The 66,064-nt window shown below is 42.1% G+C and overlaps 1 protein-coding gene and 1 long non-coding RNA gene across 8 annotated transcripts; one reads left to right on the top strand and one right to left on the bottom strand.

Moving 5' to 3' along the window:
* Positions 1 to 7,397: 7,397 nt before the first annotated feature.
* Positions 7,398 to 30,049, bottom strand: ddr2l (discoidin domain receptor family, member 2, like). 6 transcript variants are annotated; one of them, XM_032578151.1, is made up of 20 exons: positions 29,696 to 30,049; positions 20,108 to 20,206; positions 19,907 to 20,009; positions 19,712 to 19,787; positions 19,153 to 19,305; positions 18,849 to 18,996; positions 18,633 to 18,741; positions 18,373 to 18,562; positions 17,224 to 17,464; positions 17,000 to 17,101; positions 16,798 to 16,922; positions 16,569 to 16,680; positions 15,149 to 15,265; positions 14,470 to 14,544; positions 13,202 to 13,446; positions 12,342 to 12,469; positions 11,699 to 11,896; positions 10,715 to 10,949; positions 10,497 to 10,646; positions 7,398 to 9,642 (listed from the first exon to the last, which is right to left on the bottom strand). In XM_032578151.1, exons 2-20 carry the CDS (start codon positions 20,166 to 20,168, stop codon positions 9,508 to 9,510), a joined length of 2,703 nt encoding a protein of 900 aa, XP_032434042.1. In that variant the 5' UTR covers positions 20,169 to 20,206; positions 29,696 to 30,049; the 3' UTR covers positions 7,398 to 9,507. The 6 variants fall into 6 exon arrangements, with proteins under 6 accessions (XP_032434042.1, XP_032434040.1, XP_032434038.1 ...); XM_032578149.1 differs by having other exon boundaries at positions 16,786 to 16,919; positions 29,696 to 30,048; XM_032578147.1 differs by having other exon boundaries at positions 16,786 to 16,922; positions 29,696 to 30,047.
* Positions 30,050 to 53,762: 23,713 nt separating this feature from the next.
* Positions 53,763 to 60,196, top strand: LOC116729242 (uncharacterized). Of its 2 annotated transcripts, XR_004341117.1 has the most exons (4): positions 53,763 to 54,831; positions 54,967 to 55,443; positions 55,864 to 58,077; positions 58,212 to 60,196. It is a non-coding gene; the product is annotated as an uncharacterized LOC116729242 (long non-coding RNA). The 2 variants fall into 2 exon arrangements; XR_004341116.1 differs by having other exon boundaries at positions 53,763 to 55,443.
* Positions 60,197 to 66,064: the final 5,868 nt, after the last annotated feature.

The following is a 66,064-nucleotide window of genomic DNA, read 5'->3' as shown; positions in this document are numbered from 1 at the left end:
TTGTAGTTTTATTTCAAGTGTATTAAGATATTTACCCTAGAAACTGGTCTAAAGTAACATTTGGTGTTTCTGCAGCGTTTGAAACTAAACCTGTTCTACAGCTGATCTCTTCATACAAAATGCTTTTGTTTGGTTTTACTGGGGAAAATGACCTCTTGTCTCCTGCTGGGAGCTCAGGATGCTTTAAACAGCTGAAAATGAGGCTTTACCAGCTGAGACGTTTCCTCTGCAGAGAGCGCTGTAAAACACACAATCTGCCACCCAGAGACACGCAACACTTTCCTTCTCAACCGCGTTCAGCCGAAGGTTTGATTTATGTTCTGTGGTCTGGTGTGTGAGCTCATTCAGTAACGTGCTGAAGACAGAAGTTGATTTCTACAACCTGGTTCTGAATTCATGAGGTTCTCATGATGCATCTGGGAACAAAAGTTGCTTTTCTTACATTCAGCAACACATTTTCTTCACCTGACAAGAAATCCAGCATTTTGTGCCACATTGAGCTTTTCAGTTATTACTGAAGTCAAAAATCTAAAACTTTCATTTAGAAACATCAGTGCAGATGTTTAATCCATAATCCATACCTGAATCAGTGGATGTTCTGCATAGTCCAGGCTGAACCAGGTGCTGGTTTGGTGATGGACAGGTGAGTATTGCTGAGTTGGTGACCCAGTCGAGGCCCGGCAGGAAACCCAGAGAGTTTGATGAGGATGGATTCAGGTGAGAGAAAAACCTCAAACCAAGAACTAAAAATCTGCTGAAATTATGATTCCATGTTATTTATGTTGAATAAAATATGCATGGAAGCACCAAACCTCCACATGCAAACAGATCTCCCAGCTGGGTCAAAGGTCACCATACTCAGGGAGAGAGGTGTTGCGTCTGTGTTGATAGCCGGGTTGAGGCCGAGGTTAATGACAGGTCAGGGTGGAACATGGTGGAACACAAACTGTATATTAAATGTAAAGCCGATAACTAAAAGAAGTTAAACTTAATATCTCAATTATTTATTTTCCACTGGCTCAGGACTTTACAAACACAAACTTCAGGCTTTCTGAGGCCAAAACAATAAACCAAAGAAACCTTTTATCCAATCCACTGATGAGGAGGAAGTGGTTCCAGGTGTGACAGCAGGTCTGCAAACAAACACAAGAGCAAAGACTGGTCTCTATGGCGACCCCTAGAGGGCAGTGGACGTAACAGGTCCGATTCTTTACCCTGGAGGTAGCCAGGAGGCCCTTCCTCCTTCTTCTTCTTCCTCTTCTTCTGCTTCTTCTTGTTTACCATCAGTGCTTTGCCTTAATTATATTTAATTGCGCATAAGATGATATTTGTTTCTGCAACAGCAACTCAAGTTCATGTTTTTTTTTCCTTTCATTTTGTTTCTATTTTACAAATATCTCTAAAATATTATTAATGCACTTTTATAGGAAACAACTGGATGGGGATTTGATATTTATACTTTGATATTACACATTTAATATCAAAGCTCGTTATTAAACAGCTCATTGTGAAAGGAGATCATCACAGGCAGAATGATGGGCAGACCATCGTTCTGCAGACTGAAAGCCTCTAGAATGATTTTGTGCCCAAAATGTAATGAACATGTTTTGTAGTCCATATATTTATTTAACCTGTTCAAGGAAGAAAAACAGTTCAGCTTTAATTCAGATCATTAAAGTTTTACTGTAAACTTCACCCACAGATACCAGGTTTCTCTAAATGAATAAAAACTGTATATAAAATTGATTATTTTCAGAAAATTTCAAAAATGCATCATTTGAACGGCTCTTTGAAGTGAATGAATCCTGAGGATTGGGCTCCATTCAAAGAGCCAAAAGTCCCATCATTCACTAAAGTTTAGTCGCCACCAGAGTCGGTCAAGAATCCAGCAGACACTCAAAACTAAATGTTTGTGAACTTAGAAAGTAACAAAGTATAATCAGACAAACACTGAAATGTGTTAATATCAGTCAGTTCATGTTGGACTGTGAAGCATCCTGGTCCTCCCAGCTTCATGCTGACTCAGTCGGGGATGATGAGTTTTCCTCGTCCTCTAATGACCCAGTTCTCTCATCCCTCCTGTAACAGCAGGAGGATCTGCAAACGATCAGCTGCTTCGCCTGCATGGAAGTCATTCCGTCAGGAGTCTGATCCTGGAAAACCTGGAAAACAAGCTGATGAGCTGGGAAACGTCACACGACAGAAACAACAGCAGCAGGGCGTTCCTCCAGTTCTGGCTTCTTTTTCAACAGGAATGAAGGATTATTTTCATCTCTGTAAGGTGGAATGAAATCAGTCCAAACAGGACTAGTTCTGAAAACCCAACTTTACTGCCAAACTGCACACTAAGATACCAGAGTTTAACCTCCAACATGGCGGTTAATCAGAGGTTCGCTTCACTTGAAGTTACTGTAGAGCAGCAGACAGTGGAGGCTGACGTACATCGGGGGGTTTGGTGAAGGAAATGCTGGCGTTTGGTTTTTTCAGTGAGTATCTCCAGGTAGCCACGCAGCAGCCTGAAGCAGCACGTGTGCAAAGTTTCCTCAAAATTCCTCAGAGCTAAAGGAAAACATGACCTGTCTGCACAGGAGCTGCATTTTTACTGCATTTGTGTAAAGATCAAAGGTATCGCAGCGCTCTGTGCTTTCAGGTATACAAGCAGCAGCCGCAGCTCTCGGCCCAATGAGAAGCAGGTGTCGGCCTGATCTGAGCGGTTTACGCGGCTTCATAATGAGAGCAGGCCACCTGCAGGGGCCTCCTGCACACAGGACACATAAAGAGCCATGGAAACCCCAAACATTACAAACACTCCACCAGCAGCGGCTCTGCCGGACCAGATTGAGTCGGTCTGGGTTTGTAAAGGACGATACGGCAGAGAGAGATGAAACATTACGGGACAACAAGCAGATCAACTGTGTGGAAGCTTTGGAAATGATGCAGGACAGTAAAATGACGTTACAGCAAGAATGTTTGAATTCAACTCAAACAGTCCTGAGGCTGCTCTGTAAAAACCGCAGACCTGATTCATGTGGTCGAATTAAAGAAACGGAGACGTGACACACGTGAGTGCTGCAGATCAGAAACATGTGTTAGAGTGAGCGGTGCAGGTGAACCTGGAGAACAGAGAAGATCTGAACGATCTGCAGAATAACAGCTTAAACTGGGTCAGCTGTGGGTTAGAGTGGGATTCATCCAATACAGAACCTTCCTCGTCTTAAACCAACATATCTGTTGATGTATCAGGTAGTTTTTGATCAGATTATTTTATTTGTGCATTTATAAAGATCAGATGAGGGATTCCTCAGGGCTCCACTCTGGTGCCATTCAGAGGTTATATGACTCTAATGATGGAGGCTTCAGTGTCTTGAGTAAAGTTGGACTTTTTAGCATAAAAGTTAATGGTTATTGTTAAAATTGGTTTCTTAAAGATTTCCACTTTCTGTTTCTTTAGTTTTATCCATTTAATGATGTTGTTGGAATATTTTAAATTTGTTTCCAGACCTGATTGTTGGTAGAAAGTTTTCTCTTACGTAACGTTGAGGACAGCAGGAACGGTGGCAGCCTGAGGCACAGCTGATTTATTTAACAGTGAGTTGAGTTTCATCTGTTTATTCTTGTTCTAATCTATGGACTTAAATATAAAAATAAGTTGGTCTTAGACAGAGATCCTCCTCAGTTTCTTATCAATATGGTCACAATATCCAGATTTCTTGCTTTATGGGGTGAAACTCTTTAACTTTACGCTTCACTCTGAACACTGAGCTGAAGTGAGTGTTCAAATGAAAACGCTGGTTCTGTTCAAATGAAAATGCTGTTTGTATTGAGTGTTGTATTAGTGGTGGACCCAACAGTTTCACATCAAAACCTGAACAGAAACCCAGAAAAGAAGGATTTCATGTGAGTCTGAGGACGTGACACTTCTCACTCTGAGGAGATAAAAATACTCGTCTTTGTTACCAAACCTCTGCAGAGCAGCACCAGCAATTAAAGCCAGGTTGGGTTTGGCTGGGCCTCCTCTAGCATCATCTGAAAAAAAAAATACTGTTATAAAAGCTGCTGTCACAGCGGACAGTTTTATGAAAACTAACAAACATGGAACATCTTTGCAAGAGTCCTAATTTCCTAATGGATGGTTTGTCAGTTTGTGCTGAAGCTGCAGAGAGTTTTGGTGAAATATGGAGCTCTTATAAGATTACATCACAATGAAAACCTGGCAATGCGTCTGTCTGTGGCCTCCTGTTGGCCCAGAGGCACCGCTGAACCACCCTTATGAAAACCTCTGTCACTGAGCCCAGATCTCAGAACAAAGCCCCTTCCTTTCTTTGTCTGTTAAATTTAGCTTTTGCTTCAAAAAACATACAGTTACAAAATCAGAGGTTCACATTTTTCTCTTCCAGGTGAGCAGCAGCTGATCAGCAAAGGCCTTTTCTCTACGATCCACTTCATTCAGCAACCAGTGAGAACAAATACTGATAGGATTTGTCTGAAATATGTACAAAAATATGTGTTGTATTTTACTTGTTTCCTGAAATATATTCAATATATAGGTTTATAATAGAGATGGACATGATATACATACTCAGCTATTATTTGAGGGCATCTATATTTCTGCTTAACATGTGCAACCCTGTGGGTGGCTGATCATTATCAGTTAATCTTAATTTCATGTGTGGTCTATACATCTGGACAGACAACATGCGGTAAAAGCAACACTCCATGCAGGTGAAGCAAAACATCATTAACCTGCAAATATAAAATAAAAAACATTTGAAGAAGGGTTTTCAACAACACTAGGATTGTTGAAAACAATAGCCTGGTGCATGTTGAGAAAGGAAAGGACTCGTGAACCTGTCGACTCCAAAACCAGGAGGTGGATCAATATCCTAATCTACCATAAAGTCAAACCTGAATGGAAGTAAATAGAGTTTGGTGCAAAGTGAAAGTCACTCATGAGCATCAAGAATATAAAGGCTAGATTGGACTAAAATTATCTACAGGAAAACCAGACACAGCTCTGGAAGAACAATGGTTTGGGCAGATGAGACTAAGATCAACTTACAAAAAGTCTGTAGAAGGCAGGAAACAGCTGATGAACCAAAGTGAATGTTATCATCTGTAAAACATGGCAGAGGAGGTGTGATGGCCGGGGCTTGCATGGCTGCCAGTGGCACTGGGAGACTTCAGGAATGATGTGACTCAGGACAGAAGCAGCTGAATGAATCCTGTGTGTGAGTGTGTGTGTGTGTGTGTTTCCAGGTTGTCATATGTTTTTGGACACATAGTAAAAGGACAATCATAATAAGGCATGTACTTTAGCGACTGGATCATTGAAGCAGTTCTTCATTCTCCAATATGGTGTCATCAGCAGCTAGAAACAAATGTTGTTGTTAAATGTAAAATTTATACTTAAATTAGTGGAGAAATGCAGCAATGAGGCCTTTTCTGCTCAACACTGAGCTCCAGTTTTAATCAAGATCTAATTTTCCAGTTCCTGGGATTTTTTAGGAGAAAATTTGCTCTGCAGGTATTAAGCTTCAGGTAGAAGTTCTGAATGCAACAGAAAATAAATATTAAGATTTTTCCATTTCATACTTTGAGGAAGTTACCTCTGATCTTCATCAATTGGTGTCAACTTTTTTATTTTTTTAAAACTGCTGCTGGTTTAAACCAAAAGTCATGAAAGTTCTTGTTTTAAAAGGTCAAAAATCTTAATCTGATTTATAGTCGCCCTGCTGCTCTTTTCTCAGAACCAAAGAAAAATCCAGCACATTTATGCTTTTGCTGCTAATTTATCTAAAGGTAGAAAAAACCACAACACTGACTTATTTTGAAAGTCAGTGTTGTGACAGAATAACTGAAATACTGAAGCAAAAGTTTTATTGAAATGTTGACAGTTGGAGAGAGAAACAGAATGATCACAAAATTCAGAAGAAAAATCTGTTTACTAATCACCAAAACACAGCAAATATATAAAATGAATAAAATAAAGATTTATTATTCAAAACTAAACTATGTTTAGCAAAATAGGAGCTTACAAGCACAGATAATGTCCAGTGATTGACAAAAACTATCCAGCATTTCAATGAAATCTGACTGATGAGTAAAAGAGAAAAATATATAGAGAAACAACATCTTGATATTCAGAGTGAAACTTTGACTGGAAACAGAAAAACAAAATGTTGATCCTGGAATAATCCCAGTTTAAATCTTTAAAGGACTGGAAGGGGAAGTAGCATTCAATGAATAATTGTAAAGTTTCAACAAGAACCAGATTAAATCCATGAATCTGAAAATGTGTTTCTGAATGAAAGAGACCAACATGAGACTGGACCGTCTGGAGGAAACTCAGAGGAACCAGGGAATCATTTCACTGACCTGTGGAATGTGATTCCCTGAGATCTTGTTACCTTGACAATTAATAGCGAAACATCGCGTCCCTTTTTTCAGATTATTATTTTCTCGACCACAGATTCTTGACGCAAAGCATCAGCGCATGTGGCGCACAGTAAGTCATGTGACATCCAATCCAGTAATCTAGATCTCCGAGAGGATTTGTCATTCACTTTTCTAAATGAATCTTAAACTGGCTGTTCTGATCAGAGAGCGCAGCTGCTGTCCGGTAATAGGTGCAGGCACATAACGGAACCAGGGTGTAGGAACCATTGCTGGGGACTGTCCCCTTCAGACCCACCGTGGGGGACATTGTCCACCAGTCCTTCAGGAAGTTACGCCTGAGAGTCCAAACAGATGATGAACATCTGAACACGGCAGACTGAGGCCAAGCAGAACCACAGCGGAACCGAACTCTGTGTGTCCAATGATCAGGTAAATAGAAATTAAAAGTAAATGTTGCATAACTGATGACGTCACAGATTCTTCTTCTTCTTTTGTGTTTTATTGGCGGATGGCAACCAACTTAAGGTGCATTTACCGCCACCTGCCGGACTGGAGTGTGGTCATCAATTATATTCAGAGGAAATCTGATAATACACACTTCAATGGTGTGTGTGTGCATATTCACACACACACATACTCATATATGTATGTGTGTGTACATGATTCATTCATCATGAAATATGTTCCACTGATTTCATCTGATAATAAATACGAGTCCCAGTTTCATGTTTTCATATTTGAAAAAGAGAAATATTAAGTTATTATTTCTTCTTTTCAGCTTCCGTTTTTACATCCTGCATTAGAAAACAGAAACAGTTTGAGCTTCATTAAGTTTCAACCTGTCCAGGTAAAAATCCAGCAGTGAAGAAGAGAAAAGTTTGTTTCTGAGTTTCTCTCAGCAGCTCCAGCCTCAGTTGGCAACTAAAGTTGGAACTTTGTCATCATCTCACGGAGGCACCGACACAATTATTGATCCAAACAATTAGAGATGAAACTACAAGTTTAGTTATAAAATAAGAGCTTTAATATAGACTTCTTAATGTTGTAACTTTATCAGACATTAACAGGATTCAACGTCTCCAGGAAACTTTCCATCAGTTTCCAGGTGATCTGCTGCTTCAAACAGAAGAAGAAGAACGGTTCCGTCAGATCAGGACCGATCCGTCTCCAAACAGCAACAATCCTCTAAAGGTTTAATCACTGATGTGTTCAATGACAGTAAAGAACTTTACAGCTCAAAAAGGAAACATCCTCAGTTCTACCGGTTTTAAAACTTTAGCGTCTCACCGTGATTCGATCAGGACGGATCGGATCTACAGCTGCAGGTTCACAGCCGCCTGCAGAACCCAGAACACACAGGTTGGACTCTTCCTTTGGACTTCCTGTTTGTATCAAATCTCCAAAGTAAAGCTCCATATTTTTCATCATTTCAGAAGGTGAAACTCATATCTTCTATATTCGTTACATACAGAGTGAAATGTTCCAGATTTTATTTCTTGTACTTTTGATGGTTCTGGTTAGAATAAAAACCCAACATGCAGCGTCTCAGGAAACCAGAATATTACATCAGATCATTAAAATGATATTTTAAGCAGAAATATCCAGACTCTAGGTCTCAGTCTGGGCTCCAGTGTTGATGCAGCCTGGAGGTTCTGCTGAGGTTCTGGAGGTCCAGGTTCCTGTAAAACGTTCAGATCATCTGCACCGTTGGTTCTGGTGTCACTCATCTTCCTCAAAACCAAACTCCATAGATTCTCTGGGGTTAAAGGTCAGGCCAGTCTGCTGTTGTTACCATGGTGATAGAAGCAGATATTGGTACCAGCAGAAGATCCGAGTTTATCACAGACTGTGGGAACTTCATCCTGGTTCCCTCCACTCCTCCAGAGTCTGGGACCTTGACTTCCAAATGAAATGAAAACTTTCAGTTCTGGTTCTCCTGAGTCCAGTTCTGGTTCTCCTGATCCAGGTTCTGGTTCTCCTGAGTCCAGTTCTGGTTCTCCTGAGCCCGGTTCTGGTTGTCCTGAGCCCAGGTGAGGCACTCGTTGTCCTCAGCCTCAGTCCACTCTGTGTGAAACTCCCAGACTCGAGAGGTTTGTGCTCAACCATCTGTTGCTGTTTTCCCTGTTGCTTTTGCACCTTTTCCTACTGCACTTTTTTCTTCCACCCAACTTTCCATGAGTGTGTTTGGACACAGCAGTCTGAGAACAAGCAGCTAGTAATGGCCGTTTTTGGAGGGGGTCAGTAACTGAAAGGCTTTTAGCAAATTGTCTTTAACGTTTTGGTTATTTTTCATAGTAAAGCATTTTATGCAGCTTGAATTATTGGAAACATGCTATATAAATAAATTTGAAACTCGACATAAGTTTCCAATATTTAACTTAGAATATGCTAAAAATGTTGGGGTTTAATTTTCTCCAAGTCAAAATTACAAGAAGTAAAGGTTTGAAATGTTTGACTCCATAATAAATCTTCATCATGAGTTTCATTTTCTGCAAAGAGGAACAAAAACATTTTTCACAATCTAGGAATTTTCTGAGCTGTACTTCTGTCTGAACATAGAAAAGGGAAGTTTAATATGATTTACTTTAGTTCTTGGGAAACTGAACTTGGACTCGACTCTCTTCTGTGTAAACGACCAAACAAATGTCAAAATATGAAAAAGCAATAAAACCTTAACAACAAAAAGTCTACGCTACACTTTGACTTTAGCTCCAGTGTGGGTTATTATCTACGAACATGAATAACTGAGACACAGACACAGTGCTTTACAACAACAACCAGAACCACGCAGACAGAAACACCAGCGGCTGAACGCCGGCGGGTTCTGGGCTCCAAGGGAGCCAAAAACGGGAAGGAAATCAGGTTTCAGGCAACATCTGGCACAAAAACAAACGATGAAAGTTCATCTGGTTCCTAAAGGGACTGATGAGGCGCTGAGGTTCAGCACAGGCTGACGGGTTCTCCTCAGATCGGACCTCAGCCGCCGGGACTCTCCAGCAGAGTAGTTCTGGTCCATCATGTTCATGTCTGTCACCATACAGGAGTCCCAGCAGCCCTGGGGGCCCTGAGCCGGAGCGGGGCCCCAGCAGGGCCCAGCGGGCCCCCGGTGGATCACTGGTTGACGTGGGGCCTCAGGGCTTGGTAAAGTCCCTCAAACGCGGGTCGGTCCGTGATGTTGCGGCTCCAGCAGCGCATCATCAGCTCAAAGAGCGACGGCGGGCAGAGAGGAGGGGCGTACAGGAAGATCTGGAGGTCAGGAGAACAGCACTCAGTCACCATGGCAACAAAACATCCGGCTAGGGTTTCTGATGAAATCAGTCCGACTTTGGTTCTGTTGGACCAAACAATTAATCAGCTTAGGATTAATTGTCGATTAATGGTTTTTAGATACAAAATATTTCCAATCGATCAACTAAAAACGTCACTTAGACATTCTTTCATCCTGCAGGGGGCGCCACCTTAAACTGAGCCAGTTGATGGTTGTAAGAGAAATAATGATGGCGGAAGCATCCCAGAGCAGGAAAGAGACTCTGGTGTCGGATGCAAAATGTATTTCATGTGATTCTGTTTAGAAATATAAACTTTCAACAAACTCCTTGAGTGTTTCATATTTCATTCCTAGGTTTTATTTTTCTATTCCTAGATTACTGTTTAATTATGTTTCGTAAATATGTCTAAGATTAATAATGTATGAAAATCACAATCTTCTGTTTATTCAGTCAGTATTTCATACAGCTGATAGAAAAACCTTACAGTTAATGTTTGTTTAATTTGACCTATTATGAAAAATGCAGCCCTCCATGTTAGAGATGGTCAGTCCTCTTACTACCAGACAAAACTCAAGATTTTAAGAAAATTGGTGCTTATCAATTAATTGTTAGTCAATCAATAAGATAAACTTTAGATTAACTTATTAACTGATAACTTTCATCCTGGCTGAATTTCTCTTTATTGAAACAAACCAGTAAAAAACATGAATCCCAATAAAAGTTCAGGATAACAAGCAGCAAAATAACAGCAGCTCCCCCTTGTGGTCAAACTTCTTCTTACACTCTGAACAGACCAGAACTCCCAGCCTGGTTCTGATGGACCCGTCTCACCTGTCGGCCCTGGTTCCGGAAGAACTCGCCCGAGTTCTCGATGACCTGTTCGTCGGACAGCAGGCTGTACGGCTGCTCCTTACACAGAGTGAAGATTTCCCACAGCGTCACTCCGAACGCCCACACGTCGCTCGCCGTGGTGAACTTCCCCTGCAGGAGGCAGCAGGATGTTTAATCCGTTCATTTAACCTGTGGGCCTGTTGGGTTCGTCCCCTCACCAGCAGGATGCTCTCCCAGGCCATCCAGCGGATGGGCAGCACGGCCCGGCCCTGGATCCGGTAGTAGTCGCTGCTGTACAGGTTCCTGCTCATCCCGAAGTCGGCGATCTTGATGGTGAGGCGGCGGTCCAGCAGGCAGTTCCTGGTGGCCAGATCACGATGCACGAAGTTCAGAGACGCCAGGTACTTCATCCCAGAGGAGATCTGGACGGCCATGTGGAGGAGGTCCGACAGGCTGCAGGGGGAAAGGGGCGGAGTCAGTGGAGAGGGGGTGGGATCAGAGGAGAGGGGGAGGAGTCAGAGGAGAGGAGGGACAGAGTCAGCAGGAGAGGAGGAGGGGGTGGGATCAGAGGAGAGGGGGCGGAGTCAGCAGGAGGAAGAGCCATGCTGCAATATGCAGTGATGCATTTAAATCAGACTTTAAAATGTAACAAAACATCATAAAACTGCATTATTATAATAAAATCCTTGAACATTTTGAATCGTTTTGCTTTGAACAACATGAAGATTCAAACCAAATGTTCTGGGTTTTAGTCATTTAGACTAAATGACCAAAAGTTCAGGATTTATTAACCAAAGTTTACATTGAAATGTGTATTTAATACAAGATTATTATTAGAACCATAATTATTAGGATGAACACAGTTTGTGATCATTTATTACATAATGTGCCAAATTATTAGATTATGATTTCTAAAGCAGAATTATCTCCACATTTTGTAATAATCAGCACAAAATGTAATAATGTTCTTACATACTGATTCAAACAAAATGATTATTTGTAAAACTGGAGTCTGTATTTGTTGTAAATTAGAAATGTATAAATAAACTGAATTGAACTGAATTTTGCAGAATGCGTTCAAAGCTTTTATTAAGTTTTGTGTTTATGACACGCTGCGGTTCTGATGATGTTTCCTTCGTTTTGAAGCAGACTTTATGACATCATCACGTATGGCGGCGTTTTTACGCGACGCGGCGCTGCACCTGACGGACGGGATGTTGTTGGCGTGCGTCAGCGTGCTCTCGATCTCGCGCTGACACAGGAACATGTTCAGGTCTCCGTTCTCCATGTACTCGGTCACCATGCACAGCGGGTCGGACGACACACACACACACAGCAGCCGGATGATGTTCGGGTCGTCCAGCCGGGACATGATCTTGATTTCCTTCAGGAAGTCGTTCCTGGAGGACAGACAGGACGGACAGAGGACAGAAGATGGACAGAGGACATTTTAGTAAACGTCAGAACCTCAGACACAAACTAAACTCTCCGTCTGGATCCAGCTGATGGAGGCTGAACCCAGAAGGCTGCAGTGCCGACTGGAAACCAGTTGGAAAAATTCCAATCAATGAGATTATTACTGAAAAGTTTCAGGAAAACTCATAAATTATACAGAGTGATGTATTTTATTACAACTTATTGGTAATATTGATGATTTATGGCTCTCAGTGGATCAGAATATTAAATCACATCAATAAAAAAAGAAATGTCAGGTTTCTGAAAACTACGATCATTTCTATGTCCCCAGTTCTGGTCTGGGCTCCTTTTGCATGAATTTCTGCATCAATGCAGCGCAGGGTCAGGGTTTGACCTCTGACCTCTGACCCTGTCCGTCTCTCTGTGTACCTGGCCTGACTCGTGGCGTCGGCCCTCAGCTGCTTCACCGCCACCAGAACTGAGCGTCCGTCTCTGTCGGGAAGAGGCGAGCCTTCCCCAAGGAATTCTGGGAGTCCCTCGGCTTCACAGAGGTGGACCTGCAGACAGGAAGTGAGTTTCTGATTCTCTTCATTCAATCACTGCATGACGAGCGAGTGACAGGCGGGTCACAGGCGGGTCACAGGCGGGTCACAGACGGGTCACAGGCGGGTCACAGACAGGTCGCAGGCGGGTCGGACCAGCACCGCCAACAGAAACACAGAAACATCATGTTCATATCTTCAGTCAGATATGACAGAAATATGAGCTGGAAAACATGAAGACTGATTCATATAAAGTCCTTCATGGTTCGGCTTCATGGTCACTAAAAGATTTTCAGATTCAAACAAAACTCAGAAAAACCCAAAACAAAAAGAGAAGTTAGTAAAGAGACTGAAATATAAACTTTGTCATTTTCTCTTCCAAATTCCAGTAAAACTAAAAACTATTATTTCTTCAAACTGTTTTATGAAATCATTTAAGCAGTACTTACTAAACTAAATAACTAAACTAAACTAAATAACTAAACTAAACTAAATAACTAAACTAAACTAAATAATAATTAAAATTGTACAGATGTTTTGAATAATTTTTAAATTAACTGTTTTTTTTTATTATTGTGATTTGTTTTTATTTTTATTATAAATGTGTAAATCACAGAACTTCTATCTGTAAACTAAGATGAAAATTAGCATCTCTGGCTAAATCTGGCATATTAACATGAAGCTGATTATTAAGCCTTGTAATCATTATGAAAAGAAATAAATGTAAAAACCAGGCCAGTGTTTTACCTCTCCAAACTGTCCCTCTCCCAGCTTCTCCCTGAAGATGAGCTGGTGTCGTGGGAACTCTGCGGCGGAGATGTCCTTCCTGGTGAGGGAGTCGACGGTCAGGGCGGGGACGGCGTACATGTTGCTACCGGTTACGCCCTGCAGCCGGACGATGTCCGTCTCGGCGTAGTGCGGCGCGTTGTTGTTGAAGGACTGGTGAGGCGTGCACTGGGTGACGTCCGGCTCGGCGTAGCCGCCGCCGCACGCTGTCAGACACACAGCCGTCATCATCATCATCATCATCATCATCATGGCAGTAAGACCAGCAGCAGCTCAGACTTCATGTTGCAGTTCGATGCGAAGACGGAGGAATTAAATACTAGAGGAAGTTTAAGTTACAATATGATTTTAACAAGAAGATTTTATTTCAGTATAAAAATATCCTGGAATCAGTAGAATGAGAAAAGATCAGATAGAAAAAAAACTCAAACATGCAACACAATGAACTTTGCAGGAATGTAATGCAATAAAGAAACAATGTGACCTTAGTGATGAAAAGGTGGAGGAGCCACTAAAGCTTCCTGATTATGTAGAGAAATAAGATCTAATAATTATGTGACACCAGATGATTAAGAGTGAAGGATGGTGAGCCAAGTTGATCATTTTAAATAAATTACATATTTTTAACATGCATAATAAAAGACACTTACACCACATAAAATAGCAACCTCAAATGTGTTGGGGAAAAAAAGATAAATGTAGTAAACATTAATTATGGCTCAATTATAGAATAATATTTCTTTTTTTTTTTACCGAGTATTATTATGTAAAGAACAAATTAGTATCTAATGCTTCAATAATAAGATGGTAAAGGATGAGAGAGAAATAATTATTAATGTAAAAACCAGTTAATCACTTTTCAGTTAATATGATATTAATACAGAGGTTGCAGTATTATTATACAGATATCTAATTAAGGTGTTGAGTAATTATTAAATTACATTCTAATAATTTTGCTGTTGTAACAAGATTATAAATGGTTAATCTAATGTACAAAATATTAATACTTTTTAGACTTTTGTATCTGTACTACTGGAGACGGTTCCACTGACTGATACCCAGAATGACAAAATATCCAAAAATATTTTTATATCTTCTGTCTTTTTGTTTTCAGTTGTTTAACTTTGATTTTCTAGATTTCACTGTGCAGAGCATTAAACTCTGAATCTCCGCTCTTCCACCTGATGTTCTTTAAAACGTCTCAAGTCGTCACACCTTTCATCTCTTACCACCAAGCCATCCTGACGTCTGGCGACAGGAAGTCAGCAGCAGCAGGTCATAGAGAGGATTACCGAGGAAGAGCGCTGGAGGAAGAGGAGACACGGAAAGAGGCAGAGAGCTGCAGGAGGAGGAGAGGAGAATGAGCATGCAGGAAGATCCAGACGAGAAGAAAAGACAGAACCGACAGAGTCTGAGAAAAGTGAAGGAGGCGATAAAATGTTCTCCTGCTGGGAGGGTGAGGCGCTCTTAATGGCCACCAGGGGGCAAAGTGGAGCAGAGACGCAACATTTACAGAAAAGCCTTCAGATCTGGCAGCTAAACGGCTAAAACTAAATACAAATTATAAAATTAAATACAATTAGAAATGATCACAAAAATAAACCAGAGATGATAAATTTAAAAAATCTATGTAATTGAAAAGCGAGCAAAAGAATAATCTGTCCTCTCTGGAGTAGGAATATTAAAGGGACATTACGCAAAGTTTTACTGGTATAAATTCAAACCTTTATTTGAAAACAAACTAATTAAATTAGCCTAATTAGAAGCTCATAATGTTTCCCATCAACATCCAGCTGGGATCCAGTTACAGCAGACAGAAAGGTTCTGGTTCTGCCAAATGGAGCGGATTCGTTTTGGGTCGGTACATGTGACTGTGAGGAGATAAAAGTGAGTGAAGATCTGGTTTACCTGAAGCCTCGGCGCTCTGCGACAGCTCCGGCAGCTTGTTCCTCAGGACGGCCGGGTTCTGGTACTGAGGGTCCAGCAGGAAGACCCTCTCATAGTGGGGGTCGGTGTTGGTGGGGCCTGGGGACAAAAATACAACGTGAGCAAATAAAGGTTTGTTATCGGCTGTTAACAAGTAGTTAGACGTTCATATCCATGCTCTTATTTTGAAGTGGGGGAACACGCACCAGTTCTGTTTCCTCTCCTCAGATTCTCTACCTGAGTTACGGTGCAACAAATCAGTTTAATAGAAAACCCAGAATGAATCGTTTTACTGTAAACAGTTTAAAATCTGTTGTGTAGAAACTAACGGTTTAAAATCCACTGATGTTCTTTCTGACTGAAGCTCTGCTGTGGTCAGTTGGTCAAAATCAGCAGCAGAGTTTTAAAAACTCAACAACAATCAAACTGAAACCATCAGTTCTGTTCCCAAGAGTCACTTCCTGAGGTGCAATAACAAATTTGAACTGTTGAGGGCGATATAATATGTTATCAACATACCGTATTTGGATTTGAATGTTAGCTTCGGCTAAATGCCATGTTGTTGTAGCGCTTTAGCGATAGCAGAGCTAATGTTTCTGATTACTGCTTTAAGGTTAGCATAGCTAGCTGTTTAGTTAGCATAGCTAGCTGTTTAGTTAGCATAGCTAGCTGTTTAGTTAGCGTTGCCCATCATCTGTCTGTTCCAGTGTTTTATAAACTTTGGTGAAATCTACCAGATGGAAATCAGAGCTACGGAAACACTAAACATTCACTCATGTCCATTGGTCCATTGGTCAGTCGGCCTCGATGCTAAATCCAGATTCTAGAAGCTCAGTGGGATTTCAGAGCGATGTCACTGGTCCCACCTGAGGCCCAGTTTAACGTCCATGTTTCTCTGCAGAGACAGGAAGCTGAGGAGCAAACAGAACTCAGACAGAGCAGGACTTCATCTGGGAACAAGCCGCAGCTTCACCCTGCAGCCATCATGACTTCCTGCTGTTAAAACTGGCATCACTTCCTGAATAAACAGAAGCACAAAGCCTGAGTGGCGGGTCGGGCTTCGGCTCTGACAGTCGTGTTGATCTCTGTGCTGGAAGAGTTGAGGCTGCAGCTGGAAAACCATTTGTCCTGACAGACTGTGTGCTGTTGGCCTTCTGCTGACAAATGTTTCCTCCATCTGAGCTCTAGATGTTTCCTCTGATGACCTTTACATGAATTATGGCTCATCTCATCCCTACAACAGTCAAAATGTGTCCAGAAAACTTCTGTTTTTCTGTGAGAAAACATGATGCAGCTGCCTGCTCTGTCTCTTCAGAACATAAAGACCGACGTTTGTTGGGACAGTAATGAATCATGAGATCTGAACAGGTGAACCGTTGAGGCTTCACAGTGACAGCGCTACCTGCAGGAGGATGCCGGGACCGCGGCGGCACCGGGGGCGTCTGCAGGATTATGGTGTCGCTGCAGGACGACAGGCGGACCGTCACCTCCTCGTCCAGGATCTGACGAGGCGCCTGGGTCAGAAAAAAGAAACTTTGACTTTTCATTTCACAGGATCTGTTTTTTGACTGATTCTAACTAAGATGAGTTTAAAAAATATGTTTTTTTTATCTTTGCACCTTCTCCAGCACCTTGCAGACACACTGGCACCAGAGGATGAGGAAGATGATGATGACCAGCAGGAGGATGATGGTCACCAGGCAGCCAATCAGAATGGGCGTCTTGTCTGAGCTGCTGCTGGGGGACGGAGCAGCTGCTGAGGAGATCAGGAGGAAACATGAAGGATTCTGCAGGAAACTAAACAATCTAAAGGAAAATGACATGTTGTCTTACATGTGTTATCGGTCTTTGGTGCTGTTGTCATGGTGATGTCCCTATGTCCTCCTGGAACAGATGTCCCCATCAGTGGCTGTTGTGTTGGCAGTATGATGTCTTCTAGCAAACAAAAACATGGTCATTTTTTTATATCTTACAATCTGCACAAAGTTTGACTTTGTGGTAAAAAGCAGAGGACCGAACACTCAGCCCTGAGGAACGCCGACAGCTTGAATCGTCACCTGACTGAAATGAGATCTCACTGAACATCATCCAGACGTCTGCGTAGTAGAAGCGGCAGCGGAGCGACCTGGCGGCCCGGCGGCTCAGCGGCACCGTGACGTAACGGGCGCTCGGGTTCCTGTCGTCCAGGATGGTGGAGAAGGAAACGGGCTCTGGCTCCCAGCTGAGGGAAGGCTTAAACCAACAGGACACGGAGGAGAAGATCTTCACGCCGCGGCTGTACATGTTGTTACTGTGAACCTGCATCAGGAAACAGGTGGAAGTGAAGAGAAAGACAGAGGAGACTTCAGAGGACAAATGGGTCAATGTTGGGAAAAACAAATATCTGTTTCAAGACAAACTCTTCACATTCAAAAATCGCTACATTTGTTACTAGCTGCTTTTTTGGAGAGTCTGACCACAGCCCACTAAACTCCCTCTGTTCAGCCCCACACTTGGTTCCGCCCTCCGTGTCTCCTGGCTCCGCCCTTCCGTGTCTCCTGACTCCGCCCCTCTGTGTCTCTTGGCTCCGCCCCTCCCTGTCTCCTGACTCCGCCCCTCTGTGTTTCTTGGCTCCGCCCCTCTGTGTCTCTTGGCTCCGCCCCTCCGTGTCTCCTGACTCCGCCCCTCTGTGTCTCTTGGCTCCGCCCCTCCGTGTCTCCTGGCCCCGCCCTCTGCAGTGAAATGTTTTTAAATCTGTCTGCCGTTCGTTCACAGGAGGTTTAGTTCCTCTCTAACTGAGGCAGTGAGGCCTTTAAAGCTTTGAATGTTCTGGGTTCTTCTGAACCTCCTGAGTCACTGATGAGCTGTTGGAGTGATTCTGGGTCGGCTCGTCCTGGAAAGGTTCTTCTCTCCTCCATGTCTGGATGGTGTTTCTCCCTGGGGGGTTCTGAGTCCCACAGCCTCAGAGTCTCTGTAACCTCTCCACTCTGATCCGTGTCAGGGACTTTCTGCAGGTCTGGCAGTAATCAGGCCTTAGTGTGGTTAGTTAAATGGAGCCAGAAAAAGTGGTTAATCCCAGTTAATTCATGATTTAAGAGGGAAAGAATTACATTTCACCCAGGGCCAGTGTGGTTAGGATAATTCGTAACTGTAACTGTGAACTTTCTGGATACTGTAAAGAACGTCTGCATGTCTGAGTGAAATGAGAAGAGAGCTGAGCTGCAGACCTTCATGGAGGTGAAGTTCCTCAGCCTGTCGAACACAAACTCCATCTCCACGTATCCCTGAGTCCCCGACGTGTCGTTCCTCCAGCCCAGGTAGTCGTATCCCTGCCACACGTTGTACTGGCGGATGGCCAGGAAGTCGTCGCGGCCCGTCACGCCGTCCGTCAGCTGACCCAGGCCTCCGAACAGCTTCCTGTTAGGAGAGACGCCGTCAGTCAGAGAGAACCGGGGAACTGGACCGGCTGGTGTTTACCGACCCCGACCTTTTCTCGTGGACGCCGTCGTACGTGGAGTCATTGAGACTGATTACTGACGGGTTACCGGGCGACATCATGAGCTGACCCTCTGGAGCGCTGTAGGAAAGCAGTCCGTCTGCAGACAGCAGGGAAAAACCTGAAAGGTTCTGCTTCATGCTGGATCATTATCAAAATCTGAAACGGATCTTTGTCCAGAGCCGGGCGGCCCAGCGTGCGCCGTACCCTCCCAGGGACAGCCGTACAGCTCCACCCTCATGCACACGGTGGTGGACAGCCTGGTGACGGGGATGACGCGGACGTAGCGCGCGATGATTGGAGGCTTCAGGTCGTTGGAGAAAACGCCGTAGGTGTCTTTGTTTCCTTCCAGGACCTGAGTGGAAATATGAAAGAAACAAAACTAAAATAAAATTTACTGACAGAGTAAAATCTGGCTCTGACTCAGTGAACCAGTTTGAACTGGTTCCCTCCTTAACTTCCAGCTCCGTCTCGCCTCCACCACCGAGCCGCAGCTGTTCGGGTCTCTCACCTCCTTTCCCAGCCGGTTCTTCCAGGACTTCCACAGCTGTCCGTCTCGGCTGTAGTTCAGGCGGTACGCCGCGGCGAACTCCTTCCCCAGACCTCTGGCGTACCGGCCCTGAGTCCCGAACAGCGTCAGGAAGGTGAGTCTGCGCAGGTCGATCTGCGGCAGAGCATCAGATCAAACCTTTCAGTCTGAATCAGCATCAACCAGACTTCCTGCTCCACCTTCCACTCCACACCTCACCGTCTTCCCCTCATCTAAACCATGTAGACCAGGGGTCTCAAACTCCAGGCCTCCAGGGCCGCAGTCCTGCAGGTTTTAGATGTGCCACAGGTACAAACCACTGGAATGAAATGGCTTAATGACCTCCTCCTGGTGTAGATCAGTTCTCCAGAACCTTAATTACCTAATTATTCTGTTCAGGTGGTTCAGCAGAGGCTCATCTAAAAGTCGCAGGACTGCGGCCCTCCAGGACTGGAGTTTGAGACCCCTGATGTAGAGCCTTAAGCCACTGCAGAACTGCTGTTCAGACTGATTTCTAAACTTTGACCTTTCTGAAACCAACCTGCAGGAACTGGGAGTCTGAAGGCTCCAGCTGTCCTTTAGGACACCAGGCACCGTCTCCGTCCTCAGAGTTCAACCTGCAAGTCAAACATGTTGGTAAAAGGTTTCATTTGAAAACTCATGCAGAAAGAAACCAGGCTGGGATTCGAACCCAGAACCTCCATTAAAAATTATTTCACAAAACCAGTATTCCGACCTGGCGTACTGTGGCCCGGTGGTCTCGTACCACCGGCTGGACGCCGTCAGGTCCTGATCGGGGATCCGTCCGTCCTCCATGCCCAACGCATAGCGACAATGTTCTGAACACAGAATCACACGTTTTACTCAGGAGTTCCCAGAACCGTCGGGGTTTGATTTGGGCCACGGCGGGGCGGCCATCTTGTCTCGGCGTGTTCACCTGGATCGATCTGTCCGCTGGCTGCTGGAAGCTGAAGGATCAGCAGCAGGAAGAGGTGCATGATGGTCCAACGGTCTCACCAGCAGGAGCGCTACATCTCTGAGAGGAAACAGGAAAAATCATTCAACAGTTACATAAATCATCTTATTCTTATTATTCAGTGACAGTTGATGTTTACACTGAGGTTACAGATCAGATTCCATCTTCATTCCATATTTTATGATTTTCAGGAACTGAAGCAGATTTCCCTCCATGTGCTTTTAGATCCATTTGCTTTATTTATGGAAGCATTTTTACTTTTTTAGAGAGAAGTTTTCCTTTAAAACTCTAAACAGTTTTAATTTGTCTTTCAACCAGAACCAGAACCAGAATCAAGAGTTAATGAAGTTAAACTGACACAGAAGATCATAAAACATGAAATATTCACAGAAACAGAAAATCTTATTAAATAGTTTACATGATCCATCCAGTTATGAGCAGGATGTGAGCCACGCATCCTGAGCTTGTTTTGAGTTTGTTGCCAAGGTGACCAGTAATCCAGACAGTTTCAGTTTGATGTGGGATTTTCTGACCTTAACTTTTAGAAACATAAAAAACCCACAGAGCTGAGAGAGTTTCAGTCTACGACTCCAGTCTTCAGCCGTCAAACATTTTAGACAAAGATCCAACATTCCTGTTACGAAATGCAGCGACAGACAGAATTGATTTAATTACTGTCAGACCCGGTCCAGGACATGCAGAAATGTTTCTGTTTGGTTCTGAGACTCGACCAAACTGCTGCAGGTCGACGTCTCTGCGTTTCTGTGGGATTTCATAATGTTGCTGCTGCTCACTGAGGTTACAAACAGAAACATCTCAGGCTCCAGCACAGATTTCATTTATGATCACGGCCCAGTTTCTGCTGCCAAGTCCTGGATTCAGAGGGACGAACGTCTCCGGGGAGAACAGCTGGACGGGGCGGGAAGAACGAGGACAGGACGAACCGGAGAGGGAAGGACACAAAGACAGGAAGAAAGAATGCTGAGCCGATAAGAAAGGAAGAAAAACAGGCAGAAAGAAACGAAGAAAAGATCCAGAGAACAAAGAAGGGAAGAAAAGAGCTGAACTTTAAAAGGTCGTTAAAGTTCACGAGGTCATTTAAATGTTTCTGGACCCCCAGATATAACTACTTTTATTATCCTGAGATTTAACAACCTAAACTCTTTTAACATGGCATGAAAAGTTAACAATGCAGACAAAATCCTAAAGTTTAAAGTAAAAACCAAAGAAAATGAGGAACAAACCCAATCAGCCCCCAGAGAGGCAGGTAAAAATAATCTGGATACGACAAGAGCAACACAAATACTTTGTCTTCAGTTGATCAGTGGAAAAAATGTACATTTAATTAAATTAGCATCAAGCTCAGTGCAACAATCATTTCTGTTGCTGCCCTGCAACAAGCAGGCAACAGCAACGGCAACAGCAACGGCAACGGAGGATTCATTTTCACTTTGTTACCAATAAACATTTTAAAGACCAAAATTCATCAATGTTTTATGAAATATTCTTTTATTCCTTCCTGGAAACTGGTAAAGTTGCAACATGAATAAAACTTCCAGAGTTTTTTTCTGTTTGTAAAGTTACACAGAGAAAAATCAACAGAAAATTATATTTCTATCATATTTTCACCATGTTATTCATTCATTCATTTAAAAATATCAGTTTCAAAATAATTATTTAATTAGCAAGCTAAAAAATTATTTACCTAATTCAATTGCCTAACTAAACATTTAGAGGGTAAGCTAAATATTTAGCTCTAAACTAAATGTTTAGTTAGCAAACTAAGAGCTAAATGTTCATCTTCCTTACTAAATATTTAGTTTAAAGTTCAATATTAAATTTGGAAACAAAATATTTATCTTCAAAATTAGAAAATTAGTTTAAACTGTGGAATTTATAAATGACTGAATAAGATGGGAAGATTTTGAACTTCCTCCCTTTTAGCTTTAGACTGTAACTTCGTCTCTCCTGTCAGGCTGAGAGCAGCAGGTGAGTTGCTGCCTGTTGGAGCTGAAAGCTGCAGCTCATGTTCCAGGTTCACCTCCGTCTCCATTCAGCACAGAAACTCCAACAGCAACTAAACCTGCAGCAACATGTTGGGGAAGGTTCAGATTATTCTGCTGCTTATTCAACAAAACTCAACCAGCTGCTGAAAATATCTGATGACCTGAACGTTTCCTCCTGCCGCTCCTGAAACAATCTACTTTTTTCTGTCAGAAATGTCTGTCTTGGTCTCAGGAAGTGACTTTATTGACTTCGTCCAGAGAGGAAAAGGCCGAGCCGGAGGCAGAGCGAGGGAGAGGAAGCAGCTTTATGTAATGTTCTGGCTGGAGCTCAGATTCCTGCACCGTTGCTCATCTCTGCAGCTCAAATCACATGACAGCAGAGGGAAAGACAAGGGGGACAGAAAACAAACCGGATCCAGATGAGGTGACGGTTAAACTGACCAAACATCTGCACACAAAACATCATTTCAAACATTTTTAAAATAATTTAAAACATATTTTCCACAGCGGGAAATAAAACTCCTCTAGGAGCCGTAAAAGAAATAATGAGAATGTATCTCAGCTGAGGGGCCAGGCCTGAAACAGCGCCACGCCTGGCAGCTCGTGGTATTACACCCTACAGTTAAAACATACAGCAGAACCTCTGCAGGTTCTGCTCAGTGTGCATCATGTTCCGAGGTGGAACCCTAAAAACACAAAGGTTGAACCGTTATCTTCCCCAAACCAACAACCAGGCAGCAGATTCTTTCATTGAGGCTCAAATTCTGGACATTTCTGATTAAACTGACAGTTTGGGATTGTTTTGTTGTAATTATGGAACATTTTGATTCCAAACCCAATCAGCAGAATTTAACTCAGTAACACATGAATCCTCCCAACAACACAAGGAAAACAAAGAAGAAAGTTGCTTTACTGAACGTTTGACGCCTCAAACACAAACCGACTCATTTCATCTCCAATCCCTGAATAAAATCAGACGATTTTGGTGCCGGGAAAAATAAAATACTTCAGTAAAACCAGACATGGAACATGAGAAGGTTCTTGGTGAAGGCTTGGTGTAAATGTTCCTTACAGGCACCGGTAGCTTTTAATGTGCATTAAACTGACAGGAAACCAGCAGAGAGGAAAAGGCAGCAAACAGGCCGGGCTGAGAGCAGAACCCGGGACAAACCAGAACCAACGTCGACCCAAAACAAGAGAAACGGTTTGACTTCCTGCTTTTCCTCCTGCGACGGAACGAAAAGCTGCTCAGCGATGAACAAAAATCAAACTTCTATGTTCATCAGCAGTTTGAAGTTTCTCTGTTCAGTTGGAAACAATCAGTTTCTATGAACTAATGAAGGAACCAAAACCTGTTCAATAATAACAGAATGATGATTAAAGTCTGGAGGTTTAAAACATTTCTTTCAGCTGCTTCAGATGATTTATGGAATGGACTTCAGCTGCAATCATCTAAAATAACTCTGGTTCTGGTTAATTAGCTCTGTTTGCTCTCCTCTCTACATTTTCCAGAGTTTTTTCTCTTTTCTTTCTTCACTCTTCTTATCTCCTTTGTCTGTTTCCCTCTTCCTCCTCCTCCCGTCCCTCCTCTTCCTCCTCCTCCTCCTTCGTCAGAACCAACTGAAGCCAAAAGCCTCAACATTCCAAACATTCAACGCAACCCAGATTTCTCTGTGTGCTCCGTTTCCCCGGGCCGTCTCCGGCTCACACAAACACACAGGAATCCGTTCCTCCCGCTCGGCTCGGCTCGGCTCCTCACACGGATCTCTGCTTATCGGGGTGAAGGAGGCAGAGTTCACTGGGAGCAACGCAGCAGAGGAACCTGCGGACAAAAGGCCAACATGGACGGCCTCCCGATGGTCCGACAGCACAACACGCCCAGAAACGTTTCCTCAGTCTGGAGCCTTTGGTTTATGCAATAGTCCTGAAGCTATAAGGTTAAAGGTCAAAGTGTATTAGAGGCTTTATTCTTAGTGTGTTCTCATAATTAAAAATCCAAAGTTAGTTTAAATTTATCTGGTTAAGATGCTGTTTTTCAAAGAATTAGTTGAAGTTATTTTGTTTTTATTTTGGGGCGATGGAGGCAGGCTGACTCCATCCAGCTTCATCTCTATGAAATCATAAATATATGCATCAAAACTCGTCCTGCTTCGTACCTGTAACTGCAGGGAATATTTAATCCTTTTTATACTTTTTCAAGCATCTTTTGGGTTTTAGCTCTTGATGAGAACACAGCAGCAGCTGAACCAACGCTGCACGGTTTGCTTTATGTGAAGGACGCATCAGTACGTAACACCATGAGGCTTAGAAAGACTGGAGGAAACCTAACAAACCAGCAAACAACAAATGATTTAAAAGTGCGCTGAGAAGAACCCAGTCAGTAACATTACAGAACAACTGCTTTCAACAAAAACTAAAACTCAGATGGGCAGTATAACTCCTGCTCCAATTCTGACCAGCATTCTTACTCTGATGTGCCCTCCGTTCCCCTTAGCGACTGTGTTTGCTAAAATATTAGCAAGTTATGGTGAAGGAAAGCAGCTGAAAGTCTCACTTTTCAGTCTGATTTTGACTTGTGAGGGTTTAGCTAGCTGTAGCATGTAGCGCTCAAAACGCTATTCCACCAGAAAGTCTCATCATGTGGTGGACAAGAGAAGTTAAATCTCAGACAACATGTTCAGTCCAACCATCTCTCCTTCACTTGGCTCAGACACTGAGAAGAAAAAGGTTTTAGCTGCAGGTAAACAGGAGGAACGTTTGGAGAGAGCAGTTAGAGATTTAATGATTTAAGACCTGAACTGAGTCAGACATGATTAAATCTCCTTTGTCTCTTTTGATATAAGCAGCACATTAAGTATGAAACCATAGAAAGCGACGCGACGCGTCCCACTCCATGTTGGATTAGCAAACAGCACCAGGTGAAACGGTCAACATGATTCTCTCTCTGAGGAAACTTTCTGTTCACATCAACGTTTCTCCTGTTGCTTCACTTCCTGTCCGTTTCATTTGCACCGCCGTGAACGTGTTCATCTGGTTGGAGACGTAAATGTCCCCCAGGATGTGGTGCCTTTCCATTAACACAGACTGGACTGATGCTGTGGAAACCAGAACTGATCCAGATTACTGGATTTCTGGGGAAGTTTTTTAAGACGCATCAAACATGTTTTTATTTCTGGTTCAGCTGGACTGAGCCAGTTAGAGGAGAAAATGACCAGATGGAGATAAAGCTGAGAGCCCAGCGGTTTCACCAGGAGGTACTGAGGATGATGTTTCTGCTGGTAAATAAGCTCATCTTTAACTTTACGTGTCCTGAAAGGAGAGTTTAGGTCAACGTGTCTCAGAGTGAATGCTGCCCTGCTGATGCTTCGTGTTTGTGGGTCGGTGCTGCTGCTCTGATTATGCAACAGCAAACATTTTGTTCCAGATGTGCTGAATGTGGGACGCTGTCAGACGAGAAGGAGCTCCAGCTGTTACCACCAGAACAGGAAGAAACTTTCTTCTTAAAAACACAAACAGATTCTCTTATCAAACTCTGAAGCAAACACAGAAAAGTTCAGATGTTCTCTCTGTGAAAACCTTCTGCTTCAGTTTGTTTTCTCCGTAAAAATGATTCTCATCTTTGTGGATATGTTAATAAACGCCTGAGGAGGCAGACATGTTGGAGGAAGATTCATGTGCAGCTTCTTAAAGTTTCAGATAAAAGTTAAAAGTTGAGCAGCAGAAACTTTGAGGCTTTAACCAACCGCAGCTTTAAATCGTTTCCCAGGAAACCAAAAACCAATCAGAGGTTCGGTTCTTCATTTGGGTCAGGATCAAAATATACCAAAGATTATTTCCTTGTATTTGTAACTTTATATCTCTGCTGACTGAAACTATTGATCTTCCTTTAGTTTTACTGTATTAAATCCACAACTAAGATTCAAATCAGATTTCGCCGTTCAGCCGCTGCACGACGCTGCAGCAGCTGATAAACCAACAAACCACTGATGGATCATCTGCTGCTAGAGTTTCCTACAACAAACAGACTTTAGAGATAATATGTATATTCTGTAACAATATTCTAAAATCATAAACATTTGGTTTGAAGCCGTCCATCATTAGATGGACATAAATTCAGTTGGACGGTCAAACAGCAGATCCTGTTCTGGCTTCATCTTCTACATTCTCCTCCTTCATGATTTCAGTGATTTTACACTAAATGGATGAAAAATATATTCATTAATATTCACCCAGAGTATTTGGTCTGATCCCTGCAGAGCGCCACCTGTGTTACATTCAGGTACAACCTGAAGAAAAGCCAAAGAATCAGTGAATCTGGTGTCAGGTTGAGTTTAAACCCTTCAGTTCATGAACTGAACCTGAGCAGGAAGTCAGAGCAGCCTGAGTTCATCTTCAGTTCCTGCTCCGGTTTGGGTTTGGGCAGCGACCCGAGACGGCCGGCCCGGCAGCAGAGAGCTGAAACCTTAGAGGAGGCCGTCCGGGCGCGGAGCCGCTCACCGTGTAGAAGCAGAGCTGCAGGAATGTGCAGAATGTGCAGCGCCTGATTTAACATGCAGGGATTTGAACCGACACCCACCTGGGAACCTGAGCGTGGAGACCCAAAGAACCCCAACAGAACCAGAAACTGGTTCTGATGGAACCAGAGACTGAGCTGCTTCACGTCCAGCTGAGGTGAACATGAAGCTGCTCAGGGTGAGGAAAGTTCAACGATAAAACAGGCTGGATGTGTCAAATGTTTCTGATCATTATTAATGATTGATTATAGTTTATGTTGTTCATAACGTCTCTGAGGGCAAACAACCAGGAACTCACGGAGTCCTGATGGCAAGACTGAAGCTAACGGTCATTTCTGGAGAGAACACACACACACACGCGCCAACACACACACACACACGCGCCAACACGCGCACACACACACACACGCCAACACACACCCATACACACACACACCCACATGCGCCAACACACACACACGCCAACACACACACACCCACATGCGCCAACACACACACACACACCCCCACCATTTACAAGAGGGTTTCTTGTTGCTAGGCAACAGGCCTAAAAATGTCACTCTGTGTCCCATAAAATAAAACACAAAAATCAGAAATTCTGAACTGATAATCAGAATCAACTGAAACTTTACTGACATTAACAGGCCCTTCAAAATAAGAGCATGAACATAAATGTCTGAATTCTTAACCATCAAAACTTCCACAAAGTCGAACTTTAACCTGCTGAAAGTTCATAAAACATCCAAATTTATACAGTTTAAATGAAGGGACGTCAGATAAATGTTTTCTAGGTTAGATAAACAAAAAAATCGCTTTTAGCAAAGAGGTTCTGTTTTAGGGGAACCAGCACATGTTGGTCAGAACCATCAGAACCGAGGTTCTGTTTCAGTGAAGAACAAACTCCCTGATGTTTGACCTGCTGCTGCAGAAACACAGAGTGTCAGTGAGATCTCAGCCTCATGTTGGAGGTTTTCCTCCTCATTTCACTGCAGGTTTCTGAGTTCAGGTTCAAACAGGCAGCAGGGTGTCGGAGATCCACTGGAGGTCAGAGGTCACTCATCTGAGAGCCTTCACTTTGTGACTCTAAGCAGAGTTACTGATGGAGGAAGAGTTTCCCAGTTTCCCCTGAACTCTCACAGAACCGGTCCAGACACACCAGAGTGTTTGGTTCCTTCTCACCATGCTGTCCAGAACCGGTCAGAACCACACTGGACTCAGCATGATGCTGCCACTTCCTGTCCACCAGCCGCTCGCCTCAGACCATGACCTCACATCCTGCTGTCAGATGACATCAGCATGCTAAGCTAGCACCATGAAGCTAGCAGGTGTTCCAGCTCCACTGGTTTTCTCTGAATCACCAGAATCTGACCAAACAGAGACGCCCCAACCTGAAACCGGATCAGAACCGCGTCCAGCTCAGAGAACTCACTGCTGGGATTCAGACAAACAGCTGGATAAGGTTTGTTATGATGATGAGGAGGAGGAAGGAGTCCAGATGAGCCTCCATCTCCATCAGAACCAGAACACAAACAGGAAGCTGTCAGTGGAGCCGCTCTGAGGCTGCAGACACGGTTTCCTCTCAGCGCGATGATGAAACATGTTTCATGAGCTGCTGAGTCAGCAGAACGCTCTGAACAGAAACATCTGCAGCCGCTGACAACAAAACCCAGAAGAAAACAAAATGTTGGGATGGAGAGAAAAATAAATAATATCACTAAAAATCTTTTGTCCAATTATTATTTATGTTATTTTGGGTTTATCCTTTTCTGCATTTCTTTGTATGGTTCTTAGCACTAATGATGTTATTTTGATTAATTAAAATATACATAAAAAATTAACAAAATTGTTTTTATTTATAAATGTATTTATATATTTATACATACATTTATGTTTTGTCCAATTGTTTTTGTAGTTTGACTTTTTTTTTCCTTTCCTTTATTTCTTTCTTTTTTTTCTGAAGTGAAAGTGAATTCGGTGTTTAAACCATGAAGGTCGTTCTGGTCAACCTGTTCCACTTCCTGTTCCACTTCCTGTTCTACTCCATCACTTCCTGTTCCACTCCATCACTTCCTGTTCCACTCCATCACTTCACAAGCTGAGGAGGACGGTTCTCCACATCTCCATAGCAACCACTGGACACCCTCAGCAGGCCAACTGGTTGTTTAGGGTGATACCAGTGGAAACCAGTTTCCTGTTGGTTTTCTACTGGGAACTCTGGTCAGAGAATAAAACCAACATGAGGAGTTCACCTCGGTGGAGGGTCTGTGGTGCTGCGGGTGACCTCTGACCCGGAGTCTGGACCGGCTGCAGGGCGGACCGGTCCGATACGGGAATGTTGTGCTGCCAAAACTTTTACTGATGAGATTATTTTCTCTGAGAAACTAAAATTAATATTTTGACAACCAGAAATAATCAGATTTTTCTGACATATTTGACATGTAAAGAACTAAACCAATCCATCGTCAAGATCCAGAACCAGCACCGGGTCAGAACTCAGACCCGACCAGGACAGCAGAACCCGTCACACAGAACCCGGTTCCTGCAGAACATCCAGCAGGAACGGGAGGATCTGCACCCTGTTGTCATGACAACGTCCCAGCATGCAGTCTGGTTCCTCAGTGGACTGAAAGTCCAGATGGTCCAGCTGCAGCAGATCAGAACCATCAGAACCGACCTGAAACATCTGACCGAGAACAGAATGAATGGACCGGATTAATAATCCAGATTAATCCAGATGTTCTGTTCTGGACCAGCTGCAGGTCCAACAGAACCATCCAGCTGCTGCTTGTCTCTAACTTCCATTAAAACCTGTGAAAGGTTCGGGTTTCGGTCCGGCAGACCCGGTCCAGTCTCTGCTCTGCTGCTGGGAAGGATTAGTCCCAGTTCATGGAGCGGATCTGGATAATTCCTGGAAAACCAGCGGGTCCAGTTCAGAACAAAGCCCAGAGTTCCGATGGTCTCCTGAAGGCCTCATCTAATCTCAGAAACCTCTGGGTCCGGTCGGGTTCGGGAGGTTCGGAACTTTTTACCTGTTTTCCGCTGTTTCTCTCCGGGTCCAACGCAGCAGCTTCACAGCTTCTCCCCGGCTCGGTTCGGTTCGACTCGGTTCGGGTTCCCTCACTGGGTCATGGTGGAGGAGTCGATCCGTCTCTTCAACTCCCGGCGACTTTCCGAAAAACTCCTGATTTGATCAGATTCGGCTTGTTTCGGAACAATCCGTTCGGATCCAGAAAAATCCGATCAACTCCGAAGACAAAAAAAGTTTCTGTGTTTTTACATCACATCCCGTTTCCGAACCGGAGGAGGAGGAAGAGGAGGAGGAGGAGGAGGAAGGCAACATGAGCCTCTGACTCTCTGACATCTGAGAAGTTCTGCAGAGGAGCCTAAGAAGGGAACTACGGAGGGAGAGAGGGACATTTCCACCCCTTCCTCCCGGTTCTGGTTCTGGTTCTGGGATTCAGCCACACGGTGAAACATTTTTGGCTCCCCTCATAAATTTCTTCTCTCTGTTTTTTTTTTCCTTTCCTGTAAACAAAAATCAAATACAATTTTCAGATGATTTCTTGTGTTATTGGGAAATAAATCCGTCTGAGCCAGAGGTCTTCAACGTGAGGGTGGCGACCCCTAGGCGTGTCGCAGAGGTACTGCAGGGAGTCGTGAGGTTTCTGATCGAGACTTTTTGGGAGGATTTTTTAAAATTCAATGTTATGTCTCTAAATTCACATTAACATAAAACCACCGCGTAATAAATTGATAAAACGGGACATGAAAGAATGTATTTCATAAATAATAAACAGATTCAGTGAACAAAAATCTGTTCATTATATTAAAAGCTGTTCATGGCAGAATTAATCCATCGCTGCTGTTTTCAAACTGAAGTTGAAAATAAAAATAGGAAATAAAGAAGCTGCAGGAATGATGGAGAAGTTCTGTTCAGGTTCATGTTTTATTGGATCCTTGTTCATTTGGAAACATTAAAACTATCTTAATGGATAAAGTTTTTCAAATACATAAATTCAGATATTATTAACAGATTCATTTTGACCTTTAACACCTCAAAAGTCTCATGTAAATATTTAAGATGTTTTTTTCTGCTCAATGAAGCAGAATTTCACTGAAGCAATTGGCTTTAATTAACTCTTAATTTTATTGACCATAATTAAGCAAATAAACAAATATTAATAATAATTCAGCAGCTTCTGGTTTCTTTGAGCCAAACAGCAGCGATTCATTTTTATGTGTTAAAATTCAGCAAGTTATTTCCTGAACAACAAAAGAAAACAAAGATAAATTATTTTTATCAAACTTTATAAAAATGTTTGATTTGGTGAATTTAATATAAAATCTTTGTTTTGATGAAGCAACACTGATGTCAAAGGAAGTTTTGAACTTTTTAAACATTTCTGAGCTGAATTTAGCCTCTTACTGGTGATTTAAAGAAACTTTGTTTTCCTGAACTGTGAATATTTCACACAAAATTTTATTTTCTTTTAATGCTCATTAACAAACCCACTGGCAAACAGCAATAAATATTTTCTGTAAAAGTTTTGTGAAGTGTAGAAATCTTATATGTCGTAAATTACCTATAAACTCACAGGTCAGAGAAATATGCAGACGGAGAGACACTGTCTGCAGAGGATTTGTGATTGTAAGGTCACAAAATAATTTTTAAAAATAAATAACTTAAAAAAAAAGTTTAAATAAAAAAAAATTAAGGTTTTTTTTTATTGATGCAGTTAAAGGTGAAGGTCAGTTTCATCTTCCAGTTTTATGTCTGTTGTTTTATTTTCATCCTTTCCTCTTCAGTCTCTTACTGTTTAATTCTCCAACACGTTTGGTTTTCAGGTCTCCTTCTCTCACTTCTCCACCAGGGGGCAGAGTTGCATTATTTTTAAGCCCTCCGTTCTTCATCTCCCGGCCTGGTTTCCGTCTCTTCACGCATCACTTCCTCCCTGCAGGGCCATCAGCGGTGAGCCGCGTTGTCCTCAGACTGATGACGCAGGACGTCCCGCTGCTGTGGACACTAAAACAAAGACTGAAGTCAGAGGGAATGCACCACCCACCCACCCACACACACACACACACACACACACTGAAGGGTCGCCTCCAGCATCAACAGCTACTCTAAACCTTCTGGACCTGAAGGAGACCAGAGACTTTGTGGTTTGTCTCTGCAGCGCCTGCAGGATGAGTCAACATGTCCATGTTCCCACAACCATAACGTCTTTGGTTCCACCACTACAATTTAGCTGACCTTAATATTTCCTGTTTTATTTTGGTCATTATTGTTTCACTTAGTGTTGATATGTGTGTGATCGATGTGTGTATCGGACATTTATAGAAACATGGAACAAATCGTATCGGTTCACGCAACATTTAACAGCCAAATATGATTCCATATTTTAGGGAACGGGTGGCAGCCCCATGCTCTCATGCTAACATTAGCCTTGTATCTAAAATACAAGGCATTTTACATAATTTCATATGTATTAGCTATGTTTATCACACTGAATGGATTAAGTCACTGTAAATTAACATGCTGGTGCCTCACGTTACCAACAGCATGTAAGCTAACCTTAGCATTTTGGATAATTATAATTTATACACTAATATTAGCATACTGAATGATGTCAGTAGCACATGCTGGTGTGATGTCACCAGCATGTTTACTTACCTTGACTTAATCCATCCATTATGGTAAATACTGCTAATAAATATGAAATTATGTAAAATACTTATTTTAGGTACAAGGCTAATGTTAGCAGGATGGCTGTCATTAGCATATTGAGTCACTAGCATGTCGATATTACTTGAATCAACTAAGCTAAACTTAGTATTTTGTATAGTTTTAATTTATACACTAATGTTAGCATACTGAATGGAGTAATTTTGTGTTAGTTAACATGCTAGCGATAACCCACGTGTATATGGTAGCATTATCATGCTAGTGACTCAATATACTAATTATAGCCCTCATGCTAACATTAGCCTTGTATCTAAAATAAGCATTTTTGCTCATTTTTTATTTATTAGCCATGTTTATCATACTGAATAGATTAAGTCTTGTTAAAAATAAAGGTTATACAAACAAGTTTAAACTGACCTAACTAACTACTAATAATTTTAAAACGACCTAACTAACTGCTAGAAAACCGCCAGTAATCAGAGGTTGTTTTGTATTATTGCATTAAGTTCATATAAAACTGTGACCCGGTTTCAGACTGTGGACTGGACCAGAGAGGAGCCATGTTGACCGGGGGAAAGGGGCGGGGCTTGGAGGTTCGATCAGGTGACCCGCCAACTGGAGCACATCAAACAGTTGAACTGGGAGCTGGACCAGTTCAGCTGAGGACATCTGCTGGTCCTGGACCAGAACGGATCATAAAGAAATGAAAATCATCAGAGAAACTCAGTCAGATCTGCTGGATGAAACATGAATTCATGTGACTGAGAGGCTCTGAGGATGAAAACAGTAAAAAATAAAATCTGGTTTCATCAGTGAGGTGAGAGGATGCAGATAAAGTCACATGACCTTTGACCTCCAGAGGGAAGTAATCACAAACAGGATCAGGGGTTGGAAACAGGAAACAAAACCTAAAACATTTTAATCTGATCCAAACAAACTGAAAATGTTTCAAACAAATTAATAAAACATTGAAATAAATCCCAAATCTTTATCTGGCATAGAAAAGATATAAATATTTATCAGCTTCACATCAACATCATATTAGAGGTCAGTGGTATCTTCCTTTAATGATGGAAACTCTACAGGCTCACCGACAGCAGGAAGCATTAAGCTGCTGCAGCGACTCTCTGCTGCTGCAGCGTCTCTCTGCTCTGCTGCAGCGTCTCTCTGCTGCTGCAGCGTCTCTCTGCTGCTGCAGCGACTCTCTGAGGCTGCAGCGTCTCTCTGCTGCTGCAGCGACTCTCTGCTGCTGCAGCGTCTCTCTGCTGCTGCAGCGACTCTCTGCTGCTGCAGCGTCTCTCTGCTGCTGCAGCGACTCTCTGCTGCTGCAGCGTCTCTCTGCTGCTGCAGCGACTCTCTGCTGCTGCAGCGTCTCTCTGCTCTGCTGCAGCGTCTCTCTGCTGCTGCAGCGTCTCTCTGCTGCTGCAGCGTCTCTCTGCTGCTCTGAAGCGTTTGGACGTGTTGAGTCTGAATCAATCAGCAGGTTGAGTTTCAGCAGGTTGAGTTTCAGAAGCTTCCGGCTCTGCGGAGGAAATGTTTGGATGATGGAGGAAACTCCGACTGCAGCAGAATAAAGAACAAGAGGAGCTGAAAACGCTGCTGTTATCCAACTGATGGCGCCGGTCCAAACGGCCAACACACTTCATGTCCTCGATTCTGTCTGACTCACAAAGACACGATTCACACTGGAAACACAACTAATGACTTTTCAGAGAGGAAACAGTCACAAGCTGCAGTTTACTGCTGGTCTGAACTGGACCAGTGAGTCTGAAGCCTCCAGAACCAGCTGGCCTCCCACTCAGACCCATTCAGCTGCATGACTTCAGTTCTTCCATTACGTCTGAACAGAAACAGCTCTGCTCTCACCTCATTGTCCTGACCGGGCCCCTGACTGGGCCCCTGACCGGGCCCCTGGTCAGGCTTCAGTCTGCACGATCAGAAAAATGTGTCATAATCATTAGAAAACTAATTTAACTGCAGAGACTCTGTAACGTTATGAACTTTAGTTCTAATTAACTGTAAATGTTAAAAGTTTCTGATTAATGTGATTTTTACAATCTGAAGGCGTTTATTAGTAACTGGACCAAATGGAGCGTGAATATTAGAGATGATAAAAATCTAATAATGTTGCACAACAGTTTGAAACCGAAAAGCACAAAGCAGAGCAGCAGCACAGAACAGAACATCTAGAAACATAGATCTATGGCCTCGAGCCAGGAGGCCACACGAACTGATGAAAACAAAAACCAGGTGAAAAACATCTTTAGTTTGTTTTAAACATCTGGAGGTCGAGCTTTCTCTATGAAAACTGGACCGGGATGTAAGAACCCGACCAGAACCCAGAACTTGGACGGTCCCACCGACCCGCTTGGGTTTACAGGGCAGACATAAAGGTAGCAGCAGCTGCAGTGACGTAACCGGCCAGAGGCAGCGACTTCATGGACCTTCTACGGTTCTGTTCTAGAGTAAACAGAACCGAGCTGCTTTACTGTTCTGTTGGCAGCGGCTCGGATTCCTGGAGCGAGGAAGAGGAGGTGAACCTTCATCAACCCAGTCCAAACGGAGCTCCTGCTGAGGGATCGACTGAAGAAGTGCATGATGGGAACTGCAGACGTTTAGCGCTGAATGTCAGAGAAACTGAATCAGAATCAGGATGTAAACTGATCCAGATCACAGATGTTGGGTTTATTCTTCACTGTTGCATCAGTAAAAACTTTTTCTAATTTCACGTGTTATCGTTTTAAAAGGAGGCAGAAAGGAATCTAAAAAATTATCAGCATCATAAAAAACCTCAAGGATTTTTTATGATGAAATTTCTGTTGTAATTTAATCCTGGTCTCCATCTGAGCTGCAAAAAGCCCAGATTTCTTCACCTTCAGCGTGAAGTTAACTCCTTCAGTCACCTTCATCCAGCCTGGCGGAGGAGGACGGCTCAGTAACTGATGGTGCATTCGGACGCAGCAGGAAAAGGAGGCAATCTGGACAAAGTTCACCTGGAATCCGTCCAGCTGGCCGGCGGCTCAGACAGACGGCCGGAGGAATGAAGAGAGAAAAGAAAGGAGGAAAATCAGGAGTTTGTTTTCTGCTGAGTGGCAGCTGGAAATAATACATGAGGTTTTATCAGGAGCCTGTGAGGACACGTGTGTCGATCCAGACTGCCAATAGAGAAAGGAATTTAAAAAATGTAATTAAAAATCACAACAAGGTCACAATCAAAATTATAAGGAAAACCAAAACACAAACACCAGGGATGTCAGAGGAACATTTCAGATGCACGTACATTTTTAACAGCTCTGGGATTTTCATGCTTTAATTTTAAATAATAATTTCATAGATTCCAAGGTATTAAAACATGTTGCGCAATTAACTGAATTTTTTATTTTTACATACAAAAGTCCCGAACCAGAACCTTTTTATTGTCATGTTTCTACTTCGACACTCAAGCTACATGCGCTAACATCAGTGCTAACATCAGCGCTAGCATCAACGCTAACATCAGCGCTAACATCAGCTCCCAATGGGAGTTCATTTCTGCTTCTAATCGATCTGATTGGACGCTGGAAACTGCTGTTGTATTAAAATGAGTTAGCTTATTAGCAGAGATATTCAAGCCTAAAATAGCATCTCGATGAAAAATTGTGATTAATTATGAAGGACCCTGCAATTAACATGATTAAAAATGTTAATTGAATCCGACCTGCAGTTTTTATTTATGCGGTCGGGTTGAAAACTTTTAAAAGGTAAAAGGGAAGTAAAGCTGTAAAAGAGGATGAACGTTTGGGTTAACAGGTTTTATAACACAAGGAAGTTCAAAATGTTTTACTCTGAACTGAATGAAGCAAAGTGAAAAGAGATAACATCACCTTTAAACCAAAACAGATAATTCAACAGAAACCTTAAATACTGAGTCAGAGATGAAAGCAGATAAAAGGTTAAAACTCTTAGTGGAATAATTGATGATAAAATAAAACATGTACACAAAGTCACTGATTGTGGCCTTTCTGTGGTAAATCAAACAGAATAAATTACTCCACTAGTTCATCTGAATTATTGATGAAGGTACTTTAATGCTGTACTTACAAAATTAATCCTGACGTAACAAAAACCAGTAACAGAAATAATTTAAAGCCATTATTTCTGAGCACGTGTTAAAACTGATGGACCTGAAGTGAGATTAATGAACAGGAAGTAACTCCTAACAACGAAGCGGACGGTTCGGCTTACATCTCCTCGCCCACACAAACCGGGTCTCCCACAGATCCCAGTCCATTAAGCCTCTCTAACGGGTCCAACCCTGTGATGGGTCCGGACTGTAAACTGGGATAAAAACAGCAGTAGAGTCAGGAAGAGCTGCAGGGAGACGTGTTTATTCAGAGCTCAGTGATTCACTGAGCTGTGAACATAAACCAGGCCTCTGACTCTGCAGCCTGGATTAAACAAACCTTCCTCCATCAACACTTTTTCTTTTTCTCTGCCTCTAAACCTGCAGCAGGCGGGAAACTCCAGTTGGACGCCGTCGTTATGAAACGTGACTCTCAGTGCAGACAGATTCACTTGCTGGAGAAACACCAACCCAAACGTTCACACGTTTGATTCCCACTAAAAAACTTATCCCTTTATTTTTTGTGAAATGTTATTTTATGAATTGACTAAATCTGTTCACAGATGGATTCTGATTCTCTAAACTGTGTTAGTTTTTTAGTTAGTGCTTTAATTCAAATAGCTTTTCCCTTTTTCTGAGACTTTTGTATTTCTATCAAAATAAAAATATAAATTTGCTTTTAACTACTTTAATAGCTTTTACAATTTTTATTCTGTACAAATAAAATGTATTTTAATATTTTAGTTTTTAACTCTCCATTATTTTAACACAATTACAGTTTTTTATTCTCTTACGTGAAAACACTAAAAACTGAAAAGGTGTAATGCTCCTTTAATGCTGTGATGTCATCATGACAATATGGTTTCTCAGGTTTTAGCAATAATACATAAAAATATCAATTCTAAATATAAAGAGATTTTTCTGTGAGAACCGTTTCAAAAAGTTTAAAATACAACAAGTTCAAAGTGAACCAGCAGTAAACAGGTTAGCATTAGCATTAATTAGCCTCCAGAAATATGTTTTCTACTCGGCGTTAATCACAAACTGCATAACGTGACTCACTAGTTCACTTCTGATTTAATAACCTTTTGGACTCTAGAAGGTAAATATTATATTCGCATCAAAATACATTTTTACTGACGTGTGATGCAGAAAACATGAGACAATGTTGAGCTTCTGTTGGCGCCTAACAGGAAGTTTAATTCTTCTTCTATGTGCAGAACCTTCTCTACGCCACCAATGTGACAGACGCCCCCTAGCGGTTCCATGTGGAATCGTTAAGGTTATTCAGACCTTGTTATGGGTCTGAATTACTGATTTCATCCCTTTTCAGTTTTAATGGATGTTTTAGTGAAAACATCTACGATCTGTAGGTTATAATTTATTAAGAAAAAGCCAATTTATTACTTATCACAACCAAATCTAAGAATTATTCTCATCACTTGAGATACATTTGAATTAAAAAGTCTGGATTGAGGTTCCCTGTCAGTTGTTGTTTTAAACTTTGTAACTTCTTGCCTGTAATTTTCCACAGAGCTGGTTTGTGTCGCTGCAGGCTCAGCGGTGAAATCAAATCCAGCTTCATGTTTCATCCTGACTTTTAAAAGCCCAGAGTGAAAATCGGGGCGTGAGTTTCTGTTGCGCCACACGATGAACTGTTTCTCAGACTGTGCCAACATTCCTGCCGTTCCTCTCCGGGTTTACGGCAGGTTGTCTCTGAGCTGAGGGCCAGTTTCATGAGACTGGAGCCAATTTATCAGGACAACTACAACATGAAATGTTTTCTGACACGGAAACTGATAGAAAAACCTCTGAAGCAACATTCCTTCATAGAGAAAAACAATGAACAGCTGCTCGTAAAATTAACAGTTTTTATGTTAGAAACACGTCAGATGAAGAAAGAAATCGTTAGTTAATAAAAGACATGGGGAATAAATAGAAACAGATATCTATTCCTGGATTATTTACCAGTCAGTGATGTAAAACTCACCTTAAACATGACAGTGAAGTTAAATTGGAAAACTTTGGGGATTTTATGGTTCTGCTGAAGAAGTTGAGTAAACGGATGCTGAAGTAATAAAAAGGGAAGGAAGTAAAAGACCGGCAGTTTGTCACTCATCTCCGTTACCAAACGTTTCATCACCGGAGGTTCACCTTTCATCTGATTAAAGTAACTCTTTGTGTGTTCAGGGTGTGTTTCTATAGACCTAAATGACTCAGTTTCTGTTGGTGTGGCTGTTTGTAACGGTTAGCTGCTGTTTCTATCTGGTACAGTTTACAGGCCAAACCTCAGGCTGACACCTTTAAACTGATGTTGTGTTTGTCGACATGGAAACTCTCGAGGTCATAGTTCAAATTTATTCACACTCTGTCATCGGATCTGTCACCCTGGTAAACTCTTAATACTGCTGAGTTTTTCCTCACTAACTGCTCTGTTAGTTTCTGTAGTTTGGGTCGAATCTGACTGGATTTTATACATTTGAATTTTATGTATTTTAATAATTTATTTAACCAGGTAAAATAAAAATGTTAAAAAATTAGACAATAAAATATAAAAATCAATAAACAAGAAGTTAGTTGTGGTTTAGCTCATTTCTCTGTTTTAAACCAAATCTATATTAACTTTAGAACAGAACCAACTAAACCAAATGATCTAAATGATCCCAGTACTAAACCAAAATTAACTCAGTTTCAGTTAAATTACCTTTTCAAAGCACTAACTGATAAAAATCCCATCTATCTCAGATAGCTCTGTGTTAGAAAACTCAGTTGGTTTTGGTTTATCTAACTACAGTTTGTTTAGATAAAACATTTTGATTCAACAAACCCAAAGATTAGCTAGTCAACCTTATTTATCTGACTTACCTCTAATCTAGTTTACAGTTGGCCATAAACCCATGTTGGTTTAGTAAACAGTAAACCTGACTAACTAAAGCTCAGATCTTCAGTTCAGTTCCTGCTCAGCGTTTTTCTAAATGTTTGAAAGTTTCATCTCCTGCCTGGTTTCCCTTCGGCCTCAGGACATTTCCAGCAGGTCAAACTATTCCAGGTTATTCAGTCTTTATAATTTTCCCTTTGGTTTGACTGAGAGGATTCATTTTTTAAATATTTAGATTTTCAAACGTAGATCTTTCTGTTTATTGTCTGATTATTTTTCATTCTTATAAATTTCCTTGTAACGACTGAAGCTCCTATTAATATGTTTAACAGAATTCAACACATTTTATTATCTCTGTTAGTAGAAATACCTGTTAAATATTAAAAATGATAATTACTTACAAAGAGACTTGAAACAGCAAAGTAACACTAAAACATGTTTAGCTGATGATGTCAGAGTTTATTTCTGGTTTTCACACCTTCAGGTTAAAGATTATGATAACGTTGTGTTTGGTGTAAACCTACTAAAGATCTGTTCAAAGATATGAGACACAAAAATAAAGATTATGTAGTGGAAATAATATTTAAATTGTTTAGAGAATGTCTTCATGCTGGTTGTCATGTCCAGCAATAGTTGATCTGAAATTAAAAAACACAAAACAAAGAACTGAGATAATGTGTCCTTTAACTTGATGTACGTAGATGAATTATTTTATGTGATTTTGTTTCGGGGTTGTAAAAAGAATCCACTCCTCTGCCGTCGTCCTGTTGGACCTGCTGCTTGTTGCTCTGCATGACATCAGCGTGTCTTTTGTTGTACGGTATGTACTACATCCTCCATTCATGCCGCAGGTATGTTTGTTTCTGTTTCTGTGTGAATGAATGCAGAAGGCGTCCTCCCTCCTGATTGGCTGCGGTTTGTGTGTTGCTGTGTTGCATCGTGGGAAAGCGCTCACATTTGAACAAAGGTTTAGATCAGGATGAGTGAAGGGCTCCACCTGGCCCGGCCTCTGGGCGTCGACTCCAACACAAATACCTCAAATATTTTTATCCTCCTGAAGGTTTGAAGGATGTTAAAAATAACTCATCCAGACATTAGAAGGATTTTCATCGGACAAGTCTTTAAAATTTAGAAACATCTGCAGAATTAAACTTTGAGGAAACCAAAATGTGTGTCCTAACATGAAGTTTTACACATTAGTGCATAAATATGAGAGAATTGTTTCTGTTTTTAGCCAAAATCTGAACTTTTGCCATAAAACCAATTTTACAAAGTTACCTTAGGAGTTTCTTTACAGGGAGAAAGGTCACATGTTTGACCCTCAGTAAATCTTCAGCAGCTTTTAGACATGTGATAAGAGTCTGCCGCACGGTTCAGATTCGTGCTTCACCAGTGAGAAGTTTTCCCATAATGCAGCTGTTCTTTCATGCTCTGGGTTTCCCAACCAGAGTCAGGAGTTAATGAATTGTTGAAAACATGATCATGTTTCTGCCCCTCTCAGCAGAGGTCACATTAAGACGAGACACGATGTTTTAAACCAGTCCGGTCCGACTGTTTCTCCTTTTCACCCAGGAACTGGGAATTTTTAAGCTGTTAATGTTGAAATGTGATGGATTTTCATTTCACTGTGATTTATATGTCACTGAGTGAAAGCTTCTACGTTCAGCTTCCTCTCTGAAACAGAAGAAAACCTCCCTTTTCCTCCGGCCCTCTGGCCCCCCGGGCCCCCCGGACCCCCCGGACCCCTAGACCCCCGGGCCCCCGGCCGCCCGGCCCTCTGGCCCCCCAGGCCCCGGGCCCCCGGCCCCCCAGCCCTCCAGCCCCCCGGCCCTCCAGCCCCCCGGCCCCCCGGCCCTCTCAGGTTTCATCTCCCTTCGCTCACTCGCCCTGTCAGAGCTGGACGGTTTCTCATGCTTCCTGCCTGCAGTGACTCAGAGGAAAAGGGGCGGAGTCAATGATTATGCAACAACCAAAACTTTCTTACTTTTTTTCTTCTCCCATCTTTAAGGACTTTATTCCCAATTAACTGCTTGTTCAAATCTTGACTAATCTTGTCTTATTTTGTTTGATGATAAAAAACATGGAAAGATTTTTGTAATAACTGATCATTTATCATCAGTGTGAGTACGGTACCATAAACAAAACAAGCAAAAGAAAAGCAGGAATTTGTTGATGTAGAGAATCCAGGTTCATTTTCACACAAAAAGGAAAAATATCAGCAACAATCTAAGAGAATCAATGATCACTGCTGCCTGTCGGTCTAAGAGGAACTGAAGTTCATCATTTACCAGAGAGAAAAATGATTTTAGAGTTAGAAATAAAAAATCAGATACCAATTTTCCCAGGAGTGAATTTCTTACTTAACTCCAAAGTCAGAGAGTTTAATGCTCAGGAAAGGGACAAAGAACATTTTCCCAAACCGTTCCAAAATGTTCAAAACCGTTCCAAAACGTTCCAAAATGTTCCAAAACGTTCCAAAACATTCCAAAACATTCCAAAACGTTCCAAAATGTTCCAAAACGTTCCAAAACATTCCAAAATGTTCCAAAATGTTCCAAAACATTCCAAAACGTTCCAAAATGTTCCCTCTCCAACTCTTCAGGCTCCAGCTGTCGAGTTAAACTGTCAGGATTTTGGGTTGTTTTATTTTGTCTGGGTTTATAGTTTTGATATTTTTGTTATTTCACCAGTTTTCCCATCTGATAATCTAGAAGAGTTCGAATGATTAGTGACCAACATGGCAGCTGCAGTCAAACCAACCAAACCCTTTGACCAACTTCTACTGCACATCATAACATAAACATTTAATATACTGACAGGAAGAATAAAATCTCAGCAGGACATATTCTACAGAAAAATATCAGAATAGGCAAATAATCCTCAAATAATTTGAATAAACTATGAATCCTGAGTTGAGACTAGAAGGAGTTCACTGTTGGTCTGGATGAGTTGAAGGAGAAAAACTTCTCTCCAAAACGATGACTTGGTGTTACGAACCCGGATCACAAAGGTTGGATGTTTACTCTGTTATCCTGCAGGAGAAAATGTAATAAATAAACTGTTGTTTTATTTATGGTACAATAAAAACCTGTGCAGTTACATCTCCCTCTGTAAGCAGCTTTGTAATGTTGAGTCAGCAGATTCCTGACCTGACCTCACCTCCAGGTTTCTACCTCAACAGGTCTCAACCTGAGTCTGCTACGGAGAAAAGCAGGATCTTCACACTTCAAGGAAAAGTCATTCAAGGATCCTTGAAAAAAATTCCCGCTCAGCTTCCGGAGGCGTGTTGCTGTTTACAGGCAGATGAAGCTCCTGCAGTGTTTGGAGAGGCTGCTGGCCTGTTTAAAGAGCTCGCATGCGATGTGTGGGAGGACGGCGGCCATGAGCTCATCCCCTCTGAACCGGGAGATTCTCACTCAAACATTCCCAGTTTTCCTTCCAGGCCTCAGAACCCTAACCCGAGACGTTGAGAGCAGGGCCGGTTCTGACCCGAAGGTGTCACCGGGACGATGAGCTGAGTCAGACGGTCCATTAAAACAAGCAGGGAACAGAGAGCGTCCCTAAAAGGTCACATTAAAGATGAGCTCATCCTGCTGCAGACACAAACCTGAACATTATTGTCAGATAAAACTCTGAATCCGTCTGCAGAGCATCTACAGATCGACATTTATTTATGTAATCTGATGATTTATAATGATGGGACGTTTATTATTGGACTGTAATGATGGAGGTTTAATCAGCAGACATAAATAAAAGGTAAATTTCCCCTGAAGTCAGAACTTTTAGCAAATCTATAATTATTTTTGCTTTTTAAAGTTTTAGCTGAGTTTTAGGAACCACTCCACTCTTATTCCTTGGGAAAAAGCAGATTGATTTATGACATAAACCCATTTAGACCTAAAGCATTTAATCACTTTTATAAAACTGTTTTTAATAAATATAAAAAAATACCTGAATACACAATAACATGTTCAGCCTTTTCATTCCTAGTTACTTTTTATCTTTGTGTTTCAACCTAAAACCAAAATCTGTGTTAATAAATCTCAACATTTTAAAAAGCTAAACATGGAGTATCTGAGTGTTTTTCATATTGTGGGACAAAGATATGCTTCTTTTTTTTTATAAAATATCAGAAATGGAAACTTCATCACTGTTATGAAGTTAAATCAAAATGAAACCCAAACGACCCAACCGGTCCGAACCGTCCTGAACATCAGCTTCATCGTCTTCTGCTGCTGCTCCTGTCAGGTAAACACCCTCATTCAGCTTTTTATTATTATTCCAAATGATTCCTGGTACTTTCTAGTTTTCAGAATTTCTTAGAATCGTCGTTGATTTAATTTGAGCTTGAAAACAGAAACCTCCTGAGAGGAAGCGCCTGAAGCTGAATGATGTCAGCAGGAAATCCAGTCTGATCCAGATCCTGTGAGGAGCAGCAGGAGGACGGATCACACTCACCTGGAAACACCTGAGAAAACCTCCCGCTTAAAACTTCACGCTGCTCCGCTCAAAGATCAAACGTCTCAAACATTTATTCCATGTTTGCCTCCATAATTAACACATTTACTAGAACAACATCAATTATCAGCTGGAAAGCATCAATATTAGTAAAACTTTGGGAAAGGAGATGAAGCAAAGCTGACAGCAGACGGTGGGTTTCCTTATCAGTGTGGTTAGAAACGCAGATATGAAGTCAGAGAAATATTAAATATTCACTGATGTTCAACACAACAAACTGTTGGTGATGAGTTCAGGTTCACAGCTCAGACCTGATGAATGGTGTCAGTCTGAAGGACCAACAGGATCTCTGAGTTTCTACCAAACTGTTTCACTTAGCACTCAGTGCTGCTAACTGCTAACTGCTAACTGCTAACTGCTAACTCGTTAGTTTCAGTTAGCAGCATTGAAACTGAATCGTTTTCCAGGCGGTGTTACGTTCATGTTTATGGGAATCTTCAACGTTTTATGCAGAAGTGACGTCTTTTTTAATCAGCCTAAAACTTTTTGGTAGGAGGTTCCACAGTTTAAATGATTCATTTTGAGATGAAGATCAACAGAAACAACATCTCAGGTGTTTCCTGCCACTGACACACAGAGCTGTGCTAATACAGGATGACGTCATCAGTTAATCCAGTCCTGAACCGTTATGAAGCAGCTTCTGATGCTCCTGAACTCCAGAAATCCAGACTGGGAACCATCAACCTGAACAGGTGGAAGGTCACTGTGTGAGCCGAAGCTTTTCTCCCTTAGGTCAACAGATCTGTTGTCCAGGGAAAAATGACAGAGATTTAATCTGGAGCATCAAAGCTAAATATCATAATTAGACATATTTCACAGGCCTCTCGGTTTATTAACTTGGTTTTGTTTCCAGACTTTTGTCTGTAAATAAAGTTCAACATTTGTATGAAACTAAAAATGTGGGTCAGTTTATCACAGACCAGCTGTTTACCAGCACTGCGGTAATAAAAAGCAACACGTACTCAGATGATGTAAATATCAGTTTATTTAAACGCGGTTTTGTGGTGGAGGCTGAGAAACGTTAACAGAAGTTTAGGGTTGATTCTCAGAGTCTCTGATAATGAAGACGACTTGGCTGCTCACTGACATTATGAGAACCTTGGAAGTGTTTTTACCTGCAGCTTCCTGGAACAACCAGCAGATAAAATTAGCTACGCGCCACCTTAAAATAGAAGCACAACAATCTTAAAATAGAAACACAACAATCTTAAAATAGAAGCACAACAATCTGTCTTCACTGGTCTGTTGTAGAGGTGTGAGTTTCTCAGCCTGACCCGATTCACTCCTCATCTGGACGGTTTATGCATCTGTGTGTTTGCAGCGTCAGGTTTGGTCACTGTGACGACGCTGCAGAGCTCCGTCAGAGAAAAACCGCTGCATCCTCGGTGCATCACGGAGCGTCATCACAGATCCTTCCTGCCAGCAGCCATTAGGCTCTGGACCCGTCAGCAGAATCAAGTCTTTACATCCCAGCTGGTATTTAAACAGCTTCACTCATTTTAAATAATATTTTCTGGTGTTTGCACAATTTTAATTTTATACATGTTAAATTGTCTGTTTTTGAAAAACACTTGGACAGTTTACACATTTTAAACAAATTATTTAACTCAGTTCCACAGTCTTTTGAATCGGAGTATATTTTAAAGTACTTTATATTACAATTGTTTATTTCTTATTCTTTTAAATATATTTTTAGTACTTTTATCTTTTGTAAACCTAAATGCCTTAATGTCACTTTACTGCTGTGGGACAGAAAAGGATATTTATTTTATTTTATTTTATTTTATTTTATTTTATTTTATTTTATTTTATTTTATTTTATTAACCCAGTGGATTTCTCTGACTTGCAGGATTCCAGAATTGAAACTTCAGATTGGATCAGAACCAAATCCACTGATTCTGTCCATCAGGACGGCAGAATCATTTCTAACTCTGTAGAACCTCAGAGAGGCTGACCGGGTTTGTTTTGTTTCTCTGAACCTCACAGGTTGGTTCTGGTTCTGACCGAGTTACTGAGCTGGATATTTTCTGCTCTCCTTTACAGAACAGAACCAGTGTGGTTCTGGATCCGGTTTGGTTTTTACATGTTTACCTGTAATGAACATGGCGCCAGGTACTTTTCCACCCCAGAGTGACTGGATGAAACCGGCAGCGCTAACGCCTCGCCGACATGTTGCTGCATGCCGCTGGAACACGGAACCGCAGGGTTTGGTTCTGGAAGGAGGAGAAGCTTCGATCCGCTTCACTCCCACTGCAGCTCAGACCAGGATTCCTAACAGAACCCGCCTCAGGTGGACCTTCACGTTTAGCGGTTAGCTAAAACAGTTTCTGTTATCTGAAATAATCAGACCATTCAGTTCCTGCAGAACCTGGCCTGCCGGCCCGCTCCCCGACCATCTGCTGGAGGAATTTCACTGAAACGTTTTCATAGTTTAGATGTTTTAATCTCTGGGAGTTTAGATGTTTTAATCTCTGCGAGTTCCTGGATGTGGATTCCTGTCGGGTCTGCAGAGAAACTTCCAGGAAAAATCTGTCTGACCTCTGAATCGGGCCGAGACGTTACATCAGCAGATGTTTGGATAAGAAAGGACCAGCGCACGTTTTTATCAAATCAAGCTGCAAAAGAAGGTCTTGTCTTCCTGATAAAGGTCAAAGGTCAGATTAATGTCGCTGCATAGAGCTGAGCAGACAGTAAATACAGAAAAAAATCAACATTAATATGCAAACATCGACACATTAATGTTTATTTTAACAAGTTGGTGTAAATATTAAATTCCAGTATCGACATCCAGATGAAACGATGAAACCTGAAAACCTCCTGATCCAGATTTACAGTAGAAACAGAGAGAAGTCAGAACCCGTCCAACAAGAACCAGCTTCTGCTTCTGCTCAGGTTGACCTTTCACCTCCGTCCCGTTTCTGTGTAAACAGCAGGAAGTTGATCTTTAGATAAACTGCTGCTGATCAGACCAGGATCAACAGACCCAAACAAAACCTGACCCTGACAGAACCGCCCCCCCATGATGCCTTTCACTGCCTGACCTTCTGCTGTGATGACATCAGCATCTCTGAACCCGCTGAGGCTCCGCCTCCGGTCCGAACAGTTTGAGCTCCGGTGGGACATTTGGAGCCGATGTGTTAAACTGAGTCCAGTAAACGTCAGAACTCGGACAGAATCGTGTTCGGTGTTTCCAGAAAAATCCACAGAGAACAACGGTTCCCTTAAAGCTGCGGTGTCCAGTCAGTCATGCAGGGCCCGGATCCTGCATGCTTCGGTTCTGGTTCAACACAACTGGATCAACTGATGACTCGTTAGCAGAACCTCAGCAGAACTTTGACCTGCTGAGGAAACAGTGGAAACAGTTTGAATCAGCTCAGCTGGAGCAGAGACTCACGTAGAACATGCAGGAACCGGGTCCATATGGACTGACTGACTGACTGACTGACTGACGGACAGACTGACTGACTGACTGACTGACTGACTGACTGACTGACTGACTGACTGACTGACTGACTGACTGACTGACTGACTGACTGACTGACTGACTGACTGACTGACGGACTGACGGACTGACTGACACTCGGCCTTACAGCTCCAGCTTCCTGCTGAAATAAGAGAAGAACTTTAATGGAAGAACTTTAAGAGCTTTTAGATTTGAGGCCTTGTTCTGGTTTCTGTGTTTTCTGCGTGTTTTGGACCTGAGGTCCGTTTATGAATCTAACGTCACTGATCTGCTCAGACCTGCTTTATGTCAGGATCACCTGGCTGCTGCAGCACTTTCCCAGATTTGATTCATTTTTATTGACATTTTGTTTGCAAGCTGAATTGCAGTTAAGAATAAAAGTGAAAGTTTGAACTGATTCAGTTCCAGAAGCTTCTTCAACAGACACAATGTTGGACAAATTCTCTCTCAGTTTCCTGGTTCAGAAAAACAATTCATGCAATTTATTGACTGATGTAAAGTTTAAATAACCAACTTATTGTTTTATGGTTTCACAGTTTCCTCCCTGAACATCCGTCACGTCCTCCATCCTCAGCCGGTTCAGTCACATTCCTGCTTCTCTCACCTGAACGGTTCCTGAGAAGGAACGCTCCATCTTTGTTCCTTCTCATTCACACCTGGATTATTTTCAGGTTTAACCCTTTCACTCTTCCTCTCTGTTTCCTCCTGCAGACTCAAACTTTTCTCCTTCTGGACGGTTTGTTTCTTTGTGGATCCAACAGAAACACGCCTGACAGTTAAAGATGTTTTCAGACTATAAGCGTTAAGATTTATGAATCTGAATCTGCTCAGATTTATGATGCAAGGCAATCTCTCTAAAGAATATCTAGCTTCAGATGGCTGAGCTTAATGTGTGTCGGATTTGCTGGAATCTGCTGGTTTAGAGTAAATCGGTGGATCCGTTCATCAGCTGACTGAACTGGAAGAGGAAACAGAAAAACAGGAAACTCGTTTTATCTCGGAAGTGAATAATTTCCTCTTTTTTCATTTGCTGAAGTAGAAACTGAGCTGAATTAAACAATTGGAGGAACTTTGAGACCTTTACTGGACCTGGAGAACCAGCTGGAGAAACTTTATGAATAATTATGATATTAATAAAAACATTCACTTGGGTTGTTAAAAATCCGTTTCCTAAAATGGATCTTGGTAGAAGAAAAGATGATTTCCTAAATTATTTCAGACGTTTCTCTTTGAATCACTTAGGATGAAGATCCGTCATCATCATCATCATCTTGGCGGCGGTGACGTATAAACGCAGGCGTGACGCATCGACCCGCTTTGATTACAGCCGGCGACCCAATCAAAACAAATGACCCGGCCTCAGCAGACGTCACATCCTAACATATGAGATCAGACATTATGTCAGCGGGCCGGGAGACAGAGGAGAGAAACAAAGAGCATAAACAGAGAGAGGAGAGGATTATTTAAAATGAGAGAGAAAAGAAGCAGCTCAGATAAACAAAAAACAGCAAACAGAACGAAGCTGAGAGAAATCAGCCAGACATGTTGGAGCAAGAGGCAGCGACGTCTGCCCATCACTGAACTACATCACCGTTCAGAGAGGGAAAACGTTCCCAGCAGGAAAACGTTCCCAGCAGGAAAACGTTCCCAGCAGGAAAACGTTCCCAGCAGGAAAACGTTCCCAGCAGGAAAACGTTCCCAGCAGGAAAACGTTCCCAGCAGGAAAACGTTCCCAGCAGGAAAACGTTCCCAACAGGAAAACGTTCCCAACAGGAAAACGTTCCCAACAGGAAAACGTTCCCAGCAGGAAAACATTCCCAGCAGGAAAACGTTCCCAGCAGGAAAACGTTCCCAGCAGGAAAACGTTCCCAGCAGGAAAACGTTCCCAGCAGGAAAACGTTCCCAGCAGGAAAACATGTCCGTTTTCCAGGACTGGAAACTTCAGACAGATTCAGCCCAGCCTTGACCTGACCATCATCTCCTCTGTAGACCGGTCAGCTGTGAGGTCATCTGAACAAAGGTCAGAGTTCAGAGAAATTAGCAGAAACTCAAGAGCTCCACCTCAGATGCTACAGGCCTCAGTTAGAAGGTTAAAGGTCATGGCACTGACCCAGAGTAACTGTTTGGAAGGGTTGAAGGAGAAAATGTATTTTCTTGAATAAAACATTAAGGCTGTTTCAGACCTGATATTCCAGCAGATTAACTTTGATTAGAGACCAGAACTAAATCAGCTGCTCTGAGTCAAACCAACCTGTTCCCCTCCTCACCTGAGGGGGCGCTGCACCAGGAACACCTGAAAAAATGACAGGAAAACCTCTGAAGAAGATACTGAACACAACTTCCTTCTTCACCAAATGGAAACAAAACAGAGAATTTAGCGGTTGGAGGATTTCTCTTTTGTAGAAAAAACAAACGTGCTAGCCTAGCGCTAGCACGTTTGTTTTAGCTGTATTTACCCAGAATGCCCTGCGCTGTAGTACACTTCCTGTTTTTGGAGCGGTTTCCGATCCGCTTGGCGTTCACATATGAATTCAAACGGGACCAGAGTTCACTTCACCCAAACAGAGACGGAGGTTTGGACCAGAGCGATTCAGGTTTCAGGGTTTGACATTTTTTGTTCCGCATTGAGTTTGATTTCACATTCACATCTCCAAAAACAAACTGGAGCTGGATTAAAGCGGACTGGTCAGGGCTTTAGTTCTGTGGGAGGATGAGACCAAACTGGAGCTGATCAGATCAGAACTAACTGTAAAGCACGGTGGTGGAGGGGTGATGACTAGGGATTGCTTTGCAGCCGGGAGCCTTGAGTTGACCATCATCTCCTCTGTAGTCAGATATCAAACAGCTGAACCTGGATCCAAACTGATTCGTAACCAGAACCAGAATCCCAAACCCGCAGCAGATCCAGATGTGACACACACGTCTGGATTTGTGTGTGTTTTCCCTCAAATCACCCAATCAGCTCCTCTCTCTGCCCTCCACCCTTCATACCTGGCGTCTTACCTGTGCAGGTGTACGTGTTTGGAACCCAGTGGCGTCCCCATGGCAACCTCCAACACCAACACCAGCAGGGTTCCCCAGCAGCAGCAGCCCTCCATGAGGTAATGATCTACAGACATGAGCTGCTCTGCAGCATCATTAGAATAACTTTCTGCTCTGCGGGTTTTTCAGACGACTCACGTTGGGATCAGAGGATGTTGTGATGCAACCTGAAGCTGCAGCTTCTGACTCAGCAGATCTCTGAGCGCCAGGCCCAATAAATATAAAAAGGAAAGTTCTGCAGGAATTTAATGTGTTGGAAAATCATGCAAAGCAGCAGCTTGAAGCTTCCAGGCTCCCGTAGGAACGGAGCTGAACTTCCCTCTGAGTTCAGGGCAGGGAAAGTTTCCCAAGAGGAAAAGGAAAAATGAGCCAAACAGAGCTGGCTTTGTTTTAGAAATATTAATAATCCTCTTCACAGCATCACGGAGGAATCCCTTTGAAATCAATTATGTTTTATAATAACAGATGGATTTTTATACACACCGCTCATGCTGTCTCAGATTTCAGCTAAAAGTCTTATTTTTACTCTACACCAGAAAAAAATCTCTTTATAAGATTTACATTTTACATTCTTTATTTATAAGCTTCAGATTTTGATTCATTATTTACTTGTTGGTAATTTAACTTTTACTTAAATCTTTTAAAGTTTTTATACCATCAATGTTTCAGGAACTGCAGATGGAAACAGGCATAGTAACTAAGTGTTCATTATTGTGCACTGTTCCTTTAAATGTAATCTTATTAATTCATAGATTCATCTGTTGATGTTTAATGTTTTATTTGATTCTAGATCTGATTTTAAAGATGAAAAAACCCAAAAACTTTAGTAAAGAGGCAGAAAACTGGAAGTTCATTTCAAGATTTTTATTACAAAAATAATAAATAGCAAATAAAATAAATAGCCAAATAAGACATCTATACAAAAACAATGTTAACATCAGTAGGAATGTCAGGTTCAGGCATGTTCGCATGTAGAAACGTTTGATTTGTGGCTCAGTGCAGCCAGTCTGTGCAGAAGTCACTGATTCAGTTCAAGTTTTCTGGAGTTCAAGTTTCTGTTTTCTTCTTAGTGTTCACAGTTCTGTCATTCTCCCAGATTCTGTCTCTGCCCAGACGCTTCATCCCCCCTGCAGTGCGGGAGTCTGCTGGCTGGGTGGATCCGGCGCTCGGAGCCTCCTGCCCGGCCGCGCCGCGCAGGGCGCACCGCGTCTCTCCGGAGGATCTCCCCCAGTTCGGCTCAGTTTTTCATCCCATCAGCCAGATTCGGGCTGTGTAGCGGAACCAGTCCGGGGCACTTAGTTGTCGTTGCCCAGAGTGTGGTAGACCAGCAGGGCCACCATGCCCTTCCCTGCGCTCTGCTGGAAGCCGGTGGAGTCGCTCTTCTGGGCGGCCTCCTCGCAGCGGATCGGCGCGGCGCTCCGCTCCGACATCTGCCGGGCCTGCTGCTCGGCTGACTGGAAGCTGAAGCCCTGGTAGTCGCTGATGGAGCCGTCTGCGCTCAGCGGCACGTCGACGCACGGCTCCTCGGTGTAGATCTGCCACAGCACCACCAGGCACAGGATGACCAGCCAGCGCTTGGCCTGGCTGCGCTCCGGCGGCGGGAGGTGCATGCGGACCTTGGCAGGGTACATGACCCGGGTGCAGCGCTTCTTGGGCCGGATTGGCACGTAGGAGCGCACGGCGGTGGCCTGAGGCGGGATCCGCTCGAAGGTGAAGACCTCCGGCTGGGTGCTGCGGGTCGCCATGCCGGAGCTGAAGGCGAAGCTCTCCTGAACGGTGAGGGTCACGCTGTCGGACCGGGAGTACATTCTCTCGGTTTTCTGTTCTCTTTGTTTCGGGTTTCTGTTTGCGCTCGGAGTCAGATAGATCTGCCGGAAAACTTCCAGGTTCTGTCTTTTAAAGGCGTCCTCCTGCAGCAGTGCGCGCTTTAGGCTCCTCCCTGATGACAGACTATTGCTATTGCTCAAATGAGAAAACACCGAAAAATTAGCATAAGTTTAGCAGCTTGAATCCAGCCGGAGCAGCAGCTGAGTCATCCTGGGTGGGTCACATTATCTCACTGCAACGCTAAAAATCCACACATCAGGTTTATTCAAATATAAAGATTTTATCAACTAAACCATTTAATTTACTCTAAATATTTAAGACAGATGTTAGTCTAGTCTTTTGTGTATAGAATCAAATTTCTTCCCTTTATTTTGATCGAATATGTTTTACCTTCACATGATATTCACCACATTTAATAAAGTGTCGTCATCCAGATGTTGAGCTCACTGTAAACAGCAGTTTGTGGTCACAAGTTAAAAACTGGAAACTTCCTTCAAATCAACGTCAAAGTGTCAAAATGTCAAAATGTCAAGTTCAGATGGTCTGAGGGTTAAAACCAAGGAGAAAACCATCATTTCTGTTCCCAAGGATCAGAAACAGAAGGAAAAAAGAACTAAAATATTGATGCTAAAGCATCAAAACAAAATGACACATTTTCAGTTTATTTATTAGCACAACTGAGGCTGACTGATTTTTCTCACATGGACAAAATATCTTAATAAGATGAAATATGAGACAAAAATAAACTTTTGGATAAAACTGAGAATAAACAGAAACAGCTGTAAAGTTTAAAGTTTAAACTTTATTTTTAGTTTTAAACATTATGAAGAGAAGTCAGATAATAACTACAGAATAACTGAAACTTTCTAAGAGATGAAAAATAATGAGAAACATGAAGACGAAACACATTTTGGTTCAAAACAAACAAATAAAATCATTTTTTAACATTTTCTATAAATACATTTTCTTGCCTCATGTTGCCGGGGGAAGTTTTGTAAATTTTCCACGCTGTGGTTTTGTGAAATCATTATGAAACCGGAGGATGTTGTGAATTCACAGCGGAGGAAACTTTTCTGTTTGCATCGCAGGACGGAAACCTGGAAAACATGAAGCAGAAGTTTTCATTTCTGCAGGTTAACATGGATTCTAAAGACGATCTGAAAATAACAACGCATCCAGCAAAAAGAAAAATAAACGATCAAAAATCTAAACTGGACCATGATTACATCATCCTGAATACAGACCAATAACACCTCAGGGTTTTACTGATTAACCTGTAAAATTATTTTTATTCTCATGCAAGCTTGAGAATTTTGTAAAAAATAAAAAGATGAAAAAATTATATTTTGTTTGCTTTTAATTAAAAACACCAAAAACAAACATTTCTGTATCATTATCATTTCTGATGAATATTCCTCTTCATATTGGATAATTTCATAGAAATCCGCTGACCCAGGAATTAGGAGAAAAGTGTGTGTTGGTGACGAAAGTGTGTGTTGGTGATAAAAGTGTGTGTTGGTGATGAAAGTGTGTGTTGGTGATGAAAGTGTGTGTTGGTGATGAAAGTGTGTGTTGGTGATGAAAGTGTGTGTTGGTGATGAAAGTGTGTTTAGTCCCAACCTGCAGGCCTCTCCTCTCCTCAGGTCGGGTATCGGCCCACGACCTTCACAGTTTTCCCTAATCTCTCTCAGGTTGGTCAAACCTCCAGTCATGAATAATTTCAGGTTTTCACTTCCTGTTCCTGTTTTGCATCATTTCCTGTGTGGAGGAACAAACAGCATCTGAAGTCGTTTTCAGTCAGACTGAATGTTGGAGTTTCTTTCATCAGTTCTTCTGAACGGAAACGGATCATGATGTTGATCTGGATCAGATGATGAAGGTGAATATTTGTGTTCCCGTTTGTTCTGGAGAATGTTCTGCCCCCTAGTGGACAAAAGGTCCCAGTTAAAGGCCAGAATGTTCAGTTTTAGGACGATTTGGACCGAAGGATCAAATCATCGTCACATGGTTCCAGTAAAACCTTCCAAATAAAACCTTCTGTATCACAACACTTTTGGACCGTTTAGCCGGTTACCATAGAAACAGAGCCGAACACAGCTCCACATCTTGACTGTAAGGTGTTTAATGAGTTTCTGTTGGGAGCCAAGTTCTGCTGCTGTGGACTGGTAGCGGTGTGGAGTCGGGACATCGTCCCGCCTGAGCGGATCCATTGACGGGATGCCAGGTCAGCTGGGAGCCGTTCCTGGTTCTGCGTACGCAGGAATGTGCAGGAGGCCAAAACGAAACAAATCTGCTATTATGGAGCAATTTCTGGAACAATAGAGAAGAAACCTGGCAGAACATGAAAGAACCTGGTTCTGGTTCTGGTTCTTGGTGAAAGGATGTCCCTCCAGGCTGGAGCCTGTCAGCCGGTCAGAGTCACAACAATCCAGTTATTTTACAGTAAACAGACCCAGAGTCACTCTGAGTATTTATGGGATGTAAACAGCAGCAGGTGTTGTCAGGACAACCTTTCACCTTGTTTATTAATGATTCTCCGTCTGTTTTCAGAGAGCTGCAGCAATAAGGTCCCAGTTTTTATGCTGGTTACGGACAGTTGACCTTCATGACCTTAAGTCAGAGTTTCCGCTGCATTCAGGCCAGTGACAGTGAGTATAAATAAAATAACTGTCATTTTACGCATCTGCTTTAAGGTTGGAGGCTTAAAGATGTTTTCACACCTGATAGTCTGATAGACTCGCTTTGATTAGAGACCAATAATCAAACATTTGCTCCATCTCCAGCTGCTGTGGCTCTTTCTCACTGCAATGATTCAAATCAGCCAAACTCGTTGAACAACCTGTTCCCCTCCTGGCCTGTGGGGGCGCTGCACCAAGAACCACTGAAGGAAACAACACTAAAACCTCTAATGACACTGAGAGCAACTTCCTTCTTCATGGCGTCAGATTGTAGCGTTTGGAGGATTTCTCTTTTGTTTTTAGCTAAAGACCACGAGACATTTCTCCTGAAAGTGTTACTGCATTTGTTTTGGTTGTCTTTACCCAGAATGCCTTGTGCTGTAGCCCACTTCCTGCTTTTGGAGCTTTATCCGGTCCGTTATGCTTTGAAACCAAACCAGAGTTCACTTCAGCCGAACTGAATCCGAGGTTTGGAGGTGGATCAGAGTTCAGGTTCTTGGTCTGCATCAGTTTACGTGTTCACACGGACTCACAGGCTAGTGGATCGCCACCTGCTGGACAGGAGCATAAAACTAAGTTTCTGTAAGTTGAAACATCGAATTTGTTGAAAAGTTTTTAAATCATCTAACTGATGCAAACTGTGTTTTCAGGATTAAAAATCCAGTTTACTGTAAAATTTAAACTGCAACGTGTTTAAGCTTCTTTAAAAGGTCAGAATAGATTCGAACTGCAGACCTGAGTCTGTTTGGACTCAGGTCTGCAGACCGGTACCATAAGGACCGGTTTGCAGGTTATTGGTTCATTTTTCCTGCAGACTCAGAGTGTTGTAAACAGCCGTTAATCTGTTTATATCAGCTCTTTGCTGTAGATAAGGAGTTCTGGAGAGGAGCATTAATGGCTCTACAGGTTCTGTTTATCTCGGTTCTGATCAGTTCTGATCCTAAGTCTTTTCTTAGCCTGATTTCCAGTAACTGCTGAACTCGTCTGTCTGTCTGTCGGCAGGAGTCCAGCTGCCAGAACCAACAGCAGGTTCTTTGTTTGGTGATATTTCCTCTAAGATCTGGGAGGGAATCCAGGAGGAGACCCGGTTCTGTCAGCCGGTTCTGACCAGCTCGTCTTGTTCTGCAGCGGAAAGTTAGTGATAAAATCTCTAACTCCTTCCTTCAGTTTGATTGATTTAATAGATAATAATAAAGAGCCGTTTGCTTTGTTTCTTCTCTGGGTTTTTCCCGCTCAGCTGTCAGGTTTATTTTTAGTGGATCCACCAGAACCAGAACTTCTTACTGGAAACATAAAGTTCTGTCATTTATTTGGAGCTTCGTCTGAATTAGACAGAAGATAAAGATGATTGAAGTGAATCCAGTTCATCCTGGATGTTGTGTATAATTATTAGACTTTGGATTCACTTCATCTGTTCATGTTCAGCTTAACGAGTCCAAATGAAAAACGGATAAAGGAACCAGAACCAGAGAGCAAAGGCTGGAAGATCCGGCTTGAAAATGAAAACTCAGACTTTTCCAAACCAAATAAGATTTTTGATTCTAATAGGTTTCTTTACTTTCTTTTCTATAAAGGAAATTGCAAATAAAATATTTTCCAACAGTGTTTTTTCAGATCCTGTCTGAAAACATCAGTTCAGTGTTTGGGCCTAAAGACGCTCAAATTCACATCAACATCTGGACCCGTTCAGCAGATCTGAGACCCGGCAGAACCCGGCCATGTTGGACTGGGCCCGCCGCTTTCCCCAGCAGAACATCAGAACCAGAACCACACAGCTTCCTGTTTGAAGTTATGGTTATATACTGTACTCACATTACATGTTTTTATGCTAATATGATGAAAATATTCTCATGTAGTTGGATGATTTTTAAATTGCAGTTTGAACTTTTATGCTGCTGTTGACTAAACCTTCAACTGTTTATACCTGAAATATGAATTATTTATCTTATTTTTTAAATCCTTTAATTCTGTAAAGTGAAGAGTTAAACTTTGTCGTCTCTCTGTCTGTCGCTGGATCGTTTCTGCTCTGGATGGAAACCAGAAGTTTTCTCAGAGAAATGAATGAAATGTGACAGCAGGTTAATGGGAAGTTTTCCAACGAGTCTGTTCATGAAGACACAAAGCAACAATCATTATTCATCTCCCTGAATTTTCAGCTTCAAAGAGTTTCTGCTGGGAAAAGAAGCTGAGAGGAATTTCATCACTTCTTGCTGAAATTCTCTGGATTTTTCAAACACCTCCACCTTCCCTCAGTTTCAGGTATGACATGCAGCGTTGATGTGAAACTTCCTGCATGCTTTCAATACCTAAAGGTCATTCTGATTCTTTTGTCTTTCACTCTGAGTGTAACCAGAAAGAATCAGAAGCATCTGAACTATTTCAGGACTGTAGGAAACAAAGCTTACAGCGTGTGACCGTCGTCACACACACCCACACCCACACACACACACACACACACACACACAGCTCCTCCGATCAGTGAAACACAAACATGGAAACATCTCAGTCTAAAAATGGAGAGGAGTCTTTCACAGACAGCAGCAGGTCAGGACGGGCCGATCCAGAACCAGCCGATCCAGAACCAGCTTCCAGTCACTCTGACTTTCACTTTTATCTCACCTGGCTGTGAGATTCCAGGTCTCTGACTGCAACAGGTTAAAGTATTTGAAGGTGGCAGATTTTCCAAAGATGGAAACAATGTAAGAGGAGTGAGCAACATTTCAGAGGCCTGAAGGAACGCTGCAGGCATCTGACCCAGAACCTCTGAACATCAGAACCACAGAACCACAGAACCACTCTGGTTTATCCACCCAAAAGGAAAAAATCCAGACAGGACGAGCTGGAAAAACCTAAACTTTCTTCTTGTTTATTGAACAAAGTTTGGTCATCAGACCATCTTCAGCTCTGACTGTAGAAACCCCAAAGGTTTTTTTTTTATTAAAATTTCTTAATTTTTAATTGTATTTATTTAATCAAGTAATCAATTAATTTATGCATTGAACAGCTGGTGCCTGGATCTGGATGAGAAAGATCCAGGCACCATTGAGGCCCAGAGGAAACAAACAGAAAGAGAGAGCGAAGCTGAAAACCACCAGGAAGGCTGAAGGAATGCTGAGCTTCTGATTGGCTCATCTGGGGTTTGGAGACTTTTCTCATTAACTTCAGGATTCCAGTAAAGACGGAAGCAGAGATGAAGGAAGCTGATTATTTTTAATGGTGGGTCTGTTAGTCACATCCAGGCCTGATCAAACAGGCTCCGCTCTGACATTCCACAGCAGCTTTTCTTCCCCATGAAGAGATTCTGCTGTGGATCAACGTGACGACTGATCACATTGTTCTAATTATTACAGCTGAAACATTAAACTACCTGAGAATCACCTGCAGACGCCTCCCAGAGCCACAGGAGAGGCTGAACATGTGCAGACAGCAAAATGAAACCGGATAAAGACAAAGACCAGAATTCCAACCAGCCTGAACCCAAAGCGAGGTTCTGATCGATCAGGGAACAGATAATCGAACGCTGATCCTGTCAGACTCTCCGCCTGGCGGCTCTGATGGAGCAGCTGGACAATTTTCAGACAGCATCAGTCAAACATTCATCAGATCAGTGGAATTAAAACCGCCAACACGTCCTGAAACAGATTTTACAGTTTATCTGATTTTCCAAAGATTCACAAAACATTTTTTTTATTTTTCAACTTAAATTTTAGTCTCAGATTAAACTGCTGGACTTTTTCTTGTCGATCAGAAATCCTCTTCCAGCAAAAGTCATGTTTGGTTTGGCTCAAGTTTTACACAATAGAAATTAAAATCAAATGTCAAATTTACAGAATAAATATAAATATCATCATGAAACGGCTATAAAATCCCAGAGTGAAACTAAAATATGGATTTTGTGACAACATCACCACCAGAGTTCAGCCTGGAAGTTTGTAACATTTCAATTCTTTAACTGTTGTTATTTTCTTTGCTTTCTGATCAGTGAGTGGACAGGTTCTGATGAAAACCTAAGAAATGATTAAAGGACATCAGACAGAGAGCGGCTGGAAGGTCAAAGTTCAGACTGAAGGTCACTTCAGGGTTTTTGGGTTTCCTGTTCTGACTGGAGCTGAAGGAAAGTTTCCTCCATGATCCACTTCAGACTGGAACAACTTTTCATTTCTCCGTAACGATCCTCCGTCTGCAGCTCAGAGGTTTTTCCATCCTGACCGTAAACCATGAATCGTTTCCCCGATTTAAATGCTGAGGTCATGTGACCCAGTCTGGGTTCTGTCGGGTCCAGCTGGCAGTCGGGCCATGTGATGTGGGTCAGGCTGATCAAACGGGCCGCTGCTGGAGTCCGGCCATGTGAACGGGCCTACGTGCAGAACGGCCCCGGCTCTGGCCCCGGTTCTGGCCCCGGTTCTGGTCCCACCCACAGCCGGGTCACATGCTGGTTTCCAGCTCATCGGATCCATCTGCCGCCTCATTTATGTAATGACTGTGATGTGAAGAGAGACGGTTCTGTTGGCTCCAGAACCGAGCTGCCTGGCTCTGGTTCTGAGGCCAGTAGAAACTGGTGAGTCATGGATGAACTGCAGGATGAGTTCACTGGATTTCTCCTGAAAGGCTCATTAACCAAAACCTGAGGCAGGAAGTGACTTCAGCTCACTTCCTGTTTGGAGCTGCAGCTTCACCGTTTATAATCAGTTTAATCTGGGAGATTAATTATCCGAGTTTAAAAGTGATTATTGGTTATTATTTCATTAGATGCATTTATAAACAAACACAGATTAAAAGCATCCGATTATACACTGAAAAAACAGAACAGCTGATTCAACTTAAATTTATTTAATCGATCAGAAGATTATCAAGTTGAACCAACATCATTAAAATAAGTTTGACAAACTTCGTTAAATCACTTGTAACCAATTAGCATTTTTTAAAAGTTGGGGCTGCATTCGTTATTTCAGTGTAGCCATGGTAACGCATCAATGAAACTACAAAGGTTATTCTTTGGACTTGTACAAAAGTAAACTTATTCCTCTAAATCTTGAATTTTAATGTTAACCAATTAAATGTTTTGAGTTATCTCTGTTAAAACCATTAAATCAAATTTAACGACATCCTACAGATTTTAAAATTCTAGATTTATAAATTAAGATGTAAAGAGCCTGCAGGTCTGGGAGGTCAGACGGAGCTGCTGAGTTTGCTCATGCCTTGGGCCGGCTCTGAACCCAGCAGCTGAAATATTAACACAGTTTAATGGAGAAAAAATGAAGAATTTAATATGAGAATTTAAAATATGCAAAGATGAATCTGTAATAAAAAAATCTAAATAAAGATGAACGTAAACTTTACCTCAGGTTCACTTGTTCCTGTTTCTTTTTTTTTGATCAAGGTCTTTTTATTATTTTTTACATACACCACACACACACAAAAAAAAACAAAAACAAAAAAAAAAAAAAAAAAAAAAAAAGACTGACAAAATATACAACAAAAAATCCCTCCCAACCCTCCTCTCCTATACCGGATCTACTACCCCAACAAGAATACACCTTTTATTCATACATCAGCCGATACAAAGCACAGGTTTGCACACAAAGAACCAATATTTGACCTTTACACAAAGTTATCTGCGGAAATATTCCCGACATAAGATATAAATGGCTGCCAGATGTCAAAAAATTTGTTTACAGATCCCCTAACAGTATATCTGATCTTCTCTAAATGAATGTAAGACATAACTTCTCTTAACCAATGTCCATATATTGGAGGATGTGGATCCTTCCATCGAAGAAGAATGAGTCTTCTAGCCAGTAGAGAGCAGAAAGCTAACACAGTCCTCTGATGTTTGCTGAAGGAGGACTCTGCTGGAGCCACCCCAAAGAGAGAGATGAGTGGTGATGGACAGACAGTTTGTCCAAATATTCCTGAAAAAGTGTCAAAAATGCCTTGCCAATATCTGTGTAACTTTGGACAAGACCAGAATGTGTGTAAAAGTGTGGCTGGAAATTGTTTACAACGATCACACGTCGGATCCAAGTCCCTTTTGAATTTGCACAATCTGTCCTTAGACCAGTGTAGACGATGTACTACCTTGAATTGAACTATAACATGTTTCAGACATATTGAGGACGAATAAATATTTTGAATAATTTTTTGCCAAACTGTGTCTGATATGGACTCCTCCAAGTCCATCTCCCACTTGACCCTCAAAGAATCTAAATTGGTATCATTAAATGAACTGAGCAGAGAATAGACTCTACTCATAGAGCGTCTTGTTACAGACTTGCACATCAAAACCTCATCAACAAGAGAAGTTGGTGGATGTAAAGGAAAACATCCAGAGTTTGACATTACAAAATGTCTCAATTGTAAATACCTGAAAAACTGTGACTTGTGAATGTCAAATTTCTGTGTGAGCTGTTCGAATGAGGCAAACTTATTATCTATATAAAGATCATTTAGAGAAGTTATTCCCTTTAAACTCCAGGCATTAAAAACAGAATCCATTAGTGAAGGAGCAAACATGTGATTATTTGATACTGGAGCAGATATTAATAATTCCGTACTTTTAAACATCCTCCTGCACTGATTCCAGATTTTTATTGTGTGAGTTATAACCGGATTAGAAGTATAAGTTGAGATTGGTTGATTAAACGGTAACCGGGAGCAGAGTAAAGCAGAGAGAGAGCTAGCCGTAACTGAATTCCTCTCTAAAGTCACCCAAGTGGGAGCAGGATTGTCCTCTCTCAACCAGTACAGTAAGGCTCTAATATTAGCCGCCCTTCAATTTCCTGAGGGAGTCTTCCTAAGGGATCAATAAAGTACAAGTCTAAGTCTAAGTCTAAGTCCAGTAATAATATAGGAAATTGGGGAGTGACAAGCCACCAAGACCATGGGGTAGCTGTAGCATCTTACAGCCTATTCGCGGGTGCTTTTTATTCCAAATAAATGACGACAACTCACTATTTAATTTTGTAAAGAAAGTCTTGGTGAGAAACACTGGCACGCTCTGAAATAGATAAAGTAATTTAGGCAGTATTGCCATTTTGATTATATTGATTCTACCTCCCAAGGATAGAGGCAGAGATGCCCATGTAGTGATGTCTTTCCTAAGGTTCACCAGGAGAGGCAGATAGTTTGCTGTATAAAGATCTTTATGACTATGAGTAATCCAGATACCAAGGTATTTAAATTTAGCAGGGCTAATTTTGAAAGGAACTGGACCCATATGCTGCACTTCCATTGGAGTCACAGGCATCAATTCACTTTTTTGAAGGTTAACCTTATAGCCAGAAATGTTTCCAAACTTTTGAAGTAAAATAAGTAACTCAGGAATACTAGATAAGGGATCTGAGATATAAAGAAGTGTATCATCAGCGTATAGGGAAACTTTATGTTCAGTGCCAAACCGATTAATACCTTTAATTTTGGGGCTGTTTCGCAAAGCCACTGCAAGTGGTTCAATTGCAATTGCGAATAAAAGTGGCGAGAGTGGGCATCCCTGCCTCGTCCCACGTTTCAATTCAAAATAACTGGATAGATTACTGTTAGTGCGTACTGCTGCCATTGGCAAGGTATATATCAACTTCACCCATGAAACAAATTTAGGACCGAAGTTAAACATCACCAAGGTCTTAAATAGATAGTTCCATTCCACCCGGTCAAACGCTTTCTCAGCGTCCAGCGAGATTAAAATTTCATTACAGTTGTGACTGGGCGGGGCAGAAGTATACAACACATTAAATAGCCGCCTGATATTAAAGAAGGATTGACGATTTTTAATAAAACCAGTCTGGTCAGGTGAAACAATTGTAGGGATAATCCGTTCGACTCGTTTTGCCAACATCTTTGTGAGAATTTTAACATCAGTGTTTAATAACGATATTGGACGGTATGAACTGCAGCTCAAGGGGTCTTTATCCTTCTTTAAAAGCAGTGAAATTACAGCCTGACGCATAGACAGCGGCAATAAATGTGTGGCCAGGGACTCCTCAAAAACTGATAGCAACAGGGGAGAAAGTAAATCCAAAAATTTCTTAAAAAATTCTGCCGGGAAACCGTCTGGTCCTGGAGATTTTCCATTTTGCATATGTTTAATTGCAGAGTTAATCTCAGCTAAAGAAAAATTTCTTTCCAATTCGTTAGATAGATCAGAACTTAGTGAAGGGATTTTAATATCTCTAAAAAAATCATCCAATTCAGTTGGGTTAAGTGAGGCTTCAGAGGTATACAGAGATTGGTAAAATTTGCTGAAACATAGACTAATTCCAGCATCCTCACAACATTTTACACCATGATCATCATTTATCGCTGAGATATCCTGTTTAGCTGAACGTTGCCGTAGCTGCTGCGCAAGAAGGCGTCCAGCCCTCTCACCATGCTCATAATAGCCACACCTAGATTTGGATAATAAATATTCGGCCTGTTGGGTAGATAAGATGTTAAACTCTGTCTGAAGTAATACACGTTTCTGAAGAGAGTCTTGTGTAAAAGTATGGGAGCATTCCCTATCTAATTGTAGAATCTGATCTGTTAACAATTTTAGCCGTTCGATACCTTTCTTCTTTTTGTTTGCACAGTAAGAAATGATTTGACCTCTCAGGTAAGCCTTTAATGACTCCCAAACAGTGCTAAGTGGCATCCCAGGAGTCCGATTAATATCTATAAAAAACTTAATTTCAGAAGTAAGCATATTGACGAAGTTTTCGTCAGATAAAAGTATGGGATTAAGTCGCCAAGGACGATAAACTGATTGCATAACAGGAATGTTCAGTTTCATTATGAGCGGACTATGGTCAGAAACGACTATAGCTCCATAATTACATTCGCTCACTAAAGGTAAAATCCGTTTGTCGAGGAGAAAATAATCAATCCGGGAATAGCTCTTATGAACAGGGGAAAAAAACGAATACCGTCTTAGGGTCGGATTTCGAAAACGCCATACGTCAACCACTCCATAAGTGTTAAGAAATGAATTAATTGACTGGGCAGATTTGGAGAGAGAGATCCTTCCCACTGTACTACGATCAAGGGATGATAGCACACAGTTCACATCTCCTCCAATTATAAGATTATGTGTTGAAATATTAGGTAAATTTGAAAAGAGTGTGTTAAAAAATGTTTGATCATCCCAATTTGGAGCATATACCGAGACTAAAATAACTGGAAGTGCATATAGTTTTCCAACCACAATAACATAGCGTCCAGCAGCGTCCGTTTTAACACTGGATGCCGTGAATTGCACCTGTTTACCAACTAAGATGGCTACCCCTCTCGATTTAGATTGGAAATTAGACTGAAACACCTGACCAGACCATCGCCTACATAGATTTACACTGTCTGCTTTACACAAATGGGTCTCCTGCAAGAAAGAAATATTAGCTTCAAGTTGTCTTAAATGTGTCATAACTTTCCTAAATTTCACTGGACCATTAAGGGATTTCACATTCCAACTCACACAATTAACTGGGTGACTGTTGATGAACCTATTAGTATTAGGACTGCTCATGAATGGTCAATCAGATGTAGTACAGTATCCACAAACCATCACAAAAAGGTAACCTGACAGAAGGCATACTCAAAACAAATAGATCCAGTATAGTCCCACCCCTCTCTCCTGAATAACCACGGAGAACCCAACAAACAAAAAATCCACACATTTGTGCTTGTACTGGGGAACTTAACTCCCTGCCTGGGCTCCCGCCAAAGCTAAATAACAGTAATCAAAATAAAAAAAAAAAAAAAAAAAGAAACAAAAAAAACAAAAAGGGTTCCCCTACTTTAAAATATTAATGTCGTTTATGCTCCTTGCTGCATTGATACAGTAAATGCATCACTAACCAAGATCTGGACAGACCCCCTGCGAAACCCTCGTACATAGAACACAAAAGAAGAATATTGTCCCTCAGAATAGAGTCGAAAATTAAATCAAGATATAGCACGGGACATAATGTCGGAAGGTTCCGTACAACCTGAAATAATGGAGCGATGGGGATTGGACCTGCTGTTAACGTCGGTCCTCGCTGGCCGTCGCTGAGATGATTTTCTTTTTAACGTAATCCATTGCTTTATTGGCATCCAAAAACTCCTTGTCTTCTTCCCCATGGGAAATGCGGAGCCTAGCAGGAAAAAGCAGGCCGTAACGAACATCTCGTCGGTTGCGAAGAAGCCTCCTCACCTCCGAAAACGCCGCCCGAGCCCTGGCCACAGCCGCTGTATAATCAGATGTGATGATAATCGGTGCCTCCTTGAAGCGAAGAGGGCCACGGCTCCGGGCCCGACGTAATATTTCCACACATTCTTGATAATAGTGCAGCTTAGCGACAATAACCCGCGGCTTATCGCCTGACTTGCTCCCACTGCCAGTGCGATGAACTCGGTCAATCAGTGGCGCTTTATCCATCCGTAGCACCTCTGCTAGCAATTTGGCCACTGCTGCCGTGGAGCTGGATTCTGGCGTCTCGGGAGCCCCAATGATCCGCAAGTTGCACCTTCTCATGCGCCCTTCCATATCGTCACACTTCTTTTTGAGCCCATCAACTTCTTCTTTCAACTCCAACACAGTGGTGCGTAGAGTAACAACCTCATCGGACCAGGTTGACAAGCCGTCTTCTACCTCTTTGACGCTTTGTTTAACGTGGTCTAGGTCGGCACGAAGTAGCATTGTGCCGTTAGCCACTTCCGCTCTCACCGCTTGTAGCTCTCCTTTAATAAAAGTGAACTCTTCAGCCAAAGCCTCTTTTATTTCGGATTTAATCACAGCTGAAATATCGGTTTTTATAGCGGCAAGAATGTCAGACTTCAAGGAGAGTGCGTCCGCCTCGCCGCGGGAAGGGGAAGGAGGTGCTGAGCTTTCCGGCTTTAGCAGTAATCTGCTCCGAGGCGGTATCGGGCCTAGCAGCCGCAAAGCTAGAATGTTTGCCTTTCCTCAAATTTGTCGCCATTCTTCTACTCTTCCAGGCAAGAATCACTTAGAGGTCGAGTCCGGACAGACCTAATGCTCAGAACAGCAAGGACATTTAGTAGAGAACCATAAACTAAAGAGGTTGAAGCGGGAGCCCACGCGAGGCACGTCTTACTCCTCTTCCGCCATCTGAAAAAAACTTGTTCCTGTTTCTGATCTGAAAAGCAGCTTTTGGTCCAAATTTAAACAAATAAATTAAACATGATAAAAATACAGTAATAAAGTTTTTAATCTGTGATCAATTGACTGAAT

Source organism: Xiphophorus hellerii, chromosome 12 (genome assembly GCF_003331165.1).
Source record: "Xiphophorus hellerii strain 12219 chromosome 12, Xiphophorus_hellerii-4.1, whole genome shotgun sequence".
In the NCBI taxonomy this organism is placed as follows: domain Eukaryota; kingdom Metazoa; phylum Chordata; class Actinopteri; order Cyprinodontiformes; family Poeciliidae; genus Xiphophorus; species Xiphophorus hellerii.
This window is presented reverse-complemented; position numbering and strand designations above follow the sequence as displayed.

Bases quoted from the DNA above. Each gene is read 5' to 3' on its own strand.
- ddr2l (XM_032578147.1), bottom strand. From the start codon at position 20,168: ATGCACCTCTTCCTGCTGCTGATCCTTCAGCTTCCAGCAGCCAGCGGA. The intron at 20,010-20,107 runs GTGAACACGCCG...TTCTGTGTTCAG, and splicing joins CAGCGGACAGATCGATCCAG to AACATTGTCGCTATGCGTTG. The intron at 19,788-19,906 runs GTCGGAATACTG...TTTGACTTGCAG, and splicing joins ACCGGGCCACAGTACGCCAG to GTTGAACTCTGAGGACGGAG.